The sequence below is a fragment of the Gossypium raimondii genome, chromosome 13, assembly GCF_025698545.1.
Source record: "Gossypium raimondii isolate GPD5lz chromosome 13, ASM2569854v1, whole genome shotgun sequence".
Lineage (NCBI taxonomy): Eukaryota > Viridiplantae > Streptophyta > Magnoliopsida > Malvales > Malvaceae > Gossypium > Gossypium raimondii.
Genome location: NC_068577.1, coordinates 24,085,158 through 24,157,246, shown reverse-complemented (window position 1 = coordinate 24,157,246; position 72,089 = coordinate 24,085,158). Strand labels below are relative to the sequence as shown.

The following is a 72,089-nucleotide window of genomic DNA, read 5'->3' as shown; positions in this document are numbered from 1 at the left end:
AGCATGTCCAACGAGACACGTTTTCTTTTTCTCTCCAAAATTGGTCTATTTCCTTAAATATCTTAGAAACCAGTCAATTTTCCTATTTTTTTTAAATTGACATTTTTATCTAATTCACTAAAAATTTTTAATGTATTTTTATATTTAAATCAATTAAGAATATATTATTTAAATAATAATTTAGATAAAGTATGATTAATTAAATAGCCTTAAACCTTCAACATATCCAATCATTCTATGATAATGTCACCTACATTTTTTTATTAATTTTATTTATTAACCAATCTCGTCCAAGTATATTTTATTAGATATAGTAACATTTTTTACTTAATAAGTGAAAATCATGAAAATAAAAAACTACAGATTATAACATTTAACATTATATCATCATAAACCATTTATCTATTATATCCATACAAAATATTTGACAAATGATATTTTTAAGATATTATAAATATTTAATTAATTAATTAATTTAATTGGAAGAAATTTAAGAAGAAATTCATACATAAATTTGATGCAATATTATTGGAACCTACATATTTAATCTTTTAAACCTCAACTAAAAGGTTTCTAGTTTACATTTGAAAAATAGTTTCTTTTCAATTGTTTTTAAAACAAAAATGAATAGAAAGTTTAAATGCAAAGTAACGCAAAAAGCAAAATAAAGAGAGATAACATGCAATATTTGTTAATGCAGTTCAGACACAATAGTTTTACATATATGGAGCCTCGCTTAGAGAATGATTTGATTCAACTATTTGAACTGTACAACTATTAGATAAAGCGCAAATTACCTTTTACACACACGAATATTTGCATCCCCAAAGTTGAACTCAAATTGTTACAGACCACTCTCACGAATACCTCACAATACAATCAATAAAATTCACTAAAGAATACCTAAAAAAGTGTTACAAAATAACCACAAGAAAACACAACAAAAACGTCGACAAAGACACTCCAAAATTGCCCTGTAAGTGATGCCACAAGCAACCTATTTATAGGTCTCTTCAAGTGTTCAATCAATAGTGTTTTGATAGGCGTGAAACACATTTAAAAGCTAAAATTATCTCATTAATTATCTTTAGTATTTATCTCATAATAGTCTTTATAAACAAGTTCCCGAACAACTTCAAACACTTTAAAAGATAAGGATAAGCACTCAATCCTTATCCGATAGACTCATAGCTTCATCAAAAAGATCAACAGAAGAATTAGAGAATTCTAGTTGAACAATATTAATGTTTTGTCAAATATGTCACCATTTTACGGACCATAATTAACTAGCAACAACCAATTTGAAATCTTCCCATTATTCAAGCTGAAATTTAATCTCATTCTAATAGAACATGGAATGAGCAACAACCAAAAACCCAACATCAACCATGCTAATATATCTAAAATGTAAATGACAACAAAAATCCTTAATAAATATTGTTTTAATTATACATTTTCATAAAACATGAAAATTAAATTCTGATAAATTAAAATAAAAAATCTATTTTTTAACAATCTTTTAATCATACTTACTCTTTTTTGACATAATGTCTAGAACTACTCACAATCTCTCTCCAACCCATAAATAGGAGGCACTTGGACCCACATTCTCATACATTGACAACAATACTCATACCAATCGAATTAAGACTTAATCGATCAGTAAGTTACAAAATAAAATTCATAATTAAAGCACGGTTGCAGATCACGACTTTTGTGATTATTGTTGGCATTGAAGACTGAATGTAACCGAGAAAACGGTGCGGCTGAGCTGAGTTTTGCGCTTTATTATAATGGCTATTAACTAAGCTTAGATGCATTGCCGAAGAGGGGAAAAAGGGGGGTGACAATTCCGTGATCTACGCTGTCGAAATTTGAGGTATCTGACCTTTTACGGTGCCTCCCTCCCTCTTTTTATTTATGATGCATTTCACGTTTCTGCGTTTTAACTAAACTTAAATCCTGTAATTACTTAACATTCTTTATTAAAATGAATTTTATACAAAAGTTTTAAAATATATATTAAAATAAATATTTAAATTAATTTTTAAAGTTCTTTTGAAATAAAAAATTACTATCAATGTACCAAATACTCAACCGAAATTTAATAAATAAAACTAATTTGCATCCCAATTCCCACGGATAATTGTATGTATTAACTATACAGTATTATATTTATCATTTAATATTTTATTATTCATTTCATGATTTTAGTAGAATGATAAAATTTCAAATGTTTAAAGAGCACAAGGACTTGGAAGATATTTAAATCAAAGGAAAAATATAATATATTTGCAACTTTAACATGGCGTAATCATAAATTTATCCTCACCGCTTATATTTTCTATCAATTTGATTTTTTATTTTTTAGTTAAATTTGACCATTAATCTTTCAAAATACTCAAATTGATTTTCTTTAATAGAAATGTTGATTAAAATATATTTTTTTAACTATGTTGGGGTGGCAACCCATGTGATAGTCCATGTACAATCTATGCTAACATGACATTATTATTTTTATATGTCACACATTAACAAATAATTTAAAATTTATAAAATATGTAAAATTAAAAAATTAAAAAGGTCATAAAAATAAAAAAATAGTATGTCAATCAGTATTTTCATTAAAAAAATCAATTCACTCTTTTTGAAAGGTTGACAGTTAAATTTTAACTCTTTTTAAAAGGTACTGGCCATATTTATCTTTAAAAAAATGACAAAATATGTAAATGTTAATGGTTAAATTTGTTATTAAGCATTCTCTTTTTTTTTCTCGAAGTCGTTTACTTTTCATCTTTTCTTTTGCTTAGTGGCGGTGCCAACCTCCGAGCTAGGTACCGCCTGCCTTTTTCCTATCCCATCAACCATTTCGTTCTTTCTTCTTCTCATTTACTACACATGTTCTCTCTTTACAGTTTGTAGATCTATTTTGTGGGCATTTTAGTTGTCTTTACAAGTTGTGATGGATAGATGATAGTGCTTGTCATTCGCTAAAATTCCACCAAACACCAGTAGCTTTTCTTGGAAAGTGGGTAGCTCTATAAATTTCTTAATTTGTTTTTGTTTTGAGAGTATTTTAGATTAATAAATGATTTCATGTGTCGATTTGGACCATGTTGTCTTCAGTTTTATATATTTTTTATTTGTTTTTCCATTGTTTAATAAGTCTTCAGTTTTAGAAGTTTTAGTAGCACGTTTTTTAGTCTTGCTTATGCATGTAATCTTAGTTTTACAAGTGATTTTAGAGATGATTTTTTGTCGTCCTCTCTAGTTTGGTGAATGCTTATTCTTTTGTCGATTTTTGCTTGCCGCTTTGGACCATCCGGAGCTAATTTCCTTTTCATATTAAGTGCTTGCAAACACTCCAGATACGTCATGCTTGAGTTGTAGTAAAGCCAATGGTCAACATGTTATAATATTCTATTGATGCTAAGGCTAAAGCCTTTGTTGTGTTGGTGGAGTTTATCTTTTACCATTTACGACGAGTGTTTACTAAAATTTATTACTAAGCAAACTTTATATAAAAAATAAATAGGACAAAAAAACCTTAAAATAACATTTATTCAATTGTACCAATATTGGGCTTTTAGTAGTTGGTGACCCAGTTAACAGATGACACCAACTCAATGAGAATTTTAAATAATGGTACTGGTTAATGATGATGGTGTGGCAACCCACATGGTAGTCCATGTGCATTTCATGTTGACTTGGCATTATTTGTCTTATATGACACATCAACAAATAATTTAAAAATTCAAAAATTCAAAAATTTTATAAAAAAAATAGTATGAAATAAACATGAATTACCATACCTGTCAACATGTAAACATATAATATTTTAGTCAATATTTTCATTAAAAAATAATTTGACTCTCTTTGAAAAGTTAATGATCATATTTGACTCTTTTAAAAAGTTGTAGTTCAAAATTAACTCAAAAAGAACAAATGCCAAATCGACAAAAGAAATAAACATTAAAGATTAAATTTATTATCATACTAAATTTACATATAAAAAATAAAATACCTTCAAATAACATTCATTCTTTTCCTTTAAAAATATTCTTTTATATCAATTGAGTTTTTAATAAATCCATATTTGAATTGGAGACCAGTTAATGAGGGACACTAATTTAATAAGAAATTTAAGTATTGAGATCTAACTAGATGCAAACTTTTATAAAAATAATTGACACAAAATTTTCTAAAAAACAAAAATTTATAAAAAAAGCATGAAATACATGTGAATTACCATGTGTGTCACATATTTAAATATATAACATTTTAATTAATATTTCCATTAAAACAAATCAATTCAACTCTTTTGAAAGGTTGTGTGTCAAAATTAACTAAAAAAAAGAAATAAATTGACAAAAGAAGTAAAGGTTAAGAGTTAAATTTATATTAAAAAATTTGCAAATAACATAAATTCCTTTCTTTAAAAAAATTATTCTTTTATATGTTAATGAAAATTTTAAATAATAGTAATGATAATAAGAAGTAAGAAAAGAAAGTTTTCCCATTCCTTAGCATTAACTACTTAACAAATTTTCTTGTTTACAAAGCCTTGATCCCAAACTCTCCTTTGCTGAGGGTCTAATCCATCAATTTTTGTCTATAAAAGTTGTTAGCTTTGTTTGTAATTAAATTTAGAGTAATAATCCAATTTTGTTAATGAGAATGTAGGATTATTCACCCTTATCATTATGCCATTTGTTTTAAAGTTAAGAAACTATCAACCCCAAATTCTCCTTCTTAATAATTAATTATAGCTTTTCTGTCTCAAACTCGGAGCTTGCGAGTTTGAGGAAGATAAGGTCGATTCGATGGAGGTGCAGCAAGCCCTCCCCCCGGTGCCGGAAGCTTCTGAGCCACTACCACTAGCTCAGGAGCCTGTTTCTCCTTCGTTTGAAATCCAACCTGTCTTCGTAATTATATTAAACCATTTTCATTTCTTTTATTCAACCATTTTTTGTCTTTGCTATCACTGAATCACATAAATGCATAAATTACTTTCTCAAAAATATTAGATTAGGTGACCATTAATTAATTAAAACTAACAATCAAATCTATTCGAAATTATTTAAATAAAGCACTGAATTAAAACATTCATCATAAAATTTAATTAGTGAATATTTTTAAAATTTAAATAAACAAATTTATTAAGTTCTTTATTTGCAAATTTCAATTTTGTGGAAATTGATAAATATTAATAGTGTATCAATATAATTATAAATTATATTCTTAGTGATAATTACGTAATGTTCTTAGTATGTAAATTAGTGATAATTATGTCACACTCTGAATAAATTTGTCAAGTAATATATTTCAATTAATAAAAGTTCATTTTACACAAGTAAATTGAAAACAAATTAAGAGTACATAAATATTCAAGAAATAGATACATGAACTAAAAAGTTTGAATTATAGGGACAAAAACTCAATTTATAGAGACAAAAAATTCAAATTACAGGGAGAAATTTTTATTTTTTTACTTACAGGAGGAAAAAGCTAACTATAGGGATAAAAATATAATTATAGGGACTAAAATTCATATTACAATGACAAAAAAAGACGAAATACATTGACAAGAATAGTATAATCTCTAGAATTTTATTGATAGACCTCAAGGGTATATATATATCTATACAATAGTAGTTACGTATGAATCAAATTACTAAAAGATAATATCCCATAATAATATCCTATAATATCCTATTAAGAATCAAATTACTAAGAGATAATATCCTATAATATCCTATCCTATTATGAATCAATTTGCTAAAAGATAATATCCTATAATAATATCCTAACACCCCCTCAGGTTGGAGCATGCAGATCATAAATGCCCAACTTGCAGAAAAGATATCCAAATTGCGATTTACCAAGCACCTTTATAAAAATGTCAGCCAATTAAATAGAGGTCGGAACATAAGAAGGTGCAATTAACTCATCCTGGATTACATCCCTAACAAAGTGACAACCCACTTCAATATGTTTAGTACGCTCGTGAAATACGAGATTTTGTGCAATATGTAGTGCAAATTGACTATCACAAAATAAAGGAATTGCTTTAGGATGATGAACACCTAAGCTCACAAGTAACGGAAGTCATAGACCTATACTCAGCCTCAACAGAAGAATGGGAAACAATATGTTGTTTCTTAGTTTTCCAAAAAATAGGAGATTGTCCTAGAAAGATAAGTTAGCCAGTAAGTAAACGCTAATTTAACGGAAAAGCAACCCAATCCGAATCATACCACCCTTTCAAGGACAAGTCACTATCAAATCTCAAAAGAATCCCTTGGCCAGGAGAGCCTTTCAAGTACCGAACAACACGCAGAGTCGCGTCCCAATGCTCCTGTCTCGACTCATGCATAAACTGAGATAAGACATGAACCGAGTATGCCAAATCTGGTCTGGTCACTGCTAAATAAATCAAACGACCCATTAACCATTTGTATAACTTAGGATCAAACAAAATTGTCCCTATAGCATGCGCTAATTTATGATTTTGCTCTATTGGAGATCCTATGGGCTTTGCTCCCAAAAGACTTGCCTTCGAAATAATATCAAGTGTATATTTCCTTTGACAAAGAAATAACTCCAAAGAGCTACGAGGTACCTCTATCCCTAAAAATATTTCAACATGCCAATATCCTTCATATAGAAGCAAGAACTGAGATACCCTATAAAAGTGTTCAAAGCAGCGAAATCGTTCCCAGAAATAAGCAAATTATCAACACAAACTAGTACATTAATGTGTACAGATCCCTTAGTGTATGTAAAGAAAGAATAATCGAATTATGATTGAAGAAATCCATACCCTTTCAGTGCAGTAACAAGCTTCACAAACCAACACCAAGGAGCATATTTCAACCCATACAAAGACTTGCACAAACAACAAATCATTCCAGGCTTATCATGAGCAAAACCTGTAGGAAACTACATGTAAACCTCTTCATCAAGACCACCATACAAGAAGGCATTATGGACATCCATCGATGTAACTACCAATTTTTTGAAGTTGCAATAGCTAAGAAAGCACGAACAGTCACCATTTTTGCCACAAGTATGAAAGTTTCATTATAGTCAACACCTTCTACCTGGTGATTATCAAAAACATCAAGACGAGCTTTGAGTCTCTCAATACGTCCATCGGAGTTATATTTAATCTTGTACACCCCCTTACTACCTAATGCTTTCTTTTTAGGAGGAAGTGTTTCCGTAGACCAAGTGTCATTATCCATTAGAGCACAAATCTCCTTTTGCATAGCATCACGCCATCCTACATCATTCACAGCTTTTTTAAAAGACTTTGGCTTGACCCTTGCAATAATAGCTACAAGAAAATTTTGGTGTTTCACAGTAAATTTGTCACAATTAACATAATACACTATAGAAAATGAAGTACCTAAGGAAAGCTCTGAAGCAGGTAAGGCGAGAGATGGACTTTTCTTTATGACGGTATGAGTGACAAAATCCTGAAGCTTCACAAAGGGAAATTTCTCCCTATGCCCTCGTCCCAATTCAAGCACATCATACCCAAATTCCCATGTACCATCGTATCATTGGAGGAGGAAGAAGATACCATAAGTGTCAGAGAACTCGCAGGCGGCGAACTCACAGGCTATAGAGTACCATGCGGAGGAACTGTCGCGGGTTGCAACACGTTTGACTCACCAAAATATGTATAAAAAATTACATTTACACTCCCATATGGTAAGGCAACATTGTCAGGCTCAATGATTACAACATTCCCATTCAAATACGAAAAAATATCCTCAAAAAATTTCACATTGCGAGACACAAAGAACTTATTAGAATCATATCATATAAATACTAACCCTTTTTTTTCCAAAATGGTACCCAACAAAAACACACTTTCGACTTCGACTAGCAAACTTATCACCCTTAAAACGTTGATTATGAGCAAAACATAAGCAACCAAACACACGAAGATTATCAAACAAATGAGGGATACCAAACAAAATTTCATAAGGTGTTTTATTATGAAGAAGAGGTGAAGGAGTTCGATTAATGAGATGAAAAAAGCCAACACACACTTCCCCAAAAAGATATAGGCAAATTTCCCTAGAAATGCAAAGCACAAGCTACATTTAAAATATGTTGATGTTTCTTCTCCACTCTCCCATTTTGTTGAGGAGTACCAATACAAGATGTTTGAAAAATAATGTCATTTGCAATAAAATAATCCTGGAGACAATTAATTTTTTTCTCATTATCACTTTTAACACACTTTATTTGTTGAGAAAATTGACAACCAATCATAGCAATGAATGACATGAAAACTTTGAAAAGCTCATTTTTATTAGCTAATAGATATACCCAAAAAACTCGAGAGAAATCATTAACTAATATTAAAAAATAATGAGATCCACATATGAAGGAGTGTCATAAAACCCTCATAAATCATAATGAACTAACTAAAAAATATGAGTGGTTTTCTGTTCACTAATTGGAAAGTTATTTCTAGTTTGTTTAGCACGATGAAAAATTTCACATGCTTTATTCAGATGACCTCTAAAGTTACTAACGTTTACGTTAGTAACTTTACTACTTTCTCGGAAGGATGACCTAATCTTCTATGCCAAAGTTCCAAAGAGGATGAAGTTTCAACCAAAACCATTTCGACTATTAAAACTTGCCTAAAGTAGTAAAGTCCATCCCGTCTCTCACCCACTCCAATTAGTTCCCTTGAATGAAGGTCCTGAATAGCATATATGTTAGTAGAAAATTGGACAAAACAGTTCATATCATTATTCAACAGGGAAACTGAAATTAAATTGTAGTTTAATTTAGAAACGTAAAGAACATATTTTAAGTGAATTTTATCCGTTAGTTTAACCATTCTTTCTTTGGTAGCCAACACTATTTGGCCATCAGGGAGTCTTACGGAACATGTTACAACATCTCTCACATTCATCGAACACATAAGATCATTTGTAACATGATTTAAACACCTCATATTAATAATCCAATTATTCTTGGGCTTACTATTCAATCGATTGGAAGTTGATTGTTTATTATCGAACACTGTTAGAAGAAACTGTCATTGCTCAGCGGTAAAACCAGGAAGTGTCGCCCCCTGACACTTGCGTTGCCCCTGTTGTGTTCTGCGCTGATGTTACTCCATGGCTAGTATCTACGGTAATAGTGTTAGCTTGTACACTTCCTTTGTTACGAGAAACTTGCTGCGTGGAAGATGCGACACTTGCCTTGCCATTGCGACCATCACTTTTCATCTCCGACTTCCCATTCTTCTTGAGCCACCAATTTAGGTGGCCATGTAAGTAAAAACAGGTAGCCACCTCATGCCCCTTGAAATGGCAATGAGTGCACAACAAGGTCATTTTATCAATACGATCAACTCGACCTTTGTTACGAGCTTCCATGCGCACCGCAAAGCCTAGAATTTTAGGCTTCTTTTCCTTGACCTATGTAAGTTCGCGTACGCATTTCTCTTGACTAATTTGCTGGAATTCCTGATTCAATGAAGGCAAAAGGATTTGAGAAAAGTAGTGTAGACCAAATCTGGGCATAATAATCAAAATAGAGACCAAGAAGATATTGATGAAGTCGGTCATGCTCATGACATTGTTCATGCTCATGACATTGTTCAAGCATCTTCCTTAAGTTATATAAACATTGTCCACACTTGCAACAAATCAAAGGTTCATGATTATCTAATTCAGCCCACAAAACCTTTAATTTATTGAAATAAACTACAACACTCATAGTATTGGTTTGCTCACAACGACTAATATTTGATTTTAATTGTTGAATACATGGACTGTTGACAACGGAAAAACATTCATGTAAATCATCCCAAAAAGTTTTCACATTATCATAATTGGAAAGCATCGATCTTACCTCTGGATCTATAAGATTGAGAATCCAGGATACAAGTATACAATGGATGGTAACCCAATCATCCTTCGAGCAAGGGAGAACAAGATCTGTAATGGTACCGTCAAGAAATCCAAATTTGTGTCGAGAATACAAAGAGACACGAATAACAAAAGCCCTATCATCAAAATTATCGAGCTTTAATCGAATAGGAGTAATAAAGTCACCCAGTTGATCTTGAGGACCCAAGAAAAATGGAGAATTAGGTTCAATTTTAGGTGGTGGCGGTGGAAGAAGAGAAGAGAAGTCTCGCCGCCAGCCATTTAAAATGATAAAAAATTTTGTATAAAAAACTTTGCTCTGATGCCATGAAAAGAATAAATTAATCTCTTGAATTTTATTGATAAACCTCAACGGTACATATATATCTATACAATCATAGTTACGTAGGAATCAAATTACTAAAATATAATATTCCATAATAATATCTTATAATATCCTATTAGGAATCAATTTGCTAAGAGTTAATATCCTATAATATCCTATTAGGAATCAATTTGCTAAAAGATAATATCCCATAATATCTTAACATGGGGAAAAATCGACTAATAGGGAGGAAAAAGATCGATTTACAAGGACAAAAAATTTTGAAAAATAAAGGCCAAAAAAAGGTACAGCAATTTAAAAGCATAGAAAGAACTAACCTTAATGGATGAAATCATCTTGCAAATGAATCTCCATAGTTGTTTTTTGTAGATTCACCTTGGATTTTCTTTTTTTAGATTTACTTTGGACTTTGGACTTTGGACTTTGGAGATGAAAGGCAAAATAGAAGAATGGAAACTACTGATATATTAACACTCCTGTTAGGTTTGAGAGCATGTGGCAAAGGGAGTAATTTTTGAGTAAGCATGGTCAAATATGTCATTCCACATATCTCATTCCCAATCAGCCGTGAAAAGCGTTGCCCATCCCAACATTTTTTGTTTTGGAAATTTTAGCTCAACAAACTCTTACACACCTTCATTCACCAAACACTACAATTAGAGGGTTTGATTATTCAATCCTCCATTTGTGCCCAAACAACTAAAAAAATCCAAAACTCTATCGAACACCCCAAAAGGAATTTTGACATTAGTCTAAATTCCCCACCTTAGTCCTTTTACTGTTCAAACTTTTAAAATTAATCTTTATGCTTTTTTAATAAGGGTACAAGGTATAGGTTGTTTAAGAATTGTACTCGAGATCATTGTTAATTAAAGACCTGCACACAAATATTTTATTATTTCACATGTGGTTTAATTGACTTGTCCTTATGTTTTTAATTTAATAAATTTAGTCCTCTACTTGTTTGATTTAAAAACTAAAGTTCAATTGACAATACTGTTAATTATTTTTCTTCAAATTTGAAATTGTGTTATTGATTTAGCTTTAAATTTTAAATCATGCCCTTAATTTAGAATATCACATATTTAAATTTAACTAAATTTCATTAAAAATTTTATCAATTGGATTTTTGTTTTTAAATCAAATAAGTACATGGACTAAATTTGTATAGTTAAAAATAGAAAGCCTAAGTTTCAAATATTCAAAAGTATAGGGACTGAGAGCATAATTAAACCTTTGATGTTTAACAATATAGCGGTCGATTGAACGGTGCATCGCGATGGAAAGTTACATTAACTGACAAGAAAACTTAAAGACCACGTGGCGCGACACAAGCTTATATCAAAAAGCAAGGGTAAAACAGTAATTGACCTTGCCCCAAACGCGCAAGGAAGAGAAAAACTTCAAAAGACGCTCCCCCTTCCCGATCCTGCTGTCCCATTTTTACCCTTGGTTTAAATTGACATTCTCCATTTTTTCCTTTCGTTTTTTTCAACTTTATTCGACGCATAGAGTCATAGCACCTTCGATTTCGCTTCTTCAGTGTTTCTTTTTTGCTCTTCCAAGTCACGTATCTTCTCTTCCCCTTCGATGAATTTTTAGTTTTAAATTTAAATTCATTAAAAATCGACAAGTGAATTGATTTTGTTTTCATATGTAAGACTGTTGTTTTTTGGGGGGGTGATTTTGATTTCTGAATTTAGAAATTGACCGTTTAAAGAAATCGTTACTACTTAATACTGCTAGCGTTTTAAAAAAAAATCCAGAAAATTTTGGATTCTTACGTTATTCGAATCAAATTCTATTGTTTATCGTTTTTAAACGATTTTTTAGATTTTATTCGGTTAGGATTTTGCAGAGCTCGAGTTTCGAGGTGGAAAGTATACGGTTATGGAATCAGATCAGAGAGCATAATGGAGGGAAATTGAAACTGTTTTGGTACTAAAGTTGGTACTAGTTCTTTTAAACTGAACCGCCATTTTCGTTTCGAGGGAAAAGAAAACAAAACAAGCAGAAATGAGAAAATGAGTAAAACTTTTTATTATTATTAATTTATTAGTATAAACTATAAAGTTGAAGATTTTCGTTGCTTGACTATTAAGCATAGTTGGTGACCACTAGGGAAAGTTTTCTGCTCTTTCAAGAATTAAAACTTAAAAATTGAGTGTTTTTTTTTTCTTGGGGGGGTTAGGAAGAGATCTTTTCATCTTAACTACCAGTTCTCATTGACATTTGTTTTTGTTTTTGTTTTTTAAAAATGGTTAATTTAAGTGATGTTTAACCTTAAAAGTAGAATATAAAAACCAAATCATTTTCATGTTGGTTAGATAAAAGTCTATAATTAGCTCGCTGTTGCTGATATAATCAGTAATTAGTCTTTATACTTATGGATCGTTTTCTATAGTTAGTTGGATTTTATAATCATGATTAGCTTCTTTTTGCAGATAGGCTTATGGTTGTGAAAGGATTGGCCTAAGCTTTAATATATATTTAGCAACCCCAACAACCTTGCTGTTAACTTGTAAACTCTCTTGCATTTTTAGGAAAGCAAGGGTGAGTATTATGTGTGTTTGATCTATCGAGTTTGATTTTCTGTCCTCTTTTTGAGAACCTACAAATTCATGGCTCTTTTTTTCACTTAACGCCTAGTAGGGTGAGTAACAAGAAAAGTGGAGTAGGAAAAAGAAAAATGGTGGCAATTGGTGGGGAAGAGTTAAAGCAGGTGGAGAAAGAACAGAAGGCGCAAATGGCAGGTGCTCGAGAGGAGAGGATTCTTGTTGTGGTGAGGTTGAGGCCTTTGAGTGACAAGGAAATTATAGCAAATGAAGTTGCTGATTGGGAATGCATCAATGACAATACTATCCTATATCGGAACACCCTCCGGGAAGGGTCCACATTCCCGTCTGCCTATACATTTGGTAAGCAAATTCTTCCATTTTCCAGGTCAAACCATTTTTTATTCCCTTAAACTAGTGATAGCCAACTCTCAGTTTCTAACTCATATTTTCTGAAGTTGGTATTCTTTTTTTTCTATGATATATTCTTTAATTGTTGAGATCTTGATTTCATTTTGTATTACACACATTCATGGTAAAAGTTGTTTCTGTTATATGCTTGGGATTTGGAAGCAGCTTTGTTCAATAAAGTTTCATATATGAGACTTATGTTGCTGTCTCTTTTTTCTTCCTTTATATGTTAGGAACAGATAGAGTATTTCGGGGTGACTGCTTGACAAAGCAAGTATACGAGGAAGGAGCCAAGGAGGTTGCAATTTCAGTCGTTAGTGGTATTAATTATAAGTAGTGGTATTGGCAATTTGGCATCTTGGTGTTTCGTCTCTTTTGTTAAACTACTTGGTGAGGAAAAAACAGTTTTTTCTAACAAATTTTCTTCCTTCTGTTCCACAGCTACTATTTTTGCATATGGGTAAACTAGCAGTGGGAAGACGTATACCATGACTGGAATAACTGAGTATACTGTCGCAGATATATTTGACTACATAAACAAAGTAATGAAAGTTTTGACTCATCTTAGTTCCACCATGTTTTTATGTCTGTTGCATCTTTCCCGTGCCTATTATTTCGAAGTTTTTTTACTTACTACTGATGTCATCATTGCAGCACAAGGAGAGAGCATTTGTTTTGAAGTTCTCAACAATTGAGATATACAATGAAGCAATTAGAGACTCCTAAGCTCCGAAAACACTCAACTTAAGCTGCGTGATGATCCTGAGGTGAATAAGGACATTTCTATTACTTTCAGTTTACTGAGTTATGTTTGATCTAACAAGTTCTTTTCATCAGAGAGGAATCATTATGGAAAAAGTTACAGAGGAAGTGCTGAGGGACTGGAACCATTTAAAAGAACTCCTATCTATTTGTGAAGGTAAAGTAGTTTAAAGAGTCCTATGTTTACTGAATGATGTTGCACACTTGCACCTTCATTTATAATCATTAACTTTTTAATGCGTTGCAATGTTGCAGCTCAAAGAAAGATAGGAGAGACCTCATTGAACGAGAGAAGCTCCAGATCTCATCAAATTATAAGATTGATGCCCTCCTCTTCCCTTCTCTACCTTTTGCTTTAATGTCTAATTGAGAATAGCTTATGTGTAGTGATGTTGAGTTGTATTTCTTTCCCTTTTAGCTTACTGTAATGTGGGTTCTAACTTTTGTAGACAATTGAAAGCTCTGCTCGTGAGTTCCTAGGGAAAGAAAATTCAACAACCCTTGCAGCAAGTGTGGTATGGCTCGTGGAATTTACTTTCACATTTGCATTTCACTGGGTTCTCCTGAAATGGTTAATTCATGCAAAGATGGTATTTGAGTGCAGAATTTTGTTGATTTGGCTGGAAGTGAGCGAGCATCTCAGTCATTATCCACCGGGGCAAGACTGAAAGAGGGTTGCCATATAAATCGTAGTTTACTGACCCTGTCAACTGTTATTCGCAAGCTAAGGTTAATTGGATCATCATATACTTTGAGCGCTCATAGTGTTTTAAATTCAACCATCTGCAAGAGACTTTTATGTATCTAAATTTGTTGTCAGATGTAGTTGGTTATTATCCTAGTAGTTATCTATTACTTTGCTTGATTGAGTTCCTTTTTCCTTTTTGGTTTTTACTTTTCTCAATTTTAAACCGAAACAGAGAACTTGGGCATAGTGTTATGATGGTTTGCGTATTAGTTTGTGTTATTTTCTGTAATAATTACCCACAAAATTGTGTTGAAATACAGAATATTGATGATTTAGGCAATGTCTTGTTAAAATTTTCTCACCTACTAGATTCATGATTGTGGTTCTTTGATAGATGCAGTAAAGGCAGACAAGGACATATCAATTACAGAGATTCTAAGCCGACACTCATATTGCAGCCTTGCTTGGGTGGTAATGCCAGGACTGCCATCATATGTACCTTGAGTCCTGCACGAAGCCACGTTGAACAAACCAGAAACACTCTTCTGTTTTCTTGTTGTGCAAAAGAAGTTGCTACAAAAGCGCAGGTCAATGTGGTCATGTCTGATAAGGCCTTAGTTAAGCATTTGCAAAGAGAGGTGGCTAGGTTAGAAAGTGAACTCAAGAGTCCTGTCCCTCCTCCATCAAACAGTGACTATGCAGCTTTACTGAGAAGAAAAGATCTTCAGATTCAACAGGTTATGCTTTGCTTTTGAAACACATTTGAAAACATACTAGGACTTGCTACCATGTATACCTGAATGAAAATGAGTTACAGTTACATATTACATATTTATTTGCTGAAATGCTTCCTGCTGTGTCATCCTTTAAGTTCCATTACACTAGGAGTCATATATGCATTGTGCTCAATAGTGCCAGGAGGGCATTGGGGCTTGAATTTTGAAAGCATTTCTTCATATCTATTTATGTGAAACTAATATAAATGGTTTTTTTTCCCATCTAATAACCGGTGTTACCTGGTGATGAATCATGCATTCTGGTGTTAAAATTATAAAGCTTGAATTATAGAAAATTAGATGCAGGACGATGATATTTGACTCTAGCATTGCAAATAGATACCTTTTCTTGCGGAAAATTAGGCTGAATAAAAGCCTAATTCCTGACATCCGGGGTGGCTGATATGTAAAATAGAATTGAAAAAGCTTAGAGCATTTACATGTTGCCTAACGTTGATTACACGGCATTGCATTAAGTAGATGGAGAATGATATTAGAGAACTGACCAAGCAACGTGATCTTGCTCAATCTCGGGTTGAGGATTTACTATGGGTGATCAGAAATGATAAACATTCAGGACAGTCGGTATGTGTTATTGCCTTAATTCTGTATTTTCGAATGTTATCGCATTCGCTAAATGTAGTCCTAATTGCTATGTTATACTTTTAATTGCTTAATTTCTAGTTAGTTCCATCTTCAGCCTCTAACCCTTCTTTCATTTCTCTGATCAGGCAAGGATCAATTACCATCCCAATCAACAAGAAAGGGATGCATGGGAAGATGACTACTCAGCATCGGAGTCATCATGTTTGGCTGATTCTAATCGATTGGATGTGCATGTTGGAAAATTTAATTCAATCCATTGTTCTGACACAGAGAGTGGGAGCAATATTGAGCAGCCCTATCATCAGCCTCTGAACAATCATGAAGATCATTCCATGTCTGTTTCTGGGCAAAGTCTTGATGAGACTCTAGGTGAAACTGCTGATGACCCTGATGAATACTGCAAAGAGGTTCAATGTATTGAGACAGAAGAACCAGCAAGGGATTATAATTCTGACTCTCGTGGCTTACCAAACGGTGAAAATGAAGGAACATTGGCTTTGACACTCTATGGAGATGGTGATGGGACTGACCAGGAAGCAATGTCTACCTCAATGAATAGAGATAGAGAAGCTAATCATATTCAAAATGGTATTGCGTTTGATTTATTGGAGCAGAGACTCCATCATATACAAAACACAATTTACTCTTTTGTCAGCCCTGATAAATCATCCCCATATCCTCAGCTAGCAGATTTGTCAAGTTCTAGAAGCCTGAATTTGAGTAGGAGCTTGAGTTGTAGAGCAGATGTCATGAGGGGTACATCTTCTCATTATGCCGACCAAAAACATTTTGAAAGCACCCCGCCTAATGGATGGGAGAAAATTTTTCCTGGAAGACCACATGGTTATGGAAAGAAGTTCCCTTTATTAAATTATGGGGCCAATAATGGAGTGCTCTCAAGGAATAATTCTCAATCTTCTGTTGGGAGTGCTTCCATCAAGAGTGCTATGGATGAGGATATAACTAGCATTCAATCTTTTGTTGCAGGATTGAAGAAGCAACTTGCTAATGGTCAGGTGAGAATTGCCAACCATTTTGCCTCCCATGTCTGGAACAACTTTAAAATTTGCACTTGAGCAATGACATTTGTCTTTTTATTTCTTTGAAAATTATTCGGTACATTCATCATAGGTTCAGAGCACGGGACTTGAAGTAGATGAGTCTAGAAAGAGTATGAAAGATGTAGGATTGGACCCAATGCATGATGCATCAAGCACTCCTCTGCATTGGCCTCAGGAATTCGAGAGGCTGCAGAGAGCAATACTTGAACTTTGGCAAGCTTGCAATGTTTCCTTGGTCCACAGAACATATTTCTTCCTGCTCTTTAAAGGTGATCCGGCTGATTCCATTTACATGGAGGTGGAGCTTAGGAGACTTACTGATACGAGTCACAGAGGCCCAACCCAAATTCTTGAAGGCAAGGCCTAATAAGAAGATTCCAAGCCCAATTAAGAAATCCACCCATACTTAGTTGAAAATCAGGTCAAATTGTCAAAGTGGCCCAAGTTATAAAGTTTTATTTTTATTTTTATTTATTTATTTTTACTTAGTTTAATTTTTATGTAAATATTCAGTCCCAGAGTCCCAAATAAAGACCCTTGGCTGAATTTCCATATTAAAATAATTAGGAGTTTTTTTTATTTTAGTTTTCTAATTAGATTAGGACTAGTTATAAGGCCTATTTAAAGGCATGGCTAGCCACCTTGTAAACAACTTCTCAAATATATATTAAATTTCAGATTTGTTGAGTGCAGAATTTTCTTTGAGGTTTTCTCCAAGAATTCTCTCTTGAGCTTTCTTTAGAAGTTGTTTTAACAATCTTTTGATTGTGGGAGCCATCTTCAACCTTCTTCTTGACATTGATATTCTTTGGAGGGGAGATTAGAGCCGTTTGAAGGGAGTTGTGAGATCTTTCGGGATTTCAAGGCTTCTTAGGACTTATCTTTTAATTTCTTACTGTCAATTCTTTCTTTCTTTCTGCTTGTGCCGAATCTTTATCTAATTTATTTTCTGTTCTTATTGTGTTTTCAGCATTTTTCTATCTTAAGGAATCAACCCAAAAATCTCCAATTTCTAGGGTTCTTCCATACTCTTTTTGGGTGAAATTAGATTGTCGAAATTTGGGGAAATCTATCTTGGTGTTCAATTGGGCAGAATCGCAATCTCCTTTAGGGTTTCAAGAACCCTTATTAACACTTATTTCTATTCTCAATTTGATTCTTTGCTGTTTTGGGGATTTTATTTCAGATCTGGAAATTCAAAATTCTAATCTTTTAATTTTCTGTTTCGTTTCAGATCTGATTGTTTAGGGTTTTCGTAGGAGTTTCCCGTGACTTGGCAACTCGATCTTGGTCCGCGCACACTTCACGTATCATTTGGTATCAGATTTTGGGCGTTTTAGGTGTTCTTGGTTGATTTCTAAACTGATCTCTATTTTTTAAATTACAAACAGCAGTTTTACCCAGAAAAAATTTTCGAAAAAAAATTCATTTGAGTGGGTAAACGTTTTCTGATTGATCTGAAATTTTACATACATATTTGTGGCACTGTTATTGAATATAAAAAAATATTTCCCGCAAAAAAATAAGTCGAAAAAGTCAAAAAAATCGAAAAAATAGGAAATCCAATAAAAAATTAAAAAAATATTCAGCGGGTTGAATTTGGTGCCCAAATTTTCCAGATCAAAAACTAAATATTTGAAGACATTCCAGATTTAATTTCGTGATTTTTTGAGATCGGGAACACCTCGAACGAAGTTGTCAAGTTACTCCGCAGTTTTTCGGGTTTTCTGTTTTCAACAATTTTTATTGATTCTTAGCTGTAGGTTTTCATTTGTTTGGTTTTTATTCTCCCTTTACAATATCTAACACCTTCTTGTTTCTTGTGTTAGTAGGATTTAAACGTGTGCACAATCCTTCCTCGGTGCAACACAAATCAATTGGTGTCTCGTCAGTTTTTGGCATCCTAGTGCAAATTAGGATTCTTTGGTAGTTTGGTTCACACTCTCTAATTGGTTGATATAAACTCCGATAAAGAACTCACAAGATTGAATTCTACCTCATTGAGAATTTGAATTTTTCTTTTGAGTGATTAACGGTGAGGTTTGCTAATTTTTCTTTTTGAGTGTTGAGTGTTTGTTTTGCGGTAGTCCAAAAATAATAATAATAAGATGCTCCGCACCCTTAACATCCAAGTGGGAGACGATTGTGATAACCAAAGGACCAATATTTTCCATTCTAGGTGTTTTATAAAAGGTAACTTATGTTCACTTATGATTGATAGTGGGAGTTGTTCAAATGTAGTTAGCGATTATTTGGTGGATTCCTTAAAGTTACCTTGTATCGAGCACCCTAAGTCAGTATCACCTTGGTGGCTTAATGAATGCTCGAAGTTAATGTTACAAAACAGTCCTTGATCACTTTTAAGCTCGGGAATTACAAGGATGAGGTATGGTGTGATGTGGTCCCAATGCATGTGGCACACTTGCTCCTTGGACGGCCTTGGCAATTTGATCGTGATGTTACACACCAAGGCAAGCTCAATAGATACTCTCTTGTGTTTAAAGGCCGAAAATTCACTCTTGCTCCTTTAAATCCCAATGATGTATATAAAGATCAATTAAAAATGATGAAATTTTGTGAGGGGTGAGGGAGAAAGGAAAATAAAAAAGACAGAGAGAAAAGAGGCTAGTAGTGAAAAAAGTCAAAATTTAAATGGCCCAAAGGTGAGTGAATCCGCAAGTGGCAAAACTAGAGAGAAAAAATTGATTGCAACAAAAAAAGATGTGCGGAGAGCCCTACTCAATAAACAACCTTGTATCCTTGTGAGGTTTAGGCAAAACTATTTATCTCTATCTAACATTAATGGATATTTGCCTAGTGTGTTTCAATGTCTTTTGCAGGATTATGTGGATGTTTTTAGTGAGTCCCCTAAAGGTTTACCACCTTTACGTGGGATAGAACACTTCCATTGGCCACATATGAAGAAGGATGTCGAAAAGGTATGTTCTAAGTGCATCAAATGTAAACAAGCAAAATCTAAGGTAATGCCTCATGGCCTTTACACTCCTTTGCTGATTCTTACTTCACCATGGGTAGACTTATCCATGGATTTTATTCTAGGATTGCCACGAACTAAGAAAGGAAGCGTGAGTTGTTATTCTCTTGATTTGCCTTGTGTAAAATCTGCGAATTTGTGCAAATCTATTTGGTGAATAAAAAAAGTTTTGAATGTAAGTTGGTACGTATGCGAAAACCCTCATGGTTTAACTTGATTGGTTTAATGAAATCTTTGTTACACTTCGGCATGACTAATCAAAATCAAGTTTTAAACACGGAATCTATTTTGGTATATTTTGTTGGAAAATCAAGCATCATCTATTGTGTGCAAATACTTTCTATTGTTTTGATACTTGGTTTTTGAATAAGGTAACGAAATTTACCAAATTTGTTTTCAATTTATATTCGTGCCTTAAACAGTTTCTGTGGTTATACATGAAGTTTGAGTTGCATTTGACAAAGGTTAACTCAACAACGGAGTTTCGACTACACTATGCCCCCGATGAGCGAAGGTTTGTATTAAATGGAAAAGGTAAAATCGACCATTATTCTTCTCATTATAAAGGTAAGATGCTTGAAACTTTTGAAACACCTTTGTACTCCTCGGATAGTGACAAAGATCATGTTGATGATTTAATTTTTGTAAAACACTTAGATCGAAACATGCTTGACTGTCCTATTTTATTTATTGATGATCTATCTGTTTTGATGGTTGATAAAAAGATTATTGTTTTTGATAATTTTTATGATGCATGTGTGAGTGAATCTATAGTCCGTCAATTAATGCATGGTATGATTGTGCAACTCTGTGAACCGTGTGAACCTTTTCAAATACCTACTTGTGACGATTACGTTTACCATTTGATTTATTACTCGCGATTTATTCATGGTTTGTGGAAACAATTTGAGAGGATTGAATGCTTTAAAACATGTCCATCTTTCAATGTGGCTGACTTGTCCCCATTTGATTTTTTAGATTCGAGGACGAATCTTTTTGAGGAAGGGGGAATGATACGAGTCACAGAGGCCCAACCCAAATTCTTGAAGGCAAGGCCCAATAAGAAGATTCCAAGCCCAATCAAGAAATCCACCCATACTTAGTTGAAAATCAGGCCAAATTGTCAAAGTGGCCCAAGTTGTAAAGTTTTATTTTTATTTTTATTTATTTATTTTACTTAGTTTAATTTTTATGTAAATATTCAGGTCCCGAGTCCCAAATAAAGACCCTTGGTGAATTTCCATATTGAAATAATTAGGAGTTTTTTTTATTTTAGTTTTCTAATTAGATTAGGACTAGTTATAAGGCCTATTTAAAGGCATGGCTAGCCACCTTGTAAACAACTTCTCAAATATATATTAAATTTTTGATTTGTTGAGTGCGAATTTTCTTTGAGGTTTTCTCCAAGAATTCTCTCTTGAGCTTTCTTTAGAAGTTGTTTTAACAATCTTTTGATTGTGGGAGCCATCTTCAACCTTCTTCTTGACATTGATATTCTTTGGAGGGGAGATTAGAGCCGTTTGAAGGGAGTTGTGAGATCTTTCGGGATTTCAAGGCTTCTTAGGACTTATCTTTTAATTTCTTACTGTCAATTCTTTCTTTCTTTCTGCTTGTGCCGAATCTTTATCTAATTTATTTTCTGTTCTTATTGTGTTTTCAGCATTTTTCTATCTTAAGGAATCAACCCAAAAATCCCCAATTTCTAGGGTTCTTCCATACTCTTTTTGGGTGAAATTAGATTGTCGAAATTTGGGAAATCTATCTTGGTGTTCAATTGGGCGAATCGAATCTCCTTTAGGGTTTCAAGAACCCTTATTAACACTTATTTCTATTCTCAATTTGATTCTTTCTTTGTTTTGGGATTTTATTTCAGATCCGAAATTCAAAATTCTAATCTTTTAATTTTCTGTTTCGTTTCAGATCTGATTGTTTAGGGTTTTCGTAGGAGTTTCCCGTGACTTGGCAACTCGATCTTGGTCCGCGCGCACTTCCCGTATCACTTACCTTCCTCAAAGAATCATTTTCTGAAGGAAATCAAGCCTTCAAAGATGGCCGCACTCTTATACTGGCTTCAAGGTTATTTCTCTCTCTTGCAACTACTGATAGTAAAAAATTAACCTTATATTATATCAGATTGTTTCTAGTACCGAAGAAATCTCTGTTTAAAAACTCTACCAGTAGAGTGGAATTTTTGTCGTTTTGAATAGTACATGTCGAATATCGAGTGTTGCATATCCGTGAAGTATGCTTTAATGCTCGTCTTAGTATTTATCTTGGAAAATCGAATATTGAAAAGATGGTAATTTAGAGGACCAAACCAACAATCAATGAAAATCTAGAAAATGTTTGACATCGATGGTGATTTTATGTATTACTTTCCTGACATGTTACATATTATCCCTTGCAACAAATTTCTACTTAAAATAAACTTCTCTTAATGTGTTCAAATGTGGACGCAGTGTGAGAAGTCTTCGCCGTGAGAAACAAACCTTGAGCAGGCTGTTGCGTAAAAGATTAAAGGAAGAAGAGAGAGAGAAACTGTATAAGAAATGGGGCATTGAGTTGAACTCGAAGCAGAGAAGGCTCCAGCTGGTGAATTAGTTATGGAGCAATAACAAGGATATGAGCCATGTAAAGGACAGTGCTGCCATTGTTGCAAAGCTAATTAGGTTCGTAGAGCAAGGAAAGGCCCTGAAGGAAATGTTCGGGCTTAGCTTTACAGCTCCACACCCAAGGCGAAGAAGCTATGGTTGGAAAAACAGCATGGCATCACTTTTTTGAAAGTTTTTTGTTCATGCCTACGTTACAACACAGGTTTAGAGGTAATTTCTCGAAATTTGTAGGCCATTTACCATTGGTTTTTGTGATTTATTTTTTGGGGGTTAAATAACAGATTGTGATGACCTTTCATAGGGTGGTTTAAAAATATGTATGTAAAATCTTAACCGGAGTGGATTAGAGATTTTAAATATAAATTGTTGGATGTATTGGTGATGTAATTTTACAAACTTAAGAAGGGTTTTTTATGTTTTGTGCTTTTCAATTATTTCATCTCTTTATTTTAATATGCCAATACCTCCTCTTACGACTATCGGATAAACTACATGAATGATCACTAAATTATGAGAGTGTTTTCATATTTTTTTAGTCACTATGTTGTTAAAGTCTGAAACGATTGGATGATGTGATCATTTATTTATCGAATAAACTACATGAATGTCCACTCAACTATGAGAGTGTTTTTGTTTTGGTCATCTAATTAGAAGATTTTTTATTTAGTCACTAAAGCTTTTAAAATTATATTTTTAGTTACCATCTCGTTAAGTTAACAACGGAAGTTTGAGGTGACCTTTTTATTGGTCTAATAACAAATTTAGCCCTTTAGGGGTCCGTTTGATTGCCAATAAAATGTTTTCTGTAAAATGATTTCTGGAAAATGTTTTACTTTTTTGTAAAATAATTTACTGTAAAATATTTTTTGTAAATTTCCAGCGTCTTTTGATGCCAAAAATTAAAATCCTTTGAGTTTTTTTTATATTTTTTAGTGTCAAAGAAGTTCCGTTTAATTTAAATTGTTAAAAAAGTTTTATCGATAATTTATGATGTTTTTTTCAGAACTATGACTAAATTGATAGAAGGTATAAATATTAAGTTTGTTTGATTGGCGAAATTGATTTTTCGGAAAATCATTTTCAACTTTTCCAGCGTTTGATTGGCGGAAAACATTTTCCATTTGGAAAATGAACTCCAAAACATGGGAAAATGTCCCCTTTTTATGTAAAACGTCTTACAGATTTTATTTCTGTAAGACATTTTCCATTCATTTTCTTGGGTCAGCCTCTCATTTCCTTCTCATTTCATTTCCTCCATTGATTCTCTTCCAAACCCACTTCCCAAAATCAACCAGGCATTGTTGCTGTTTATCCTCTCTTCGCTCATCATCGTCAACGCCGCGGCGACCGCTGGATGGTTGCTCTTCCAAAACCCATACCACGCTTCTTGTTGAAACTTACCATCAACACCGGAGGCTCAGGGCTTTAATTGAAAAGCCGGAGAAGGAGGGCTCTTGCCCTATGCAAATACTTGGAGATGATGGAGATTGGACCAAAATGATTTACGATCTGCAGTTAAATTTCTCAGCATGCCTTCAGATCCAATGAAATCCTCCAGGTTCCTTTCTTTTTGCTCTTTCTATGTGTTTTAATAATTTTGTGATCTTAAAGTTCAAACTTTTACTAAATTTAGAAGTTGGGTTTTAATGATGTAATGATGTATTATGATGCTTAATGAAAATGGGACCTTGTTTGGTCTTTGAGAAAGGATGGAAAAAGGAAAAGTTTGGTTAGAAAATGGATGGGAAAATACAATGAATTTAGTCTTTCTGATTGATTTTTACTACATACGAAAGTTGGGTTATAAGTATATAATGATTTATTATTATGCTTTATCCGAATCGAATGAAAAGGAAAGTTTGTTTGGTCTCGAGAAAGGAATGGAAAATGAGAAATTTGGGTTAAAAAATGGATGGGAAAATATAGGAAATACAGATAGTCCTTAAAGTTTAGATTTTTATTGAGTTTTGAAGTTGGGTTCTATGGTTGTAATGATTATTTTGATGCTTTATTTGAACCGAATGGAAATGACACTCTGTTTGGTCACTGAGAAAGGGATAGAAAATGGATGGGAAAATACAGAATATTGCAAAACATAGGATGTTTTCTAGTTTTTCTATTCGATTATTCTTTGATTTTTTAATGGTTATGCATTTGTGAACAGGTTTTTCGTATGTGGAAGAACATAGATAAATCAAGAATCAATGAATTGAACTATGAAAAGATCATAGGATTGTTATGTGTTGCTGTTACGAGCATCTGTGCTGCTGTTACGAGCATTTTTTGTTTATAATTTTGAATTGGCTCAAGTTTTCTTATACTTCTTTCTTATGCTTATTGATTTGTAATTTCAATGATTGTTTTCTGACCTTGTTTGATTGATTCTGGTGTGAATCCCAACCAGCTTCAATCTCAGGTTGCTTCTTGTACTATCGCATATTGATAGGGAATTATTGTCTATAACAAGTTGCTTCTTCAGCTTCAGCTTCAGTCTCATGTTTCTTCTTCAATTTAATGGTTAAGAATAAGGATGCATAGGCTTTAACAGGTTGGTTTGTGCTGCCATTATGTGCCAAAAGAAAAAGGATAACCCGGATACCTGCTTGAAGTTTTGCTTTGTTTTGGAGAGTGATTATTGATTCAAGAGAGAACCATTACATGATAAGGTTTTTCTCGAAAGGGTTTGATGATAAAAGACTCCAGGCCATAATGGCCATTGATTTTTCAGGTTAAACCCATCTGTAATAGACACTGAATCATTTTAGAGGTGAAAATATTTTTATATAGTATGCCAGGAAAATCGACTGTCCCTTTCAGCTCATCCTTGACATGTAATTGTACTCTTTAGTATAGGTTGGAAAAATGTTTGAAGTGGTTCAAGCAAATAAGGACGAGAAGACCTGCACTAAATGTGTTGATCTAAAATGCAACTCACCAAAAGATTCAGGGTAATGACTGACACATATTCTGTACTTTGAAGCTGAAATGTAATGGTAGCAAACTATATGCTTGTGCATGCCACCTCACTGGTGCATCGTGGTGTAGTAAAACTGGCTGCATCTTTTTTAGGAGATTTCTGTTGTTTTATCATTTGCTTTTGGACTATTTTTGATATTCTTACTCATCTAACCATAAATAACTAGTGTTTTTGAGAACTTGAAACATCAAACTGGTATTATTGACTTGGAATCATCCTCTTGCAGGTGTTTTGAGGCTTCAACTATGACATTCTCCAACGAAGATCAAGTTTTGCTCGTGGTCAAGGAAACTCCAGTTGTCAATGCTAGTATCTATGTAGCTAGTCCAGGTTCCGTAACCAAGGATGCTAACTCTGGTTCAACTATAATTCAGGCCTCAACCAACACTCCGGATCAATTTCTGTTTCATCCAATGTCTTCAACTCTGGTGTACTACTAATTATGTATTTGGATAATATTATTAATTTCTAGTATTTAATTGTAGTTTGGAAGCTAATTTATAATTATTCAATCCTTATTTTTTTGTTTTTTTATAACACAATTACAAATAATTTATTTGACTTTGGTTGTTTTTAATTTATGATGGTTAATATTGTAGCTTAATAATTGAGTATTATTATATATTTAATTGATTTATTTAATTATAAATAAATCATTGCAATATATGTAAAAATAATTTAAAATATAAAATTTATTAATATATGTAAAAATAATTTTTTGGAAAATATTTTTAGGAAATCCAAGCAATGAGAAAATATTTTACATGATTCAATCAAATACCGAAAATATTTTCCAGAAATCATTTTACGTAAAAGTAAAACATTTTCCGTAAATCATTTTATAGAAAACATTTTACTAGCAATCAAACGGACGGTTCCAAAAACTCAAATCATACCAACATCAAATAAAAAATTTATAAAAAAAACTTTTTACGTTGAATATTAGTAAGGATGTTAAACGTTAAATTTATTGATTTTTTTAAAAATTAGGACTAAATTGATAGAATAGTTAAATATTGAAGGATAAAATTTATTATTGGTTAAATTTTACTATTAAACCCTGTACTTTACGTAAATTGTGCATTTAGTACTGTACTTTTTGAAATTTTAGTCTAAGCCCAATGGTAGCGATTAAATCATTTGGTTAAATTATGTCATTAGTCTTATATTATGCGTGAAGTTATATATTTTGTTCACCAATTGAATCATTCTTAATGGTTATATTTTTTCAATTTTAAAATTTCAGTCTTAATACAAACGACGATCGTTAAATCTATATCTTGATTTTTTTAGTAACATGTGAAAATAACAAAAGCAGACATAACATACACATGTGATAATATGTTTAACACATCAAATTTTAGAAATAACATAACTAAATGAATTTAATAGCTACCATTTAGTGAAGACTAAAACTTTCAAATGGTGACTAAAAATCTTATTTTGAAAGCTTTCGTGACTAAATAAAAAACTTTAATAGTTAGGTAACTAAAAGCAGAATCACTCTCATAATTGAGTAATTATTCATATAGTTTATCTAAAAATAAAAGCCATGTCATCCAATCATTTCGGACTTAACAACACATGAAAAGAAAAATGAATTTGGATAGTTTAATATTTAAATTGAAAATTTTCATAATTGAATGACTAAAATGAAACAATAAAAAGTTTAGTGATCATCATATATTTTAAAAAAAGTCAATTGATATATGTTCCTTTTGTTGTAATAAAATCAATCAATGTCTTTTTCTTTTACCAAAAAGTATTAGGTGTAATGATAAAAGAATATTACACTTTCAAAAGTTGAGATAAAAATAATATTATTGGGGTGGGACTAGAAGTGATTATGGGCCGGGTTGGGTCGGGTCGGGCCTGAAAAAAATTTTGGCCCACGTCCTAGGCCCGACCCGAAATATGGGCCTGAAATTTTGTTAGGCCCAGCCCGGGAAAAAATTCCTAAGCCCGAGCCCAGCCAGGCCTATTTTTTAATAAACACCAAAAATTTATTTTAAAATTAAAAAAAGCATTTTAAAAATATTTTAAAATTAAAAAAAAAAATATATATATTTATTATATTCGGGCCGGGCTCGGGCCAAAAAAGTGGTGCCTGAGGCCTAGCTCGTTTTCTAAACGGGCCTCTTTTTACCAAACCCATATTTGGGCTTATATTTTACCGAACCTCTCATATTTCGGGTGGTCGTCGGGGTGCCGGCCCTCTAGAGGTGCTCATGGTCGAGCCGCCGGACCGGCCCGACGACCCGCCCAAATATGGTAGGGTTCGGGTAAAATATAAGCCCAAATATGGGTTTGGGCAAAAATGAGGCTGTTAGAAAACATGCCTCGGCACCACTTTTTGGCCCAGTGCCCAATTCAATATATAATAAATATATTTTTTTATTTTTTATTTTAAAATATTTTTAAAATACTTTTTTTTAAAATAAATTTTTGGTGTTTATTAAAAAAATGGGCCAGGTCGGGCCAGGCTCGAGTTTAGGAATTTTTTTCCGTACCGAGCCTGGACAAAATTTTAGGCCCATATTTTAGGCCGGAACCGAGCCTAGGACGTGAGCCAAAAATTTTTTTAGGCCCAACCCAGCCCATGAGCACCTCTAGGGCCGCCTAACCCATGATCACGTCTAGGTTGGACAGTCACAAAATCCAAACATCTTATCTTGTGTAAAACGAGTCGAAGAATAAAAAATAAATATCCAATGATGCTTTTAATTTTTTATTTTGAACAAAACGATTCTATTAAATTAAAATGCTAAACGGTGCGTTGGGAGGACGATAAATCACAGTCGTTTCAAATCAATTGTCCCGGTGTCCACACTAGTGTCACGGACTTAGAATTTTTCCAAGCAATCCGTGCGGCCTTAGGCAGTTTCTTTGCTTAAAAACACCTAAGTCAGCCTAACTTGCAATGATAACGAATTCAACAGTAAAAACACCTAAGTCAGCTTAATCTCGCAATGATAAAGGATTCAACAGAATTCCATCAAGGCACCCACAACGAACAGCGGAAGAACGAAGTAAGAACGAACTTTGAAAGATGAACAAAAGCAAGAACAATTGGGAGAAAAGTTTGAGTGAACACTCTCAAAATTCTTATTAACAACTGAATGTCTTACAATAAGCAAAGAGGTCTCTATTTATAGTTGAGCCTCAAAGTACATCAAGGGCTACAATTAAAAGCTGCATACAATTAGAACTCTAAGACACAATTAGAAACTGTATATAATTAGAACTCTAAGATTTTATAATCATATCTTCTTGGATTACTTCCCATATTTATCAGGCTCTTGAGATGGGCTTTTAATCTCCCCAAGCAACGGGCCAGTTTGGTTGGGGCCAAATGACCTCCCTCAAACATGATGGATCGCACAAGTTTGTCATGGTTGCGTGCTCCCATGCGCAACCCATGACATTCTCCCCCACTTATTCTAGCGACGCCCTCATCGCATCTTCCTTATGGAATTGGTCAATCTTCCCTCGGAACTGTCACAATGCCTCGACAGGTTCCCAACTTGCTTCGCTATCAGGAAGTCCTTTCCATCGAACTAAGTACTCATGCCGTGGTCTATGGTACTTTTGTCTAATTACCCGATCTGCCTCAATATTTTTGACTTCACAATCGTACTACACCTTTACCCCCATCGGTGCTCGTTCGGACTTGCCTCGATTCGGATCCTCTTGATCCCCATGAAATGGCTTAAGCATGCTTACATGGAAGACCGGGTGGACTTTAAGTTTTGCTGGCAGCTAGAGCTTGTAGGCCACCTTGCCTACTCTCTTCACAACTTTGAACGGCCCCTCATACCTTCGCACAAGACCTTTGTGCAAGCCAGTATATCGCAAAATCAAGTGTAGTTTAGCGAGGACTGAGTCACCCACTTGAAATTGCACATCCCTTCATTTTTGATCAGCCCACTTCTTGCTACGCTTACTTGCCTTGTGTAAACAAGCTCTAGCCAAGTCATTCTTCTCTTACTAATCTTTTGCGAATCGATAGGCTGTCGGATTTGGTCCTGTATAATGGGTCACAATAGCGTTGGGTGTGAGTGGTTGTTGACCCGTCACTATTTCAAATGGACTTTGATTCGTGGCCCCACTTCGCTGCAAGTTGTATGAAAATTGGGCCACATCCAACAACTTTGGCCAATCCCTTTGTGTGGCACCTACGTAGTGTCGAAGATATATCTCCAACAATGCACTTACTCGTTCAGTTTGCCCGTCGGTTTGTGGATGCATGCTCATGGAGAAGTTCAAATCTGAGCCCATTGACTTGAACAACTCCGTCCAGAACCGGCCCGTAAATCGCCCATCTCGATCACTGATAATAGACAGTGGCACTCCCCAATATTTCACCACGTGTCTAAGAAACAACCGAGCTGCTTCCTCAGCAGGGCACTCCTTGGTCGCCGGAATAAATGTCGCATACTTTGAAAACCTATCCACCACAACAAGAATACTCTCAAACCCGTCAGACTTAGGCAAACCAATAATAAAATCCATGGATAAACTCTCCCATGGTATTTCCGGAACTGGCAAGGGTTGAAGCAAACCGGCTGTAGTCTTTAACTCAACCTTGTCTTGTTGGCACACTAGACAGGTTTTTTACATAGGTTTCCACATCAGCACCCATGTGAGGCCAGTAATAACGTTCCTCCAAAATGGCCAAAGTGTAATGCATCCCTAGATGGCCTGCCCATTTCGAGTCATGACACTCCTTCATGACTTCCTTACGGAGTTTCCCATAATGGGCCACATAGAGGCGGTGTCCATGAGTGTATAACAACTCCCCATCAAGCCAAAATCTTCTTGTTTTTCCCTCCTTGGCAAGCTCAATCAAATTTTTGGCCGTGGGATCATGGGACAATCCCTCTCGAATGCATTCCAACAAAGAACCATCAGGTTGACTAATTGCTACGAATTTCATCTTTCGACTGAGCACATCAGCCATAATGTTGGCACTTCCAGGTTTATATTCCATTGTAAAATCAAACTCCGCTAGTAAAACATGCCAACGATCCTGCTTGGGAGACAACTTTTTCTGGGTTAGAAAGTAACTATTGGCAACATTATCAATAAGGACCACGAACCTAGAACCCAATAGATAATGTCTCCATGTGCGCAAGCAGTGTACTACCGCAGTCATCTCTTTCTCTTGGACCGTATATCTATGCTCCGTCTCATTAAGCTTTCGACTCTTGAAAGCAATTGGGAGCCCATCTTGCATCAGTACTCCCCCTATAGCATAATCTGATGCATCTGTACGTACCTCATAAGGCTTCACAAAATCCGGCAAGGCAAGTACGGGTTCCCTCGTCATTTCTTGCTTCAATTGATTAAAGGCTTTCTCACATTCCGGTTTCCAATCCCATACCTTCCCTTTTTTCAACATGTCCGTTAAGGGAGTGGTAATTCTAGAGTAGCCTTCAACAAAGCATCGATACTAATTTACCAACCCAAGGAAGGATCTCAATTCTGTTACCTTGGTTGGAGGCTCCCACTCTGAAATGACTCGTACCTTGCTCTTATCCATTCGGATCTTACCACCTTCCACAATGTGGCCTAGGAATGACACCTCTTGTTGGGCAAATGAGCATTTTTCCTCATTGATGAACAGCTCATTTTCCCTCAAAGTTTGGAGCACCTCCCTCAAGTGTGCTCTTCAAGAGACTTGCTATACACCACGATATCATCAAGGTAAACAACCACAAAATGATCAAGAAATGGTTGAAGTACTTTATTCATTAGGGTGCAGAATGTAGCTGGGGCATTCGTGAGTCTGAAAGGCATCACAAGGAACTCATACGAACCATACCGTGTCACACAAGTTGTCTTTGGTTCATCTCCCTCGGCTATTCGAACTTGATGATACCCCGATCTCAGATCTAACTTGGTAAACCATCTTGCACTACCAAGCTGATCAAACAAATCTACAATAAGAGGAATAGGGTATCTATTCTTTACAGTGATCTTGTTTAGAGCTCGATAATCGATGTACATTCTCAAGGACCCATCATGTTTCTTTTGGAACAACACTAGGGCACCGTATGGGGATTTAGATGGCCTAATGAATCCCGCATCTAAAAGTTCCTTCAACTGTTTCCGCAACTCTTCTAATTCTGGCGGAGACATACAATAGGGGGCCCTTGCTGGCGGCACCACATTGGACACTAACTCGATTTTGTGGTCCACCTCCCTCTTGAGTGGCAAACTTTTGGGCAACTGAGCAGGCATTATATCACAGAATGATTGCAACAATTGACCCACTTCTTTCGGGGTCTCACCAACAGTCTCACATCAGTGGACCTACGACGCCACCATAACAAAGCAACATCAGATAAATACATCGCAGCAGTAGTTACCCTAGTGACATCCTCTATGATGCCTTTGGCACGGAAGTATTGCTCGATTCCCCACAGAAAGTTGTCCACATCTCTTGCGGACCTTGTTCCCTTGAACTCCTTGGGCTTGGGAACATCAATATTGGGCTTGGGTGCGATAGTAGCTAACCCACCATTGCCAAAAGCAGCCTTGTAGATTGTGAGTTCACCATTGAGCTCCGCAATCTCCCCTTTCAAGGCCGCCACCATAGTCTTAATGGCATCATCTTTACCCGTCAACTGTTCCACATTGTCCAACACATACACTTTGAGCTGCTCCTGCATGGACTGCAATCCATCATGGAGCCTATCATCGACATCATCAATCAATCCTCTCCTTGATATCCCTCACGGAATTCTCGAGAGTAACAACACGATCCTCTAAAGCTGACAATATGTCCCTCGAGCGACTAGCTTTCCTAGCCCTCCCACGGGTCTCCATTCCCTCAACATTCCCAGCAACTTCTTTCGACATCTTTCAACGGTCGTTTCAAACCTTAGCTCTAATACCAACTGTCACGGATTTAGAATTTTTCCACGCGATCCGTGCGGCCTTAGGCAGTTTCTTTGCTTAAAAACGCCTAAGTCAGCCTAACTTGCAATGATAACGGATTCAACAGTAAAAACACCTAAGTCAGCTTAATCTCGCAATGATAAAGGATTTAACAAAATTCCCTCAAGGCACCCACGAAGAACAGCAGAAGAACGAAGTAAGAACGAACTTTGAAAGATGAAGAAAAGCAAGAAAGCTTTGGAGAAAAGTTTGAGTGAACACTCTCAAAATTCTTATTAACAAAGTTTGAGTGAACACTCTCAAAATTCTTATTAACAACTGAATGCCTTACAATAAGCAAAGAGGTCTCTATTTATAGTTGAGCCTCAAAGTACATCAAGGGCTACAATTAAAAGTTGTATACAATTAGAACTCTAAGACACAATTAGAAGCTGTATACAATTAGAACTCTAAGATTTTATAATCATATCTTCTTGGATCACTTCCCATATTTATCAGGCTCTTGAGATGGGCTTTTAATCTCCCCAGGCAACGGGCCAGTTTGGTTGGGGCCAAATGATCTCCCTCAAACATGATGGATCGCACAAGTTTGTCATGGTTGCGTGCTCCTATGCGCAACCCATTACACTAGTACCGTCTTAGATCATTGCTTCCTTCCATACCTCAAAAGTGAAAAACGAAAGGCAACCAAAATGAGCGGAGCCATGACGGCGGCGTATTTAGCTCGAAGAGTAGCGCAAAAGGAGAAAGTCCGGATCCTCAACCGTCGTGCCCTTAAAGACACCCTCAACTGGGCCGTCCATCGCCACCTCTTCCATCAAGATGTATTTGCTCTTTTCATGCTCTTTTTTTTTATTTTTTATTTTAATTAATTGAAAATTTGATTTTCATTATATTTTTTTAGGCCTCTGACCTTCGCGAGAAATTCGAAGCTAACAAGCATGTGGTTTGTCTTCTACTTTCACATTTTCTTCTTGGATTAATTTATTTATTTTTAGTAAATAATATTGTTGGTAAACTTGAATGAAGATTACTTGAGTATTAAAAGTTTCTTTTTACTATATTTTTAAGAATTTGCTTTTGGAATTTTTTTAATGATGACGATACTTTTGTGTTTATGTTGGCCTTTCAGTTTGTATATTTGGTGACGCCGACTTGTACAATTTTCTTTTTTTTTTCCTTTTTTTTTTACAGGAAGATCCTGATACAGTTGACAAAATGATAGCTGCAGGTGAAGCAGCTTATAGTAAGTGGCGGCATCCTGATCCTTATATCGGTGAGTACCAAATACTGCAATAGTTAATATGGTTGGTATATGTAAGAGAGTTTTGGTGAATTAATGGAATGTGAAATAGTGCTTTTCCTTTGATGCGTAGACTTGTCTAAAAGAGATTGGTCATCCAATGCTATGGCGGAGTCAGAAAATTCTTTTTGGGCTGAAATTAAATTGTATATTTTTACAATGCAATTTCATCATTTTAATAGTTTGTATCTTTATAATTTTTAAAAGTTTAAATTAAATTTTTATCATTTTTTGGGGACCAAAGTGTAATTTTACCATTACTAATTTAAAATTTTATAAATTATAAAGGGCCAAAATTGAAAATCTCCCATTTTAGGGGGGCCTGGGTCTCTTAGTGGCTCCGCGACTGATCCAATGTTTATGTCATCTCAATAATTCTTGTTTTGGAATCATACATTCCTTTGAAACAATTGAGAGGAAAATGGTTCGAAATTTTGAAAATGGTGTAAATTCTTTTGAATAATTAACTGTTTATTGGGGTTTCAATTCCTTATTCGGTGATAGTTTCATGATTCATGATTTACCAGTGGACTTCCATTTAACTGTGAGAAACAAGATACATGATACCCAACGCTTGCAGCTGTAGGAGAAGAGAAATGCTATCATTTATTACCATGTTATTCTGTCTCTTATTGCTTAGTGGAATCTCTTTTCCACTTGCATTCTTGTGTTTTGTCACCAATGATTGGTTCTTACTGATTAGGTCCTATTCTTCTCGTGACATGTGACTGATTTGACCGACTATAAGTAGGTTTCTTATGAGGTGCTTTAAGCCTATTATGCTGTTTGAAGCTCAAAATTTTATCAATTTGCAGTTCCATGGGCTCCTGGTGGTTCCAAGTTTACTAGAAATCCTGTTCCACCATCTGGGGTAATAGTTACTATCCATTTCTGGCTAAACAGTGCTATTTCTTTCATTTCACATGTTCTCTTCTCCAAAATTCTTGTACTAGTGCATTCATATTTCTTATAGTATCCATGTCTAAACCTTTATAGAAGTGACTTGTGAGTGACCCCTTTCTTTGCAGTTAGAGTAGACATGTATTCCAGCTTGTTCAATATCCTCCTCTGTATTGTTCCAGTATTTTGACAGGAAAATTTGAGATCATTCCTCTCTGATCCCATTGTGTTCTTTACATTTCTCTTCTATCTGTTATCCACTATTTACAGTGATTATCAACCCATTATTTCTGCAAATTAGAAGAAAAGCAAAAAGGAAAGCCTTTTCGCTTGTCTTGTATTACTACTTCCATCCATTTTTACCATTATTTCTTTCTTTAAGTAGATTTTATCTTTATTGTGATCAATTACTATCTATATTCCTAGAGAAAGGTGGGGTGAAGGAAACCAGGGAAGTGATTTTATCCCATAATGTGCTTGCATCCTCCCAGTAAATGCTGTGCCATGTTCTTGCTTAGTTGACCTATATTTTTTGGGTATTGTCAGATGCTTTTATGAAATTTTCCAATTAAGTTTGTTGCTTTTTTATCCAGTTTTAAATTTTCACTCTTGATGCAGATTGAGATTGTTTATGATTATGATTATGGTCGAGAAGACAACGACTAAAACATACACCTTTCCTTTCCAAAGAAATAAAGATTAGCCATATTCTTTTGTTATATAGAATTCACATCATCTGTTATATAATTTACTCACTATTTGTTTTGCCTCTACTCTCAAATAACTGGCTACTGATGGCTTGCACTTTTCTAAAAATGTTTAGCTGCTAAAATAGCTTGGATTTAATTGAAAATACATTTTATGCCAAGAGAGCTCTCCACCTGCATAGCAGGTTGGAAGTGAACAATGTGTTAGTTTGTCACAAAATTGGGTTTTTTGGCGATGATAACTTTACGTGTTAAGTCTCCTCCTAATCTGTAATGATGTTTTCTCTAAGGTTCCAATCCAATGCACGATCATTTAGGTAGTGATTAGAAGAGTCTCTTTCCCCCAGTCTACCCATTTGGTTGCTTCTTTAATGTTGAACCTTTTTAATTTCCGGTTGACGCAGGTCTAGAGGTTCCTTGAATGTAATGAAGGATCAAAAGGGAAATGAGCTGAAGCGTGAATAACATTCATGTTGGTGCTTCTTTTGCACTTGTTGCAATGTGCAAGTGTTTGGGTTTCTTTTTATTAGATAATTGTTCAGATTGATTGAAGTAGGAAGATCATGAATCCTTTCTTGTGAAAACTATTTTTGTCAAAATTTTACATGCATCTTTTTGTCTACTTGGCTACTGCATTTAGACCTGGCAATTCATTTGTGTTTGTATTATTACATTCAAATTGTGTTTAATTTTTTATTACAATAATAATTTTTGTTAAATGGATTTTGACAAGGTCGTGTATTTGCATGTTTTTCGGGTTATTTTTATCGTAGAAATTGCAAGGAAGCCTAATGATAATGGTGGTAGCAGGCAATATAATCTTAATGACTTCAAATAGGGTCACCACCAATTTATTTGTATTTCGAATCTTGGAACCCTTCACCATAGAAAATATTAAAGACATGAAACTGGGTTTCATCATGCGCTAATGCAGGTTTTGAAGTGTTTTTTACTTGACATTCTACAGAGATTAAAGGAGAATTGAGTCACTTGAACATTGAGCTCTGAGGCAGATGCTTGTTCCTTAGCTCACATGTAACTTTGGGAAACACAGGCAACAAAGTAATGCAGGGGTTTGCAAATGTTGATTTTTAGCAAAAGGTAAATGATCTCTCCTCTCTTATTCTAAATCAGATTAACTATGAAACTTTAAAAAAAAAAAACCTATATCCAGTACAGCTATTATGAAATATGACATACCGTCCAAAATTTTGGATACGAGATATATCTTCAAAGGTTCATTATTTGACTGTTTAGGGTCTGCACTAGAATTTCGGTACTCTGGGCAGCAACCTCATTTGATGGGGGATCTATCTATGAGGCCTATGGCAACCGGAATTGCCTCTCCTAACCTAAACGTTTTCTGAGGCCATGCTTTATGTTGCAGCAGATGAAAACCAAGCCCTTGAATTAAACCAGGGACATGCATTCAAGTAAACATCCATAAATCTGGTTCTTCCTAAAACCATAAATCTTTTACCATGAAGAACCGTCATCTCACTCCTAAATTCCCAATTTTCAACTCATGAATGGTATCTTACTCAAGACCACTCTAACTCCTAATTCAGCTTATCTGAAAAAGACTCACAGTTTCCTAGGGGCTCTGCTTCCACAACTACTAATAATTGCTGCATATAATAATTAGGGTTTTCTCTGGTTCTTATGCAACAACCATTCAAACACTTAAAATTGTTTCTAGAACTTAAACCAACAAATATAAAAGCAAAGCTACTAATAACAAAAACCCTGAATTGTACAAAAATTTTAGCTTTATTATTACAGCTATTACAAAAGAGAAAAAACGCATAGATATTGAAAAATAATCAGATGAGCTTGAAGGGGAGAGGCCAAGGGGTGGACCTGGGAACTTCGACCTTGTCTTTGATACGTTCAATCTTCTTCTCCTTCTTGGGTCTGGCGTTCCCGTACGATCCTTTGAATCTCTTCCCTTTCTTCGTCTTCTTGTCACCTCGGCCGCAAAGGGTCGGGGCCCGCGGCGACGCCATTACTTCAATCGGCGAAGCCGATGATAGAGGAGGCCACTGCTTCATCACCACTCTCCTTGCTACAGTGCCGCACCACTGAATCATCGCCATTTCCACGGCTATCTATCAGTAACGGAGGCAGACAATAGAAGCCTAGAAATAGAATCATTGGGCTTTATATTTTCTTTTGCGCTACTTTTTAACCAACCCTCTTTTCTATTTGGACCCATTTTACATTGCTTTCATTTAATCCACTTTTTTTGTACCCTCGCGGCCTCGCCTCGGTTATAATATATTTTACTTTATTTTTTTATTTTCAAAAATTAAAAAAAAAACTTTGTTTTAACTAAGTCTTTTTCATAACTTTGTTATGTAAAGCACGAAATTTTTGTATTTAATAATTAAAATTTATTAAATTAGTTCATATAAATTTTAATAATTTTAATATTTTAAAATAATTATTAATTTAAAAATTAAATTATTAGTATCACTTTTAAAAATATTATAGTTGATATTAGAATCAATCAAAATAATAATATTTATAAATAAAATATCTTTAAATTAAAAATTAAAATTAATCTAAGAAAGTAAAGTTTACATTTTCAAAAAATATCAATTTTTCTTTTTTCTTAATGAAAGCTATAAGAAAAAAAAAAGTTCAACTTTCATTTTGAAAGTTGATAAGGCCTATTTATAGAGTTATTGTTAGGTAATTAAAATTTAAAGGTAATTAGTTGATTGAGTCCTAGTTCAATTGATATGGGCATTGTTGCTAATGTAGGAGGACGTGGGTTCGAGTGCGCTAAAGCTCATTATCCACATATTTATGGGTCGGAGAGAAGTTATGGGTAGTTCTAGGCATTATGTCAAAAAGAACAAATATGATCAAAACCTATAATGAGATTGTTTAAAAAAATTAAAGGTAATTATGAATTATAATTGTTAGCTTGATTGATCACTATAGGAATTTATCGAACGAACTACACTCCTTCATATACGTCAGGAGTCCATTGATGAGAAAGGGCTGGGGAAAGCTTGAACCCAATTCCTACAGTGATGAATATAAGCGCAATTGAAATTCCTGGGGAATTTTACATTTGTGTATTGATAAGACCATTCACTATTTCTTGAAGCTCGATCTCTCCCCCGGATAAACCATATAGCCAAGAGAAACCATGAACCAGAATAGAAGAGTTTGCCCCACCCATGAGTAAATATTTCGTAGTAGCCTCATTAGACCGCACATCTTTCTTGGTATATCCAGATAATAGGTAGGAGCATAAATTGAAATATTCTGGAGCTACAAAGATAGTTATTAAATCGTTAGCACCGCATAAAAACATTCCTCCCGGAGTAGTCATTATCTGAATAATGTAAACTCGCTATAGCCATTTCTGTGCATTTAATTTACTCTACGGATAGAGGAATACATAGAGTTGAACATAGTAAAATAAGAAATTGAAAGATTTCGTTGAAATTGTTCGTTTGGAAATTTCCTGAAAAGCTAATCATTGGATTTGTAATAGCATAAGGAAAAAGGCTTAAAAGACCAAAGTACTATTAGCGATTTTTTTAGGTAGATGATTATTGTTATTGTTATTAAATTTTAACATGATTATTATTAAATATAATTTAATAAAATAATAATAAATTTAATCATATTTTAATATAATTATTATCAAAAACAATTTAATAAAAATGATAATATATAATTTAATAACATTCTTAATATAATTATTATTAAAATATGAATTAATAAAAATCATAACATAATCTCATGGGATCATAGTTGTCAAAATTACAAATATTGATCCAAAAACAATAATTATTCTCATTTTTATATATATGAAAAAAATCAAACATCCATACACCAAACAAACCCCAGCAAGCAAACCCCTGTTTTTAACTTTTCTATATTTCTCCCCAACCCATTAACATCAACTCTAAAAATATTCCCAAAAAAAATATAAGAAAAAAAAGGGCCCTGTTGCTGCCATTGATGTATCTTCAATCCGAATCACTTTACATTACTCCCCATGACCTTCAATCCTTTTGGTCTCCGCATCATGCCAAAACCCCACATCAGAAACATGAATAATAGCATAAAAAATTATTGCATTATAGGAAATGTAAAAGAAGATAACCCAAATCATATTTTACCTTCTTAGAACTCTTCTTTTCCGTAACTTCAAATCTTTCTTGGCACATATCAATTAACCATACCCCATGGCTCACCAGCTTCCACCACAACCCACCAATACATGTCAAATTTACACCAAAAATATATATGAAGTCTGCATGTATGCTTCAAATACAGTAATGTTTACTTATGAGTAAGCTCCTTTGGATAATCTTGGCTCTCCTTTTAGGCCTCTGAAGGGGTTTACACCCGTTTATTGCCATAAAATCCTCCTCATTTTCTTTCCTTGACAATGTGATATACAGCTTTGGTCACACTTCTCCTATGTTAGCCTCTTCATTATTGCTATCCACTGCAATCTTCCCATTCACTACACCAAAACAGGCTTTTAGCGGCGTTTCTAGCGGCGATTTATATAAAGCGCTGCAAAAACCTCGGCCCAACAACGTCGTTTTCCAGGCATGCTGGGATTTAGCGGCATTTTCTATTAAGCACCGTTAAAGATCAAGGATTTAGCGGCGTTTTTGATAAATCGCCACAAAGAAAAGTAAGACAAACGACGCCGTTTTCGGAGCATTCGGTAGCCTAGCGGCGTTTCTGGGGTAACGCCGCTAATGTTCAGTACTTTAGCGGCGTTTGTATGGAAGCGCCGCAAATAAGCATAAGCCGAACGACACCGTTCTTTGAGTATTCGGGGATTTAGCGGTGTTTTTGGTAAGCGCCGCCAATAACCTAAGCCCAACGCGGTCGTTTTACTTAGCATTTGGGGGATTTAGCGGCGTTTATTGACAAGCGCCGCAAAATAATTATTTTTCTATTTGTTATTTAATTGATTTATTTATATTAATTATAATTAGAAGTTTTCATTTAAGTTACCATTAAGCTGTTAAAATCGATGTCGGCCATATTGCTTTCTCAAAACCCTTAAACCCTAAAAACATAATCTTTAAAACCCTAAACCCCTAAAAATTTCATGTGGATATTGATGTACATGTATATACACATATAGATATATATTAATGTAAAAGGTCATATATGTTTATAAAGAATTATGGAAGCAGTACTTAATATTGATTAAAAATTTTTAGGGTTTAGGGTTTAAGAGGCTTAAGGGGCTATAGTTTAAGGGATTTTATAGTTTAAGGTTTAATGTTTAGTGCTATATTGTAGGTTAAGGTTTAGGGTTTGTTATATTGGGTTTGGGATATTTAGTGTTTTAAAGTTTATTGTTTGGAGTTTAGTTTTTATAGTCAAAGTCTTAGTGTTTAATTATGGGTTTAAGGGTTAGACTGGTATTAGGGTTTAAGTAGGGTTAGGGATTTTGATAAAAAATATAAAGAAAAGTTATTTTTTAGGGTTTAAACAAGCAATATCGATTCTTTTAATTACTTTTAATTCTAACTTATAATATATATTTATGGTTTAAATTAAGTTTAGGGTGTTATAGGGTATATTAGAGTTTAGGGTTTAATGTTTAGTGTTTTAGGTTAGTGGTTAATGTTTATTATTTAGATTTCGGGTTTACGGTTTAGGGTTTCATTTTTTATAGTTAGTGTCTTACTGTTTATGGTTCTAAGGGTTTAAGGTTAATAAAAAAGGACAGAAATTAAATTTATTTTAGTGTTTATGCATTAGTGGCATTTTAGTAAAAAAATGCCACAAATATGGATTAGTATGAAAAACGATGCCGTTTTACTCCGTTTTCCTGGTGGCGTTTATATAAAAACGCCGTAAATTTGTTTCAGAATTGGCAAAACGTTGCGTTTTGATCTGTGTTCTCAGTGGCGTTTTCAACCGCACGCCGCAAAAGATTAGAAATTCGTGCCGTTTTTTAAAACGCGCCGCAAAGTTTGTGCCTGATACTGCAAAACGTTACGTTTTATATGTTTTATTTTAGTGGCGTTTTTTGGAAAACACTGCAAAATGACTATACTTTTGGTATTTTTTGCAAATTGTATCATGTAAAGTGGGAAGTTATCCTGTAACTGGGAAGGGAAACGGCGCCGTTCTGTTCTTCGCCTTTAGTGGCGCTTTTGAAAAACGCCGCAAAGTTTTATTCGGAGTTAATAAAACTACGCCGTTTTACGTTGCTATTACTGGCGCTTTACATAAAACGCCGCAAAATTGTATTTATGTTTATCGAAATGTTGTCGTTTTGCCAATGGTATTAGTGGCGTTTTTTTGGAAATGCCACAAGCTTGAGTTAAATGTCGTTTGACTTCGTTTGATCTTATATTTAGTGGCGCTTCACTTAAAACGCCGCAACATTGTTCTAACATTTATAGAAACACTGCCGTTTTTTAAATGTTATTAGTGGCGATTTTTTTAAAACGCCACGGGTTTGAGGTAAGTGTTGCTGAAGCGACTGCGTTTTGATTTATAGTTAGTGGCGCTTGAACTAAAACGCCGCAAAAATGTTTTAACATTTATCTATACGAGGCCGTTTTGCTGTATTATTAGTGGCGTTTATTCAAAAACGCCACAGGTGTGCGCTATTTGTTGATGAAACGACTGCGTTTCGACTTATAGTTAGTGGTGCTTATTTATAAACACCGCAAATGGTTAATTTTTTAGATGAAAACGGCGTCGTTTTTTTCCATCATTCTGACCAAAATTGGAACCCGATATTTTTCATCTGTTATCCCCCAAAGCCTCCATCAGATTTCCCCCAAAATTTATTTTCCCCCCAAATCCCTAAAATTTCCCCTAATCCCTAACAGCTCCCCAAACCCGACCACCTGCTACTCTACCGTCTCCTGTGCTGCATCACTTTCTCTGTCCGTCTCTGGTGCCGCAACCATCGGTAAGTTCGTCCTTTTAAGCAAGTAACTGTTTTTTTTTATTTTTCCCTTTCCTCTCGTCTCGCTTCCAGTGAAGGCTAAAGCGGCTTCTTTCTTTCAGCTACCGACGATTTGAAGCTTCAACTTTCCCAGAAGCTCCAAGGCTGAAACCGAGGAGAAGACGCTAAAATTACACTTTTCGGACTCCATCTTCAGTTTTGGTCGATACCCTTTCCAAGGTATAAAGCTACTGTTTTGAATCCACTTATTTGGTCCGGTGACTGTCAGTGATTTCTATCTATATTTTGTTTTTATTAAATTTTCATCCAAAGGTACCTAATGGGTATTCTTCAATTTTTGTTTTAATACTTGTTTGGTTGAGTTGAAGCCAATCCATTGTTTATACAGTAGACATGAAAATGGTGATTGCCAATCCATTGTTTGGTTCAGTTTACATCTGGCATGTTAAATTGCAAAATAATTTTTTAATATATTTTTTATATTTTTTAATTTAACTTTGCAAAATAGTTTTTAAACATTGTTTTATAGTACTATATAATGTATTTCAAGTAATAACAATAATAATCTAAACAATTAAATTCCATTTTTTAATATATAATTTTAATTTTGGAACTAATTAATTTAATAACAAGTTTATTTAAATATTAAATTTTATTAATAAATATCAATATCTAATCCAATAACCATTCTGCTCAATTTCAATTTATCATCTACCTAAATATTATAATACAAATTTAGATATGTTTTTGTAATAATTTTTTTAAATTTGTAGATGGTAAAATATGAAAATGTAAGAATGTTTGCAATAATTAATTTTAGTTATAAAGCAATATCTCTAGCGATAGGAATGGTAAAATACGAAAATGTAAGAATGCTCTAGATTATATGATACATACAGGAGGATTGTTAAAGTAGCAATTCATCATGTAGCGTATATAATATGATAGTTTAATTGGCAAACGTGAAATAGTGCAGTGGATGAAACCCAATATTTTCTAAAGTATTTGATTTTTTTTAAAATTGGTAAAGTTTTAAGCTGCCATTTAATGTTTCCAAGTAATATTTGGTTGTGATATCGATAAACTTTTACATATTTGATAGCTAAAATGAAAAAATATTTGCTGCTAACTAATCATGGTTCATCTATTGTAGGCAGAATTAATATTTGGTGCAACTTAATACATATCTGACCATTGACATCTGGTTTGCTGCCTGTGTTTTGGCCGAACTATTGTTTGGGCAGGTACATGTTAAAATTTGACAGTTTTTCCCTTCTTTGTATGCATTCTCCCAAATCAGTTAACAAAATAAATATTTCTCACTACAATCTCTCTTTGCTGGTGAGAGTGAAGTAGACAAAGTTGAGTGAAATATTAAGGTATGTTTTAGTTCATAACTTAAATCAGTAATAGTTTTATCATGATGATTAGGGAAAAATGTTTCTTTTGGGGCTCTGGTTTTGTATATATGTAATTGGTTTTGGATGTGCTTTAGCTTATGTTTCATTTTACTTATGTTTCATTTTACTTATTTTACATTTGCCATGTACTTTTCGACTTATCTTTTCTATTATCATCCATCAACGATTGCTATATATGTTGAGCAAAATAGAAGCAATTTAATAAATTGTACTGGGAATTGGATTAAATTTTTTATTTTAAAATTATTGAAATTTCTTAACTATATCGTTACATTAAATAACAAATTAATCCACTTTCTTTTCACATTTAAGTTTCATTGATATAAAATATGCTTATTTGTTGTATACATATTATTCCATATCGCAACTAAATTATTTCAAAAATGAAGGTTATTTATGTCTAAATAATATAAACATTTGGTTTAAAGCTTGTATATAGTTTGCAAATATTTATATGTTTTCCTCCAAAATTTTGGTTGTTCCTTTAGTTGCTATTTTAATCACGGAAAATTAGTTTGTTTTGTTTTCTTTTATTTAATTTGAATCATGGAAAAAATTTCAAACTTTTAATTTATTTTTAAGTTTAATTTTAGATAACTTGCAAAAATTTAGTTAAAACTAACATAACATACATAAGTTAATTCAAAGTTATTTTTATTTGTTTTGAAGTTAAATTTCACATAACATACATAAATTAAAGTTAAAATTCAAATTTATTATATTTTTAATATATTTTTACAATTTAATTTAACTTATTACTAATATATATATTAAATTTATTACTTAAATATGTTACTTAAATACATTACTTACTAAAATTTAAGTAAGTTTACTTATATGTAAAATTTAAGTATGTTATGGAATACATTACTTACTAAAATTTAAGTAAGTTTACTTATATGTAACTTTTAAGTATGTTACTTAAATACATTACTTACTAAAATTTAAGCAAGTTTACTTATATGTAAAATTTAAGTATGTTACTTAAATACATTACTTACTAAAATTTAAGTAAGTTTACTTATATGTAAAATTTAAGTATGTTACTTAAATACATTACTTACTAAAATTTAAGTAAGTTTACTTATATGTAAACTTACATAATACATTACTTTTAACTTACATAATACATAACTTATAAAAAATTTATATAAACTTACATGATACATAACTTATATTTTTTTATATAAACTTACATAATACATTTAACTTACATAACTTACATAACTTACACAACTTACATAACATTCATAATACATTTAACTTACATAACTTACATAACTGACATAACTTACATAATGCAAAACTTACATAACAACTTACATAACATACATTAATTTGATAACTTACATAACTTACATAATGCAAAACTCATAACAACTTACATAACATACATTACTTTGATAACTTACATAACTTACATAATGCAAAACTTACATAACAACTTACTTACATAACATACATTACTTAAAATATTTACATAATACATAACTTAGTACATAACTTACATAATTTTTTCTAAATTGCTTACATAAATTATATAACTTACATAACTTACATTAATTAAATAACTTACATAACTTACATAACTTAAATAACTTACATAACTTACATATCTTACATAACTTATATAAATTAAATAACTTACATAACTTACATAACTTACATAAATTACATAACTTACATAACTTACATATTACATAACCTTCCTAACTTACATTATTGTTTAATACATAACTTAGTACATAACTTACATAACTCATTTATAGTTATAACTGGCGTTTTGACTAACCCGTGCAAATTATTGTCAACGTCAGACTTCAAGAATTAAGAAATGGACCGGTCTTGGATGAATTTGTCAAGGGTTAGCAACGATTATCGAAATGGAGTACAATATTTTCTAAATTTTGCATTTCAATATGCAAGTCAGGAGAACATGATTCTTTGCCCATGTAAGAAGTGTGTCAACTTAAACTGGCATTGTCGTGAGGTTGTATACGAGCATCTAATTGTTGATGGGTTTGTTCGGGGTTATAAACAATGGCTTTTTCATGGAGAATGCCCGCCTAGTACTTCCTCTTCAACGATGGATGTATCTTACTCTGGTCCTGCTTACCATCAGTCTGATAGAGGGGATGACATGGAAGGTATGTTGCGGGATGCATTTAATATGCACAATCATGGTGTCCAGTCCTTCCCAGCGGACTTTGTGGCTTCTGATGATTGTAATATTAGGAGAAATGCTTTTACCGAACCGGGAAGTAGTGTACCTCATGAAGAGCCGAATGAAGAAGCGGCGAAGTTCTACGCGCTACTTAATGACATGAACGAAGAACGTATGAGGATCAAAATTTTCAAAATGTCTTTCTCTGTTCGTCTTTTTCGCTTAAAATGTTTGGGAGGGTGGACCGAAACTCGTTGACAATTTGTTAGAGTTTTTAAGAGAAATGTTTCCGTTTGCAAAAATCCCTCAGTCATGCAAAGATATGAAGAAAATGATAAAAGATTTAGGCCTTGGGTACAACAAAATCCATAGTTGCCCAAATGACTGTATGTTGTATTGGGGCGATTGAAATGACCAACAGTGCTGTCATGTATGCGGCCAATCCCGTTGGATTAGTAGAAACACAGAATATGGGAAGGCCGACGAAAATGGTACACAGTCGGGAAAGAAGCAAGTCAAGATTTTACGGTATTTTCCCCTGATACCAAGGCTTCAAAGGCTATTCATGTCATCCAAGACAGCGAAGTCAATGACGTGGCGCCATGATGGACGAACCGATGATGGATTACTAAGGCATCCGGCAGATTCTTTAGCTTGGAAATCATTTGACAATAAATTTCCAGGCTTTGCAAGCGATCCTAGGAGTGTGAGGCTTGGGCTAGCATCCGATGGATTTAATCCTTTCAAGATCATGAGCATTATGCTGATGCTTGGCCGAGTGCTTGTTCCTTATAATCGCCTCCGTGGATTTGCATGAAGCAATCTTCCTTATCTTATCTATGATTATCCCCGTGAGAAAGGGCCCGGGAATGATATTGAAATTTATTTACAGCCACTTATTGAAGAGTTAAAACAATTATGGGCTGGTGTCGAGACATACGATGTGGTGAGAAAGGAGAACTTTAATTTACGTGTGGCTTTGATGTGGACCATTAATGACTTTCCCGCTTATGCCAATTTATCCGGTTGGAGTACCAAGGGTCGTTATGCGTGTCCTTGTTGTGCTGCACAAACATGTTCGCAATGGTTGTACAATGGGAAGAAGTTTTCTTACATGGGGCATCGTCGGTGGTTACCGAAAAATCATAGATTTAGATTTCAAAGTTCTGTATTTGACGGCACTGAAGAGTTCAGAGAAGCTCCTTCCCAAACCAGTGGCTCTGAAATCTTGTTCATGTTAGAAGATATGAATTTCATTTATGGGAAGATGAACCAACCGCCAAACACGCATGGAAACAGAAGATCAAATGATGAAGGGGATGAAAGTTCCGACGAAGAGGACGATCCTAATGAGGCGAACTTGTGGAAAAAAAGAAGTATTTTTTTGAGTTGCCTTATTGGGAGCATCACCTTTTACGACACAATCTTGATGTTATGCACATTTAGAAAAATGTCTGCGAGAACATTGTGGGTACAATTTTGAACGTCGACGGAAAATCAAAAGACAATCTTCAGAGTCGACTTGATTTAGTCCAAATGGGAATTCGGCCTGATCTTCATCCCAATCCACTTCCGAATGAGAAATATCGATTGCCGCCTTCTATTTTCTCAATGTCCAAGACGGAGAAAGAACTGTTTTGCATGGTGTTGAAGGATATAAAGGTCCCAGATGCGTATGCATCAAATATATCTCGATGTGTTAGTGTTAAAGATCGAAGATTATATTCGCTAAAATCACATGACTATCACATTTTGATGCAAGATTTAATGCCAGTTGCTCTACGATGTTGTATGTCCAAGAAGGTGACGTCTTGTATCATTGAACTATCCAACATAATGAAAGCCATTTGTGGCAAATTTTTAGATGTTCAAGAACTTCAAAAGGTACAGGATCGAGCCGCTTTGACTTTATGCAACATGGAAAAAATCTTCCCACCTTCCTTCTTCACCATTATGGTTCACTTGATATTTCATCTCTCGCACGAAGCAATTCTTGGCGGACCCGTTTTCTATCGATGGATGTATCCCATAGAAAGGTGTTAAAGAAGTATTTTTAAAATTTTCCTTCATTCACCTCTATGCTTTTAGTACAACTTTTGATAATGTTGTATATTGTGTTTAGGTTCCTATCCAAATTAAAGTCTTACTGCCTTAACAAGCGATATCCAGAAGGATCGATTGCTGAAGGCTACTTGGCAGAGGAATGTATGACCTTCTGCTCAAGATATTTGGAAGATGTCGAAACAAGGTTGAACAGACCAAATAGGAATGCTGGACTCACGGACTATAACTTAGCCGATACTTATTTGTTCCAAAGTTTTGGAGAACCAATCGGCAAAGTTGAAATTACAGAATTAGATCATTTATCGTGGGTACAAGCACATCGATATGTTCTGTTTCACCACGAATCATTGGAACCTTTACGGAAGTAAGTTCTACAAATTTTATAAATATTTATCAAACTAAAAATTATTTATCTTCTAACAAAGATCACATTTTTTTAACATAGTGAGGACAAACAAATATTGAGATCTCGTTCGCGCTCCCGAAGAATACAACATCGAGATATCAATAAGTTGTTTACAAAATCTTTTTATGAATGGTTAAGCCAAACGGTATGCAGTTGGAGCTTCTGCTTACAAATTATAATGCTTTCTCATAACATTTTTAATTACTCAGTTTACTTTCCATTCAATAGGTTTGGAGTGGAAAGAGCGTAAACGACGAAGTTAAATGGCTCTCCCAAGGTCCAAAGTCCAAATCGAGTGGTTAAAAGATATAGTGCGTTCCTCATCAACGGATTCAGATTTCATACAAAATATCGCGAGAGGTTGAGGAGAACGCAAAATTGTGGAATAGTTGTTAATTCTGCAATTACAAGTTATGCTAGTGCTAGGGACAATCCTGTCGAGGGAAATGTGGAATATTTCGAACATCTTACTGACATAATTGAGTTGGATTACTACGGCAAATGGAAAGTTGTCTTATTTCGAGGTGATTGGGCCGATGTTAATACAGCTCGTGGAATTAAGCAAGATCAATTTGGTTTTACAATGGTGAACTTTGACCGATTGATTCACACAGGACAACAACTGATAGATGAGCCGTATGTATTCTCAAGTCAAGCCAAACAAGTTTTTTACTCAAAAGATCCAACTGATGAGGGTTGGTACGTTGTACTCTGTAACATCCCTAGAGACTTGTTTGACATGGGCAGTGCAAGTAGAGATAACATCGACGACAGATCAGAAACTTTGCCATTTCCAGAACAAAACTTAAACGATAATATCCCTAGTACTAGTGCACAATTTCAATGGGTTCGTCAGGATACGGATGAAGATATTTACGAATAATGATGTAGTAAGATTTTACGATTGTTTAATTATATGTAACTTACATTAGTATTAAATCATGGTCTTATTATATATTTCAACTATTTTATATGTGATGTTATTGTTGTAATTAGTTATTAAGTTTAATTACATTTTATGTGTATTGCAGATAAAATGCCTAGAAGAAAAATTATAAGGGAAAGCATTGTTCAAAATGATCCAAACTCGATGAAACAAATAGTCTTGAACAATGAATGACAATTGGATCTTCGAATGTTCCAATTACACCTGAGGATCCTACGGAAGTTCAAAGTAACTTACATTAATTACATGCGTGTTGACTTATAATTGATTTATTTTTCAAATTCTTATATTATAATATACCATTTGTAGCTGAAAATGGTGGGACGCGCAGAGGTCGAGGACGTACGCTACTTAGAGAGTTATACGAGTTAGATCCAGTTGAGCGTGTCAATGTATGCAGAAACAGTTTTGGTCAGCCTGTTGGATCAGAAGCTCGACTTTTAGCAGGATACATGGGCATTTTAGCACGAAATGCGAATATGTTGCCTATCAACTACGAGTCATGGCGTCAAATGCCCAATAGCAACAAAAACCAAGCCCTCGATAATATTAAGGTAACAAAATGTTAATGTCATCTGTAATACTTGGGAAATAGTTTCATTTATATTTACTTTATTAACTCGTGTTTTTTGTAGGCGAGATTTGCTTTAGAGGTCTCGGATGCTTATGTAAAGAAGGCATTGGGAAAAAAATGGAGAGACAATAAAAGTACTTTGAAGAAAAATTATTATAAGACAAAAACAACCCTCGATGAGAAATTGCAAAATGTCCCGCTGGGTATGTTGAGGTACCAATGGGAAGATGCGGTTAGATTTTGGCATTCTCAAAAAGGCGAGGTACGACGTACTTCCAAACTATTGTAATTATTTTGGTTTATAGTATTTACTATTTACGTACTAAAATTTTTATAACGTAGGATCGTGAACGAGTTGGAAAAAGTAGCCGGCAGCAACAAAAATTCACTCACATAGCCCGGTCGAGAAGTTTTGCATGTGTAGCTGAGGCAGTGGTATTTTTAATTTTTTAATATTCTCAAATATGTATAACTTTCTATTAAATAATATTTTAACTACTATATTGTAGGAATGGTCGTCCGGTCAAAAAGTTGGATGCCTTCAACTTTTTGAAATTACACATAAGAAGAAAGATGGATCTGCTATGACTCCTGAAGCTGGTGAAATTATGGTACGTTTACTTAATACGATTTGACTTATTTTAGTTATTTATAGTGTTTATTTTCTAATGTTTTAATTCATTGCTTGTAATGCGACTATTGTTATATTGCATTTGTTTTTTTTAATATATATTGCGTTCCTAACTATGTGATTTATTTATTAGGAAAAACTAAAGGAAAAAAAGACGGAGTTCGAAGTGATTGCTTCTAGTGATAGTTCTGTTCATCTTGAAGACATTAATAACCGGATTATTGCTGAAGTTTTGGGTCTTGAAAAGTATGGTCGGGTTCAATTTCAAGGATCTTTTATCAGCCCAACCCAATATTTTGGATCCAGCTCGCACCAATACATGGCTTCGGGGACTCAATCTCAAGCTGAAGTTCAGAGGTTAAAAGACCAGATAGCTCAGATGCAAGCGACCACATTTGAGGTTCAAAGGAAATATGAAGAACTTCAACAACAACTTAAAGCAGATGCGGCAGTGAGGGAACAGATGCTACAGCGAGAGAAGCAGAGGCCACAGCGAGAGAAGCAGCGAGAGAAGCAGCAATAGAAGTAGAGGTTCAAAAGAAATATGAAGAACTACAGCTACGACTTCAAAAAGATGTGGCATCGAGAGAAGCAGAGCAGAGCAAAATGTACGACGAACTTCAACAGCAGCTTCAGACTATGATGAAGATGTTTCAGCCGTCGCAACTTCCGCCGTCATAGTGTATATTGCATAAACATTTTTATTATTTTAACTTTAAACATTTTTGTAAAGAAAAGTATGAATTCACTTTTATTTATATCAATTAATATTATTTTAGTCATTATATTATATAAATTTATTGTTTTTGGTTAGTTTAGATCTGGTTGCTTTTGATTTGTTGTTGCAGGAGAGCTGAAAAAAACAGAAAATTTTATTTTAAAAAAATCCTAAAATTAGTGGCGTTTTTTAAAAAAGCGCCGCTAAAAGTCATATCAAATAGTGGCGTTTGTGAAATAAGCGCCGCTAAATAACACTACTATTCGCGACATTTTTAAACAAGCGCGGCTATAGAACATTACTTTTAGCGGCGTTTTCTTCCAAAGCGCCGCTAAAGAACATGATCTTTAGCGGCGTTTATTTTCTTAGCGCCGGTAAAGAACATGATCTTTAGCGGCGTTTTTTTCTGTAAGCGCCGCAAAAAGTTAACGACGTTGTCATTAGCGGCATTTTTTGTGGCGCTTCTTCAAGCGCCGCAAATTACTTTAGTGGCGTTAAAAAGCGCCGCTAAAGGCCTAAAAAAACGCCGCTAAAAACCTGTTCTGGTGTAGTGATTCTACAAATAATAATAATAATAATTAATAGATCTAGCAAGAACTCAACTAATTTCCATTGCTAATGAAAGTATGAAACATTTGACATTTATTAGTTTCACCTTTGCCTCATTTTCAGACAAAAACCTCCTTAAAAACCTTGTTGCTGTTACTAACATAATTTGGAAAATAAATATTGAAACAAAAATTATACAAAGATCTAATACTTCTCTTATACAACATTTTTCGAATCAAGTTGCTATTTCCGGGTCTTAGTTTGATGAACAAAAACAGTTCACCATAAAGTAGTCATCTAAATCTATATGTTTCAAAACATAGCAATAAGAGAGGACATACAAGAGACCAAAAAAAAAGAAAAAGAATATATTTCCATTAAAGGTAAACATATAACTTAAAAACATATATGTTTTGGTTCTCATCGCAGATATAATAAAGCCAAAGCACAAACCGTGAGGGAAAAAATTGAAAATGGGAAAAACAAATTTCCTTATTCCACCGAGTTGAATGGCTATTCAGTGGTGAGGGAAGGGAATGGCTATGTAGCCTTTTCCTGGAATAAACATTGAATCAATACAAGCTGTAATAGGCCATTACAGCCAACCCAACATAAGTTTGGTGGTGGGCCTACCGAATTGGGCTATAATCTATTCTTACCCCCTCAACCAAATATAATGTAAGACTCAACCCTCTTGAAGAGAATAATAAATAAGCAAACAAAAAAATAATCCTTACAAGATTGGGATGTTTGCTAATTAAGTAGAAATACAAGGAAAACACTTGAGCTGATAAAAAATAAAATGAATGCTCACAAGTGTTTACAAGAAGAAGATAAATAATTGAAGTACAAAATGATTGGTAATGGATTTTTTTATGCATCTTGAAGCACTTGATCTATTGAAATCTTACTTCTTGTTGTAGGACCTTTAAAAGCTAGTATTTATACCCTCTAATTGATTTCTAACCATTGTGGTTATTAAGGAATTGAATAAAGTCATTGGGGATGAAAATACCAGATCATTAAATTCACCTACAATAAAAGGTATCGATATTTTTTCTACGAGCATCAGTACTATAGCATTTAATGTTTGATTCAGTGACCATTAAAGTTAATTTACAACGATACCAAAGACATTTTATCAATACTTGGTAAAAGGTATTAATACTTTTTGAAAAGGTATTAATACTTTTTATAATTGTTTGAAAAATCATCAAGTCAGAATACAAAAACGGTATCGATATCAAAGATGGTATCGATACTTTTTGAAAAGGTATTGGTCCTTTTTGTGATTGTTCAATATTTGTTTCAAGTCAGTAAGCAAGATTGGTATAGATCTTGAAAAAGGTATCGATGAAAATTGTATGGTATCAATACTTTATAAAAAGTATTGATACTTTTTGTAGGGAGCAATTTTTCAATTGATTTAAAAATGTTTCAATTGAGTTAAAAAAGTTTAAACCATTTTTGAAATTTGTCCAAACTTTTTCCAAGTGTTCAAAACATATTCTAAAATGGAAGTCTTTAAATGACTTTTATGCTTTGAACTTTATAATTTCTTTATTCAAAAACATTTTTGTTTGTTATATCAAAACAAGTTATCAAATAAAGTTAATTTAACAATAATTTTAATATATTTATGATTATTGAAAGTAAAAGATAATTAATGTTAAAATAATTTTATCTCAAAAAATATAAAGAGATAATTTTATAGGTACAATAATTTTATTCAAATTATTTTTTTAAATGATAATTATTTTAAAACTTTTATGTTAAAATAAAATAAAAATTGATAATATATAGATAATATTATAAATCAAATGGATAAATTCTCTGATCAATTTTTATTTAATTAAACATTTATTTAAATCTTAAAATCTAACGAATAGATAAATTACATAATTTTCTTTTAAAATACAATAATTAGTTTTAAAAAATTATGTCAAAAACAAATTTTAAAATAGATAATTAAGAATGGTAATGGAGTGCGGATGAATATTACTAAACCTATCACTGTTCCATAGTGAATGTATAATCTTAAAAACCACTAACATATTCATGAATGTTGGATACATCCATCCTCAACCCACTTTGCTCCGCTTTTATTTAATTTTTACTACTTATTTTTAATATTTTAGATTTTTTTAAAGTCAAATAAATATTTAAACATAATTTTTTTAAAATATTTAAACATAAAATTTATGAATTTTTCTATATTATGGTATTACATTTTACCCTTTTAATGGATTATATATATTGATAAAATGGTAATTTTATAACTGCTCCATACTCACTATCCAAAAGAAAAAAAATTATATCACATCCGCCTCGCCCCACATCCACTTTTCAAAAGAAAAAAATTCACTACATTTGAAGCGAATTGATTCAAAATCCATCCAACAATTGCACTCAACCCAATTGATTGATGATTTATGTGATAAGCTTTAAAAGAAGAAATCCATTTTGGAGGATGATTCATTAATTATATATGAAAATGTAATATTAACAAAGTGTTAAAAATTTTAATTTTAGTGACCAAATTCAATCTCCCCAAAAATACTAATCTCTAAGTTTGAATCTCTCTAATTTCAAAAATCAAAATAAACAGAATATTAAGGATGAGAAAATATATAAACAAACTCCTCTTGCTTATTTAGATTTGGTAGAAGAGCAGGGAGAAGAGGGAGTTGAAGAAAAATACAGAATCAATCCTTGTTAAGCCCTTCAATTTCTCTAATAATTTCCACCTCTACTAATAATGCTACCCAATCTGCAACGAAGTTCCTTTCCTTGGGGATATGCCTTATTCATTCGCACCATTAATAATCATATTTTATTTATTTATGTAGGTAGAGAGTGTTTCTACCCAACACACACTTGTATACTTGAACATCGCTCTAACAGAAGTCGATTCCTCAGATTCTCCCTTCTTTTCGTTACTCAAGTGGGAAGAATATAAGTTAGGGCTTCAGCTTCTCCATCAACAAAAAGGGCAGCGTAAACACAACATATAACAATTTGTGGATTCGTTTGATCATGGTCCAAATAAAAAGCTTGGTCTGAGCTGGTATGCAACATTTAGGGTCCCCCTCAAGAAGGTTTTGCCTGTTTATTCCAACTGGACCCCCATACAAAGAAACTAGTGGTGGATGCTGCTGCAGAGGGTTACCATCCAAGTGAAGGCACTTGAACTCTGGTTCCGCTTCTTCAACTGAATTTTCCAAGATCAACTACCAAAGCAATGGCAGATCCAATCATCTCCAGTGACACAAGATTAGTATAACATTCTACTTTTAAGCCACTTTTTAATGAAAGATGCAGGGGAACATCAACAAATCTTTAACCTATATGTACACACCATCACAACCACATCCATCGATGAACTGCAAAAAGCAAAGGACACATTAAATATTACTCAATGTCTACTTTAACCCAAATTTCAAACTTCCAAATGATTTCACTATGCAATCAGATGACATTTTAATAAAATCTGATCCTCTGGATTCCAATATCAATCTCTTATTGCAGTCAACTGATTGAAAATTGAAACATAATAATCACAAGATTCAAAGAATAGGTTTGGCCTCTTTTGCTGGTGTGAAGTGGGGGAGGCTTAGCCTAACTACCAGCAAAGACAAAGAAAGGAAGGGAAACAGACCCCACAACGAAGAATTCAGATTCTTGGTATCTAACCATTTCCAATGAGGCTGAGCCAGACCTCATCACCATTTCTTTCTGCATGGGAACACTAGAAACCCAGCTCAACCGCACTATGAAAGACCCTACCCATGAGATCACAATTCAATAAAAGTGAAATCAAAGCAGCAGCCAAGGAATCATAAACGCAAAGCAAGTTGGAAAGCTTTATGATGGTAAAAAGCATAAAGCTTAAAAACAATGAAGAATAGAGTAACATCCACCACAGTCAACTCAAAATAGAAAAAAAACTAATAAAGTTGGCTTAAAAGAAGCATGGAGAGGGCATAAAATCCCGGATTTACAGAAAAGGATGGATTCGGTTCTCATCCCTTCTACCCGACAAGGTGCAAAACACCTTGTATGCATGCTAACAATCACTGCTTACAAGCGATGAAAATTAACAGTAAAAGAACATTAAAAAGGGAACAAAAAACTAAAATAACTAGACATTCAAGGACTGGCAAACCATGCAATAAAGCAAATAGTAGAACACTGCCTCAGGCGTAGCAATAGGACCACTGCTCGTCCTCACTAGCCCCAGAATCGACAGCAGCATTGTAATCTTCCTCATTGCAATAGTAGAAGCCATTGTTATTCATGGCAGTCAACGAACAAGGGGATGCCACTACAAGATAAGGCATGTTGTGGAAAGAACGAGCAATGGTGCTAACTAAAGCAGCATGGGTGCCTTCATTGCCATGGCCCTGTCCACAAAATTCTTCCGCACGGTGCTTGAGGGTCTCAAACATGAGCTCGGGCTCGTGCTGCATCACTCGGAGGACATCCCCACATGACGGACCAGGCGCCGCCCGCGTAACCGCAAAGCTATATGGACCATCACTCTGCGACACGCTAACAACACTTGGGCCACCAAAGAGGTTGTGAACTCCACCGAGGGATTCCTGGTAAGCCCCACCCAAGAACATCCCCAAATAGTACCGCCCATTAGCACCACCACTGCTACCACCACCATTACCTTCCAACCCATGTAAAGGCAAGCTTGTTTCACCTCCGATGAACTTATCAATCTTCCCATCACTGTCACAGGTTAAATCAGACAAAATCCCCCTCACTTCAGGCCTTTCATCCAATCGATGAATGGGGACTATGGGAAAAATCTGACCAATACTCCAAAAATCAGGGATCGAAGTGAAAATCGAAAGATTAACATGGTATGTCCTAGCAGGTTCAGATGCATCAACCACTTTAGAAACTAAGTCGCATAACCCATCAACAGCGGCAAGCTGTTCAATCCCCAAAGTCCCTTCTTTGAACTGTTCCACACATCTTTGCTTCAACTGATCAGCATAAACGAAACAGGTCTCAGTCTCATGTCTCATTGCTGCCTGGCTCAAGTTCCAACAATCGACACGAGCATCCTCCGAGAGACCCTCCAAAATAAATGGAAGGTCAACTTGGTTCATTGCTGGGGTAGTAGGAGCAGTAGCAGAAATAGCCTCAAATATCAAAATAGAATGATGGGAAACAATAGCTCTACCACTTTCACTACAGATAATTGGATGCTTGATAGATTTACGGTCACAGACAAACCGAACAGCATTAACAACAGCTGAAGCATATTCCTGAAGGCCATAAGAAACAGAGAGATCAGAATTACCGGATTTTGACCCGTCGTAATCGATTCCAAGACCGCCTCCAATGTCAATAACTTTCATGTCAGCACCAAGACGGGCTAATTCGGAATAGATTTGAGCAGCTTCGACGACACCAGCTTGAAGCAAAGCTGTTGAAGGGATTTGGGATCCAATATGGAAGTGTAGCAATTGCAGACAATCAAGCATCCCCGAATCCTGAAGCTTTTTAACAACCCTTAAAACCTGGATCGTTGTCAACCCGAACTTACCTTTCTCACCCGAGGTGGATCCGAAATGACCCGAGTGTTTGGTTCTCAGCTTGGCTCGGACTCCAATCACGGGTCGAACAGAAAGTTTCTTGCTTATTTCAATAACCAAATCCACCTCCTCCTCTTCTTCAAGAACAATTACAGTGTTCAACGCGAGCTTCCTTGCTAGCAAGGCAAGGAAAATGTACTCAGCATCTTTGAAACCATTGCAGACCAATAACGCCTCTGGGTTTCCCTTGCAAAGGCAGCTCATGGCAAGGAGAAGTTCGGGTTTTGACCCGGCCTCAAGCCCGAAGCGGAAGGGCGCCCCGAATTTAACTATGTCTTGAACAACGAACCTATCTTGGTTACATTTCACGGGATAAACGCCTTGGTAATGAGACTCGTAGCCTTGGGCTTGGATGGCTGATTCAAAAGCCGATTGAAGAGACTCGAGCCGGTTTTTCAGCACATCGGGCACCCGAACAATGAGGGGAAGCTGTAAACCCAGCCCGCCCACAGATTTCGGATCCGAGACTTTCTTAACGATTTTCAGCAAATCGATTTCTTGGTGGGCCAGAGTGTCCGTTCCGTACGGACGAACGGTGATATTGCCGGCGTTATTGACGGAAAAGTAGGGGGCTCCCCATCCGTCGATGCGGTAGAGAGCGGAGGAGTGCGCTGGGGACCAATGGGTTGAGTTGGAATCAGCGGCGTCGGCGGTGGAGGCGGAAAAAGGGACCGCCGAGGGAAGGGAGCTGTCCCCAGCAATGAAAGCCGCGTAACCAGGAGGCGCTACGGCAGCAGCATCTACGCAGCAAGCCAGGGCCGGCATCCCTACAATGAATCTGAGACTAACTAAACGAAGATTCGAAAAAAAAAAGGTTAAGATTTGATAGGTTTCAAAAGGTGGGAGCTTTAAAACCCGCCGAGGCCGAGGCCCCGGCTACTCCCTCAAAAGAAGCAGTAGAGGACTCAATTACAACCGGAGCAAGACTTCCGTTTTACCCTAAACTTCAAAATCCCCACGCCGATCCCTTCAGAAGAATACTTTTAATAGATTTAAAGTTGGAATTTTTCCTTTTTATGTAAAGGAACAAAATTTATGCTGCGAAAATGGACTTCACCATGCAGATCTTGAAACGCAAAAAAAAAAAAAAAAGTAAGAAAACAAGAAGTAAATGAGATTAGCGGAATGGGGAAGAAAAAAGATTTTCCCGGAAAATGAGGGAAAATCAGAGAAAAAAACAGGGAGGGCTTTGATATTATTATAGAAATAATATTCAAAGAATACGTTAGAAATGGTTGAGTGAGCGAGAATTGCTCGAGCAAAGATGCCTCCTTTATATAGGCGGTTTCACGGGCATACTTGGGCTACGGGGTTGGACTTCGGGTACCCGAACTTATATTTTATCAATTTCTCGCGTTTTTTCAATCTTACTGAAAACGAAAAAATTGTAAATATAAAAAATTCGCTTTTTGGGGGTTTTTTTGGGCCGTTGATACAGAGATTCGTTTTGCTAACGGTTGATCTGCGTCGGGTTGCCGCGTGGCCTGAGCAATACGGGGTCCATATTTCATTTATGGAAGAAAAATAAAGGCAAATGGAACGATAAGGATGAATTTTATCGTAAAAACAAAAAATGTCGTACAAAGCTTATTCCTATTAAACTTGACTCTCATTTTATTATTTTAGTTTAATTTGAATTTTTTAATTGAAATAAAATTTGAATCGAATCGAGTAATATTGTTAGAGTTAAATTAAAAATATTAAATTAGCATCTTGTTATCATATAATTATTTTTATTTTAGAGCATATAAATTTAAAATTATATATATTAGAAAACTCTTTCAAAGTTAATAAGAGAAAATAATACTTTAGTATGACTTAGATCATTAATTTACTTATTTAGATCCTCGAGATTATTGTTATTTCTATTATATGTTTTTCAGATTTGTTTTAGAATTTTTATATTCTTAAAAATATATAAAAAATTTAATTTTATAAATATTTGAATTTTTAAAATTATTTTGAAACTTTTGTTGTAAGAGATCAATATGCTCATTTTCAAAAGCAGGATCAAAAGAGTACTTACACCAATTTATTATTTAAGTTATTCGAATTGTAAAATTTAACAAGAGTCAAAATCAAAACTCAAATTAATTATTTGAATTAAATTGAAAAATTAAATAAATTTAAATTTTAAAAATAATTTAAATTTTTGAATCAAATCAATATTGGTAAAACACTGTGATTTTATGTAATAGTGATTGGGTAGGTTTTTTTTTTGTTTATTACGGTTTTAGCGAATAAATTGTAATTTAATAAAATAAAATTGGATCTCTTGATAGAGATATTCACGTGGATGTCACGTGGAACGCATTAATGGATAGTTCCTGAAACTACATTTATGGTCTGTTTCCTAGTTTTTTCATAAACGAGTTGTTGGAACTACATTTATATTTATTTGTAAAAGTGATGTTAATTGAATTATGTATTATAATTATCGATACTAAATCATCACAAATCTATAATATAGGTGAAAAGTCTATATGTAAAAATTATAAAATCGGATTCAGTTTGTTTCGTTACGGAAAATATTTTTAATCCTTTTCGATGTTTGTTTCATGTAAAATAAGATAGTCAACATAAAACTATCCATTTATTCCCGTAAAATATTTTACCAACTTTTTTAATAAAATATTTTCTAAACCGATAAGGTTCATTTACCAAAATGTCTTTGAACATTTTCCAATTGGCGTTAGCTACAAATTAACATAAAACATATAGCACTATCAATCACCAATCAATTCACACTTAATTGTCAATTTACATAAATTTTATAATTTATTCAATTTAGTCCTTAAAATCGAGACTAACATAACTTTCGATTTAAAGTTTCAAACTGAATTCTGATTTCACTATTATGCATTAGGGACCTCCTATTTTTTATTTTTGCATTCAATTTTACATTTTATTCAGTTTAGTCCCTAATATATGAAACTATCAATTAAGCTTTCAATTTAATCATTTCTCATATATAAGCTTTAAAAGCTATCAAATTAGCACCTAAAACTTCAAGAAATCAGCAATGTCAACTTTCTAAAACTTTAACGGTTTTACAAATTGGTACATGGGCTAGCTAAATCAAGCTCCCATGATCTCAAAGCTATAAAAATTATAAGAAAAATAACCAATGACTTACTTGAATTTTAAAGTTAAAAGCTTGGAGCCCTAAGAATGCCATCTCCCTAATTGTCTTCATGTTTTACGATTTTACCATAGATCCGAGCCCTTTATTCTACTAATTGAATAATAATAAATTAGCTTTTATTTCATCTTTATTCTATTGTTTTTTGAAGCTAATATATTATTATTCAAACAAATATTGTAGCCATCATGTGGTGTACTACTAATTATGCATTTGGATAATATTACTAATTATGGTTTGGAAACTAATTTATTATTATTCAATCTTTGTTTTTGTTTTTTATAACACAATTAGGAATCATCTATTCATTTTGGTTATTTTCAATTTATTATTGTTAAATTCTAGATTAATAGTTGAGTAATATTATATATTTAATTTACAATATATGCAAAAATGCAAAATATAAATTTATAAATATAAGATAAACTCGATTAAACAATGAAAAGATAAGAAAATCTCAAATGTATGTTTGTTTTGTTGAAAACAACTTTTATGATATATTTTCATAAATCTGCCAAATAATGAAAATATTTTACACATATTTATCCAATCACCATAAAATATTAGATTTTCCGGAAAAGTAAGTCATTTTCGGAAGTCATTTTAATGAAACAAACGAAACTTTAATATAAAACAAAATCCAAATTTGGTTGAAATAACAATGTTAAAACAACAATTAGGCTTAAATTATATAATTCTTATTTTTAAAATTTATAAAATATAAATAGACATAAATATTTTAAAATTATATTTATTATTTTATAAAAAATATTTTAATAAGTTTATAACTAAGATAAAATCTAATTAATGTGTGATACCAATTTTATCAAATTTTAATATATAATATAAATAATTAATTAAAATCTAATACGTTCTTAAAATTATTATATTCAAAATGAAGAGCCATAAAGGGACTAGATAATGCATATTGTTATGGTTGAATAATATTTGAGATAAATATAAAATTATACATGAATTTTTATTTTATTCAATTTTATACATGAAATTTTAATTTAGTTCAATGTTCACAAATCACTAACAATATTATCGAATTAGCATGATTTTACTTTGATATATCGCATCTACAAACAATTATATTAATCCAAATTGAAAATAAATATATGTATTCATTTATTTAAATGTGTATAATTTAATCAAAATTAAAGTTTTGTGTATACATATAATTCATAATTCAAATTCCACGTGTATAATTACACCAAATCAAAGTTCGTTATCAAATTACACATTAGACAAAAATTCATGTATAAATTTAATATTTATCCAAAAACATTTTAACTTACTAATTTATTCATATAATGTATAGGTTGTTATTTTTATCTTCTTTTGGATATTTGATTTCCTTTGTCTTTTTCCAATTAGGTTGATATTTGATTAACTCGTGACATTAATTCAATTAAATATTTAAATTAACTAGATTATGACACATCCACGATCTAGGTAAAAATTATGTAAATGACATATTTATTTAATGTTTATATTATAACCAAATAAAAGCATTGGTTGAAATGATAAAGTCGAAAGTTAAAAATTGTGGTGTTTTAAATTTAAATTTCACGGTGACAAATATAACAAGAACTACGAGAACCAAAATATTTTTAGCTCTTAGATCAAATTGAATATTTCAAAGCCTTAGATTTATAGTTTGGCATAATAAAAAAGTTTTTCAAAACTTTATCAATTGAATTTTAATTCAATCGGTGTCGTTGATATTGCAACAATCTAAAAGACATAAATTCGATGCATAATATCGGAAAACCTCTTCTTTTTATAGAGAAGCCCAAGTCGATTAACTTTTTCAAACTAAATCTTTATTTCATATACCACGTCATATAATGACAACCTAATCAAAATTCTAAATCGATAAATTTTAACAAAAATACTTACAGTTTTAGTGACTAGATTAAGATTTTTTAAAAAAATATGAAGATTTTATTCTTTTAAAATAAAAAGATAAATTTTATTAAAGTATATAAATTAACTTTTAAAAAATTTTCCTTCCAATCAATGTCTATCTAAAGGTGAAACGCGTTTTCGTTGGTCCAATCTTTCGTCTATTTGACAAAGGATAAGTAAAAGTTCCTTAATAAATTGTGCTTTTCTTGGAATGGAATTCACTAATATATTTTATTAATTGGAAATTGCTTGAATTACCTTAATTGTAAAGGTTGTGGTTATGCTCCGACCAAGTTGAGCTCGATATTCATATCATATATAAAATATCAGCTTAAATTTTATTTAAATATGAATAATTAATTTAAGCTCATTTAAATTTAATAATATTTTTTAATATTTCAAATATAATTATTTTTATTTAATACTTAATATTTATATATATTTATCATTAAATACTTGTCTTTTATTAAATTTTTAAACAAAAATGACTTACTATATTTTTTGTAACATCCCTAATTCGTATCCATCACCAAAACAGGGTTACAGAGCATTGCCGGAGTTTATAGATCAAATAAACAAACATTTCATATCATATACATTCATGTCAAAAACCAATCGAAATTAAACATATTATCCCTTATACGAGCTATCGAGGCCCAAAATTTAGAAACAAGTCAGGACTAAATCGGGTACTCAGAAATTTTTCAAAAAACATTGAAATTTTTCGAAGTTGTAGGGGTCACACGGCCGTGTGGCCAGGCCGTGTGACTCACACGATTAGGAGACATGCCCGTGTCCTAGGCCATGTGGGCATTCGAAATAGGGACACACTGCCATGTCCTAGCCCGTGTTCATGCCCGTGTAACTCTCTCACTTGGGTCATAGGGCCAAGCCACACGCCCGTGTGCTAGGCCGTGTGAGCATAATGACTTGCATTCTTAAGAAGATACAGGGGACACACGGCCGTGTCACCTGGTCGTGTGTCACACATGGTTGAGACACAGCCCGTGTCTCTGCCCGTGTGGACGAAAATAGGCCATTTTTCAAGCCATATTTCTCACCCAATTTGTCACCAACCTAACTCAACATATTACAAATCGACAAGCCAGAACAAGGCATTCAAAACAAGCTAAAATCAAGTCTTAAACATCAAATATCACCATATACAACCAATATGCCCTTAGACACCTCAAATGACAACTTAAAGACATGTCAACCAAGTATCCCAACTTACCTAAATAACCAAACACATATATGCATATTCTAACCACATTTTACTTTTTTTAAATCTACAAATCAAGTACACATCAAACATGATAAGGTCACATATATACACATTAAAATATACCAAACACAAGCCATATAAATGGTTAATCTCAACAAAACACTTATATACCAACATTGGCCAAAATAACCTATACATGCCATTATAACCAAATTTAAATATCCGAAAGTACCAAAAGAGTCAATGGATAGTGTGATATAGCTCCAACAAGCTTCCGAATTACTATAAAACATTAAAAAATAACATAGAGTAAGCATTTAAGCTTAGTACATATAACATGGAATTTAACTTACCATATATCTATAAAATAGGTAAGTAAACATAGCATATCTCAACCAATTTGGCCAAAAGCCTAAACACATGATCACCAACATATTAGCCATGAAAATCACATATAAGATCCAACTCACATGGTTGAATTTATCAAATAATCACATTTCATATATTTCATGTAAATACCAATGATAGTTCATATCGAACTCATATAATCTCGTAACAGAACTGTGTCTGTTGAACCATTTAGAATAATGTTGGATACGCGGGTAGTACACGCGAGGTGTACTGAACTGTAATCCATCAATTCATGTACATGTATACTCATACGAGCTGTAAACGGTAAGCTCTTCCGAGCTGAATAACGGTAAGCTCATACGAGCTATAAATCAGGAAGCTCATATGAGCTATAAATCGGGAAGCTCATACGAGTTGCAAATCGGGAAGCTCATACGAGCTGCAAATCGAGAAGCTCATACGAGCTGTGGTGTGTCTGCAACACATGCAGGACCCCAACCAAATTGGTAACCCTAATGACATGTCATTTGTATCCTACGAATTCCTAAGATTCAAACGGGACTCGGTAATCGTCGGATATGCAATCGGTATTTATACATAACAATTATACAAATCACATACATATGATTCAATTAAAACATATAAGTACTCAATTAATTACACGAACTTACTTCGATAAGTGTATGTAGTTATGGAGGCGATTAATCTGATATTTTCTCTTTGCCTCGATCTAATTCTGTACGAGGTCTGACAAGATCTATACGAATAAATTTAACTCATTTCAATATAATTCTCATTCAATTCAATCCAACATGAAATTTTGGAAAAATAGCCATTTTTCCCTACACTTTTAATTCCTTTGTAATTTAGTCCCTAGGCTCGAAAAATGAAATTCATACAATTTAATCCTTACTCAAGCCTAGCCGATTTTTATACATATTAATAGCAGCTCATATATTTCACAAAATTCATAATTTTTACCATAAATTTATCACCTTTTTTTCAATTTAACCCCTAATTGATAATTTCATCAAAATTATCTTTACAAAAGTTGTTTATCTAACAACAACCATTCATTTTCTATCATCAAACTTCAAAATTCAAGCATATTCATCAATGGAAAAGCCCTAGTACTTTAACGGTTTTGCAAATTAATCCCCAAACTAGCTAGATTAAGCTACTACGATCTCAGAAACATAGAAATCATAAAAAAACGAGACAAAAATACATAACTAATTGAGCAAAATAAGCTTGCCTAAATTTTTGAGCTTCCATGGCTAGGTTTTTTTTTTTTGGTGGAAGATCATGAGAATAGACGATAATAGTTTATTTTATTTAATTTATTATAACTTTAATCACTAATTTCCAAAATTAACCTTAATATTTCATTCAATTTCCAATGATGACTATTCATACTTATCCACTAACAACTTTAATGGCTAATTACTATATAAGGACCTCCAATTTAAAATTTTATAGCTATTTAATACCTTTATCCATTAGAACTCAACTTTTGCGCTTTACACAATTTAGTCCCTTTTATCAAATTAAGTATGTAAACGGTAAAATTTCTTAATGAATTTTTTATACGATATTTCTATCATCTGTAGACCATAAAATAATAAAAATAAATATTCTAACTTCAGATTTTTGGTCTCGAAACCACTATTTCAATTTCACGAAAAATAGGTTGTAACAACTCTTCCCTCTAAAAAAATTTTCGTCTCCGAAAACCTTACCAGTAAAGAGGTTCGGATATTACTTTCTCATAGTTTCCTCAGGTTCCCAGATAGCTTCTTCTATTTCGTGTCGCTGCCAGAGAACTTTTACTAAAGCTACGTTTTTATTTCTTAATTCTTTCACCTCTCGTGCAAGAATTTTGATCGGTTATTCACTGTATGTCATGTCAGACTGAATCTCGACATCCATCAGGGAGATAACATGTGAAGGGTCAGATTGGTACCGTCGTAACATAGACACGTGAAAAATATTGTGAATCTTTTCTAGTTCTGACGGTAAAGCTAATCAATACGCAACAAGTCCAATTCTTTCAGTAATCTCATACGATCCGATCAATCGCGGACTCATTTTTCCTTTATGACCGAACCGAAAAACTTTCTTCTAGGGCAAAACTTTCAAAATACCTTGTCACTTGTATCTTTTTCTTAGTGAGCTCAGTCCAATATAACGGAGTTCGGCATTTGTGACCATAAAGAGGCTCAAACGGTGCCATCTTTATGGTCGACTGAAAACTATTATTATATGCGAATTCAACTAACGACAAATATTTCTCCCAATCGCCTTCAAACTTTAAAACACAACACCGAAGCATATCTTCAAGAATTTGAATCACACACTCGGACTGACCATCAGTCTGAGGGTGAAATGCAGTGCAAAAATTTAGTTGTGTACCCAGAGCTTCCTGTAACTTTCTCCAGAATCGCGATGTGAACCTTAGATCTCTATCCGAAATAATAGAGACTGGCATTCCGTGTAACCTGTCAATCTCTGAAACATATAACTCAGCTAATCTGTCAAGTGAGAAATCTGTACGTACCAGAATAAAATATGTAGACTTTGTCAAACGATAAATGATAACCCAAATGACATCTTTCTTTTTCAGAGCTAAGGGTAACCCCGATACAAAATCCATAGTAATTCTATCCCATTTCAACTCTGGTATCATCACTAGCTATAACAGTCCTGAAGGTACCTGATATTCTGCTTTAACTTGCTGACATATCAAATATCTAGATACAAAATCTAAAATTTCACGTTTCATTCCCGGCCACTAGTACATTTGTTTTAAATTATTATACATTTTATTACTCTCCGGATGAACAAACAAGTTACTACTATGACCTTCGTGCAAAAGTTTCTGTATAAGCTTTAGATTCTTCGGTACACAAACAATCATCTGGTCCTATCTGAAATTCTGAATCAGAAGTCGACTCATATTGTACCCGTTTAGCTAACATATTACTATCACATTTCTGATTTTCACAGATCTGTTGTAAAAATGTTGGTTTAGCTTTTAACATGGCTAAAATCGAGCCATCATCAAATAGTGATAGTCAGGTATTTATCGCTCGTAGAACAAACAAGGACTTTCTACTCAAAGCATCAGTAACTACGTTTGCTTTTCTCGGATAATATTCAATAACTAACTCATAATCTTTCAATAGTTTGAGCTATCTACGCTGTCTCAGATTCAAATCTTTTTGCGACATCAAATACTTTAAACTCTTGTGATCGGTAAATATATGACATATTTCACCAAACAAATGGTGTCGCCAAATTTTGAACGCAAAGACAATAGCTGCCAACTCTAAGTCATGTGTCGGACAGTTATTTTCATATGGCTTTAACTGTCTGAAATCATAAGTTATTGCTTTACCTTCTTGCATCAAAACACAGCCTAATTCATTTAATGACGCATCACTGATCATAAATTCCTTACTCGATTCAGGCTGAACCAGAACTGGTGCTTCGGTCAATAGGGCTTTAACTTAGTTAAAACTTTACTGACATTTATCAGACCATTCAAACTTCACATATTTATGTAATAGTCGTGTCATTGGTGTAGCTATCATCGAAAACCCTCTTACAAATCCCTGGTAATGACCAGGTAATCCTAGAAAATTTCTGACTTCAGATACGTCTCTCGGTGGTTTCTAGTTAACAGTTGCTGAAATTTTATTCGGATCAAATCTGATACATTCAGTCGATACTATGTGTCCCAGAAAACCAACTTCCCGAAGCCAAAACTCACATTTGCTAATTGTAGCAAACAATTGTTTATCTCGCAAAGTTTGCAGAACAATTCTCAGATGCTCAACATGTTCAGTTTCATTGCGGGAATATATCAGAATATCATCAATAAATACCACAACAAATCTATCTAAATACGGTCCAAAAATTATATTCATCAAATCCATAAATACTTCAGGTGCATTAGTTAAACCAAATGGCATAACAAGAAATTCATAATGTCCGTACCTGGTTCTGAATTTCGTTTTTGGCACATCCGAATCTTTCACTCGTAACTGATAATAGCTAGAACAAAGATCAATTTTCGAGAACATTGTGGGACATTTTAACCGATCAAACAAATCATCAATGCGAGGTAGTGGATATTTATTATTGATTGTAACTTTGTTGAGCTGACGGTAGTCAATGCATAATCTCATCGATCTGTCCTTTTTCTTAACAAACAGAATCGGTGCACTTCAAGGTGAAAAGCTAGGTCGAGCAAAACCCTTATCAGTCAACTCTTGCAACTGTGCTTTCAACTCTTTTAACTCAGTAGGAGTCATTCTATATGGTGTTATTAATATCGGTGTTATTCCCGGTACAAGTTCTATAGCAAATTCGACTTCTCTGATCGATGGTAATCAAGGTAATTCCTCTGATTTTTGAGAACATAAAGATACTCGCAAACTACTGGCACTAATTCAAGCTTGGACTCAGACACTTTAGTATCCAATATATAAACTAGGTAATAATTACAACATTTTCTCACATATTTCTGTACTGACATAGCTGTAATCACGATAGGCAACCCATTCAATTTATCTGATTCAATATGAAGCATCTCACCATTCTGACATTTCAATATGATAAGCTTTTGTTTACAATTTACCATAGTATCATGCAGAGTGAGCCAATCCATGCCTAAAATTAAATCGAATTCATCAAACGGTAATAGTATCAAATCAACCGAAAAACTGTAACCTTGAGTCATTAACAGATAGTTCTTGGAAACCTTATCAACTAACACATACTGGCCTAGAGGATTCGATACTCTAACCACGAATTCAGTGGACTTAACAGGTAAATTTTTACTAAACACTAATTTCGTGCAAACATATGAATGAGTCGATCCGAGATCATTTAAAACAATTACATCAATATCAATAGGAGAGAAAGGACCGGTAATAACATCTGGCGCAGAAGCATCTTCGCGCACATGAATAGCATAAGCCCTAGCTGGTGTTTGTGCCTCAGACCATACAATAGAATCGTTCATCACACCACGGCTACCACTCACATTTCTAGTATTACGAGGTGGTCTATCTCTCGTAGTTGTGTTGCTCGGTCTTGAAGTTTGAATATTATCTTTCTCAAATTTCTCCGGGTAATCTCTAAGATAGTGGTCAAAGGACCTACATCTAAAACACGCTCTGCTCATCATTCGACACTCACCAAAATGTGGCTTGTTATAATGCTTACACTTGGGTCTGGTGTTTCTAACACTACCCACACTCGTTACAGATATATCCTGAGATTTAGGACTGAAGCGTCGAGTATCTCTGTCTTTACTGGTGTATCCCACAGAAATAGTAGAATGGTAGTGATGTTTTTTAGATTTCTTCGAAGCTGACTGGTATGACTTTCTCGTCAATCTCTTACTTGAATTCATGGCTTCAATCTTAGCGTGTCTTTTCTCTTTACTCAGCTCTTCAGTTTTATATGCTCGATCAACCAATACAACCTATTCTTCCAACTCGAGGATCCCGACTAATAGTTTTATAACCTCATTTAAGCCATCTTCAAACCACTTAGACATTACATTCTCAATCATAATACATTCTCGAGCATATTTTCTCAATCGAACAAATTTCTGTTCATATTCAGACACTGTCATACAACCCTGTTTAAGCTCAAAAAATTCTTTACGCTTTTGGTAGAGAAACCTCTGACTGATATATTTCTTGCAGAACTAAATTTGAAAGAATTCCCAAGTAATCTTCTCTTTTGGCACTATAAAAGTTAATGTATTCCACTACTGGTAAGCTGAATCTTTTCATAGAGATACCGCACACTTAAGACATTCAGCCTGTGAACAAGATAATTCATTAAGAACTCTGATAGTATTTTCTAACCATAACTTAGCTCTCTCGGAATCATTCTCGATCGTAGCTCAAAATTCTTGAGCACCGTACTTGCAGATCTTATCAACAGGAGGCTTACCAACTCTGATAGGTTCTGTGCTTTGAGGAATAACGATAATCGGTTGAGAAACAAGAGGGGGTAGAGATTGTTGCACAGCAGGGATCGTTCGTACAAACTCGGTGAACCACTCATTCATCATCTAGAAGAAGGCTTCTTTAGCCTCTCCTCCCCAGCCCTCAGATACGGGCCTCGTACCACTCAAAGCTACTCCTTGAACGGAGGCTAGAGCGTTACTTTCTATTTCATCAGAATTAGCTCAGTTAGATGTCATTGCTATATGAAAATATGTTTTAAAACGATCATGAGATATCACACTATCACAGGTTATATAATGACATGTATAGCTAGACTCATATACACTACATTCAGTCTGAGAATTGACTAAACCGTATCTTTGATACCAATAAATGTAACAATTTTAACCCATATCAATCGCCGAAATAGGGTTACAGAGTATTACCAGAATTTACAGATCAAATAAATAAACATTTCATATCATATACATTCATGTCAAAAACCAATCGAAATTAAACATATTGTCCCTTATACGAGTCCTCCAGGCCCAAAATACGCAGTACAAATAAGTCGGGACTAGATCGGGTACTCAAAGAATTTTTCAGAAAACATTAAAAATTTTCAAAGCTGTAGGGGTCACACGACCGTGTGGCCAAGCCGTGTGACTCACACAATCAGGACACACGCCCGTGTCCCAGCTCGTGCCCGTGCCTGTGTAGCTCTCTGACTTGGGTTACAGGGCCAAGCCACACGCCCGTGTGCTAGGCCATGTGAACATACTAACATGCATTTTTAAGAAGATACAGGGGATACACGGCCATATCACCTGGTCGTGTGTCACACATGGCTGAGACACACTCCCGTGTCTCTGCCCTTGTGGACGAAAATAAACCAATTTCCAAGCCACATTTCTCACCCAATGTGTTACCAACCTAAACTCAATATATTGCACATCAACAAACCATAACAAGGCATTCAAAACAAGTTAAAATCAAGTCTTAAACATGAAATATCACTACATAAAACCAATATGCCCTTAGACACCTCAAATGACAACTTAAAGACATGTCAGCCAAGTATCCCAACTTACCTAAATAACCAAATACATATATGCATATTCAAACCACATTTTACTTTCTTTGAATCTACAAATCAAACACACATCAAACATGATAAGGCCACATATATGTACATCAAAATATACCAAACACAAGCCATATAAATGATTAATCTCAACAAAACACTTATATGCCAACATTGGAAAAAAAAACCTATACATGCCATTATAACCGAATTTAAATATCTAAAAGTACCAAAAGAGTCGATGGATAGTGTGATATAACTCCAACAAGCTTCCAAACCGAACAAGCTTATGAATTACTATAAAATATAGAAAAAAAACACACAGTAAGCATTTAAGCTTAGTAAGTTCGTATAACATGGAATTTAACTTACCATATATCCATAAATTAGGTAAGTAAATGTAGCATATCTCAACCAATTTGGCCAAAAGCCTAAACACATGATCACCAACATATTAGCCATGAAAATCACATATAAGATTCAACACACATGGTTGAATTCATCAAATAATTACATTTCATGTCTTTCATATACCAGTGATAGTTCTTATTGAACTCATATAATCTCGTAATAGAACTATGCTCGTCAAACCATTTAGAATAACGTTGGATATGCGAGTAGTACACACGAGGTGTACTGAACTGTAATCCGTCAATTCATGTACATGTATGCTCATACAAGCTGTAAACGGTAAGCTCTTCTGAGCTGAATAGCGATAAGCTCATACGAGCTAGAAATCGAGAAGCTCATACGAGCTGTGGTGTGTCCGCAACACATGCTGGACCCTAACCAAATCGATAACCCTAATAACATGTCATTTGTATCTTACGAATTCCTAAGGTTCAAACGAGACTCGGTAATCGTTGGATATGCGATCGGTATTT

The 72,089-nt window shown here is 33.9% G+C and overlaps 5 protein-coding genes, 1 long non-coding RNA gene and 1 pseudogene across 8 annotated transcripts; 5 read left to right on the top strand and 2 right to left on the bottom strand.

Moving 5' to 3' along the window:
- Positions 1 to 11,677: 11,677 nt before the first annotated feature.
- Positions 11,678 to 17,808, top strand: LOC105785367 (kinesin-like protein KIN-7E; annotated as a pseudogene).
- A 6,803-nt stretch (positions 17,809 to 24,611) lies between these two features.
- Positions 24,612 to 26,200, top strand: LOC105785368 (uncharacterized). The gene is made up of 2 exons (XM_012611437.2): positions 24,612 to 25,668; positions 25,924 to 26,200. Exons 1-2 carry the CDS (start codon positions 25,583 to 25,585, stop codon positions 26,135 to 26,137), a joined length of 300 nt encoding a protein of 99 aa, XP_012466891.2. The 5' UTR covers positions 24,612 to 25,582; the 3' UTR covers positions 26,138 to 26,200.
- A 7,092-nt stretch (positions 26,201 to 33,292) lies between these two features.
- Positions 33,293 to 36,242, top strand: LOC105785369 (NADH dehydrogenase [ubiquinone] 1 beta subcomplex subunit 9). Of its 2 annotated transcripts, XM_052626164.1 has the most exons (5): positions 33,293 to 33,424; positions 33,505 to 33,546; positions 33,795 to 33,876; positions 34,719 to 34,774; positions 35,422 to 36,242. In XM_052626164.1, the coding sequence occupies exons 1-5, from the start codon at positions 33,293 to 33,295 to the stop codon at positions 35,467 to 35,469; spliced, it is 360 nt and encodes a 119-aa protein (XP_052482124.1). In that variant the 3' UTR covers positions 35,470 to 36,242. The 2 variants fall into 2 exon arrangements, 1 of the variants encoding a protein (XP_052482124.1); XR_008192616.1 differs by lacking the exons at positions 33,293 to 33,424; positions 33,505 to 33,546; positions 33,795 to 33,876 and having other exon boundaries at positions 34,681 to 34,774; positions 35,915 to 36,242.
- Positions 36,243 to 37,225: 983 nt separating this feature from the next.
- On the bottom strand, positions 37,226 to 37,674 carry LOC105785370 (30S ribosomal protein S31, mitochondrial). Its single transcript, XM_012611439.2, has one exon. The coding sequence runs from the start codon at positions 37,604 to 37,606 to the stop codon at positions 37,334 to 37,336; it is 273 nt and encodes a 90-aa protein (XP_012466893.1). The 5' UTR covers positions 37,607 to 37,674; the 3' UTR covers positions 37,226 to 37,333.
- Positions 37,675 to 41,415: 3,741 nt separating this feature from the next.
- Positions 41,416 to 43,918, top strand: LOC128036106 (uncharacterized). Of its 2 annotated transcripts, none has more exons than XR_008193009.1 (3): positions 41,416 to 42,438; positions 42,537 to 42,654; positions 43,593 to 43,918. It is a non-coding gene; the product is annotated as an uncharacterized LOC128036106 (long non-coding RNA). The 2 variants fall into 2 exon arrangements; XR_008193008.1 differs by having other exon boundaries at positions 43,589 to 43,918.
- Positions 43,919 to 49,606: 5,688 nt separating this feature from the next.
- Positions 49,607 to 51,309, top strand: LOC128036157 (uncharacterized). Its single transcript, XM_052627051.1, has 6 exons — positions 49,607 to 49,664; positions 49,746 to 49,990; positions 50,072 to 50,272; positions 50,353 to 50,445; positions 50,520 to 50,621; positions 50,775 to 51,309. Exons 1-6 carry the CDS (start codon positions 49,607 to 49,609, stop codon positions 51,162 to 51,164), a joined length of 1,089 nt encoding a protein of 362 aa, XP_052483011.1. The 3' UTR covers positions 51,165 to 51,309.
- A 3,230-nt stretch (positions 51,310 to 54,539) lies between these two features.
- Positions 54,540 to 58,754, bottom strand: LOC105785372 (arginine decarboxylase). The gene is made up of 2 exons (XM_012611440.2): positions 56,074 to 58,754; positions 54,540 to 55,291 (listed from the first exon to the last, which is right to left on the bottom strand). The coding sequence occupies exon 1, from the start codon at positions 58,283 to 58,285 to the stop codon at positions 56,105 to 56,107; it is 2,181 nt and encodes a 726-aa protein (XP_012466894.1). The 5' UTR covers positions 58,286 to 58,754; the 3' UTR covers positions 54,540 to 55,291; positions 56,074 to 56,104.
- Between the last annotated feature and the right edge of the window lie 13,335 nt (positions 58,755 to 72,089).

What these genes read in the sequence shown, in the direction of transcription:
- LOC128036157 (XM_052627051.1), top strand. Translation starts at nt 49,607, where the DNA reads ATGACAATTGGATCTTCGAATGTTCCAATTACACCTGAGGATCCTACG. An exon ending in GGCATTCTCAAAAAGGCGAG is followed by an intron (nt 50,273 to 50,352) that starts GTACGACGTACT and finishes TTTATAACGTAG; the next exon opens with GATCGTGAACGAGTTGGAAA. An exon ending in CATGTGTAGCTGAGGCAGTG is followed by an intron (nt 50,446 to 50,519) that starts GTATTTTTAATT and finishes ACTATATTGTAG; the next exon opens with GAATGGTCGTCCGGTCAAAA.
- LOC105785369 (XM_052626164.1), top strand. Translation starts at nt 33,293, where the DNA reads ATGAGCGGAGCCATGACGGCGGCGTATTTAGCTCGAAGAGTAGCGCAA. An exon ending in GCCACCTCTTCCATCAAGAT is followed by an intron (nt 33,425 to 33,504) that starts GTATTTGCTCTT and finishes ATATTTTTTTAG; the next exon opens with GCCTCTGACCTTCGCGAGAA. An exon ending in GCATCCTGATCCTTATATCG is followed by an intron (nt 33,877 to 34,718) that starts GTGAGTACCAAA and finishes ATCAATTTGCAG; the next exon opens with TTCCATGGGCTCCTGGTGGT.
- LOC105785368 (XM_012611437.2), top strand. Translation starts at nt 25,583, where the DNA reads ATGTTTGAAGTGGTTCAAGCAAATAAGGACGAGAAGACCTGCACTAAA. An exon ending in AACTCACCAAAAGATTCAGG is followed by an intron (nt 25,669 to 25,923) that starts GTAATGACTGAC and finishes ATCCTCTTGCAG; the next exon opens with GTGTTTTGAGGCTTCAACTA.
- LOC105785370 (XM_012611439.2), bottom strand. Translation starts at nt 37,606, where the DNA reads ATGGCGATGATTCAGTGGTGCGGCACTGTAGCAAGGAGAGTGGTGATG.
- LOC105785372 (XM_012611440.2), bottom strand. Translation starts at nt 58,285, where the DNA reads ATGCCGGCCCTGGCTTGCTGCGTAGATGCTGCTGCCGTAGCGCCTCCT.